Source organism: Podarcis pityusensis, assembly GCF_964106645.2.
Source record: "Podarcis pityusensis genome assembly, chromosome: 10".
Classification (NCBI taxonomy): domain Eukaryota; kingdom Metazoa; phylum Chordata; class Lepidosauria; order Squamata; family Lacertidae; genus Podarcis; species Podarcis pityusensis.
The window spans coordinates 46,547,462-46,619,550 of NC_138035.1; the positions used below are offsets into that span (position 1 = coordinate 46,547,462).

The 72,089-nt window shown below is 42.8% G+C and overlaps 2 protein-coding genes across 4 annotated transcripts; one reads left to right on the forward strand and one right to left on the reverse strand.

Annotated features, from left to right (window-relative positions):
• Nucleotides 1-14,908: 14,908 nt before the first annotated feature.
• On the reverse strand, nucleotides 14,909-49,679 carry CAND1 (cullin associated and neddylation dissociated 1). The gene is made up of 15 exons (XM_081022287.1): nucleotides 49,491-49,679; nucleotides 42,726-42,869; nucleotides 41,023-41,177; nucleotides 38,896-39,019; nucleotides 37,750-38,006; nucleotides 37,550-37,655; nucleotides 36,378-36,523; nucleotides 35,608-35,900; nucleotides 34,953-35,094; nucleotides 25,676-27,169; nucleotides 22,872-22,967; nucleotides 21,378-21,547; nucleotides 16,974-17,138; nucleotides 16,113-16,220; nucleotides 14,909-15,466 (listed from the first exon to the last, which is right to left on the reverse strand). Exons 1-15 carry the CDS (start codon nucleotides 49,556-49,558, stop codon nucleotides 15,242-15,244), a joined length of 3,693 nt encoding a protein of 1,230 aa, XP_080878413.1. The 5' UTR covers nucleotides 49,559-49,679; the 3' UTR covers nucleotides 14,909-15,241.
• Nucleotides 49,680-50,035: 356 nt separating this feature from the next.
• Nucleotides 50,036-54,337, forward strand: LOC308486071 (nuclear cap-binding protein subunit 2). 3 transcript variants are annotated; one of them, XM_081022428.1, is made up of 2 exons: nucleotides 50,036-50,179; nucleotides 52,549-54,337. In XM_081022428.1, the coding sequence occupies exon 2, from the start codon at nucleotides 52,605-52,607 to the stop codon at nucleotides 53,109-53,111; it is 507 nt and encodes a 168-aa protein (XP_080878554.1). In that variant the 5' UTR covers nucleotides 50,036-50,179; nucleotides 52,549-52,604; the 3' UTR covers nucleotides 53,112-54,337. The 3 variants fall into 3 exon arrangements, with proteins under 3 accessions (XP_080878554.1, XP_080878553.1, XP_080878555.1); XM_081022427.1 differs by having other exon boundaries at nucleotides 50,119-50,272; XM_081022429.1 differs by lacking the exon at nucleotides 50,036-50,179 and adding an exon at nucleotides 50,380-50,605.
• The last annotated feature ends 17,752 nt before the right edge of the window (nucleotides 54,338-72,089 follow it).

Genomic DNA, 72,089 nt, shown 5'->3' on the forward strand with positions numbered 1-72,089 from the left:
CATGTACCATTTTTCCTGGTTCTAGGCCACGTGCAAGATGATTTCTCCCCCCAACTAAAATATCTTCCCTCACATAATTTCAGCACCATGTTCCAGAACTTTCCATGATACTATAAAGGCTCAGCTAATAGCTGAAGGGACTTCACCAGCACCAGCACTATGCCAAAAACACACACAAACCCTTCACAATGTTCAGTGAAGGAGATGAGTCGATTAAATTTATTCCGTTTTGCCGAGTATGAAACCAGTTCTGGAGACAACCCTTAGCAAATAAAATGCCTATTTTACAGCAGTGCTGGTACAATTCCACAGGTGTTGACAACAGCGGAATAAATCTCCTCATATGGCATGTCAAGGTGCTTTCTGAAATTGTTAATTCACCTCATAATGAATACCTAAACCATTTCTTCATAATAGCATAATTAGAACCTGTTCTGCAAAGTAGGCCCCAAAGGTGAACCAGAAATCTTGCTAGACCAGTTGAATGAATCACTAGTTAATTATGCCTGTGACAAAGTTCTAGTGTGGAGGAACCTTCCTCTTATGTAGAACAAAATGCTTACAAAGGAAATTATTGGGCATTAAAAACACATATCTGTTAAATCTTTATATACATTCAGAAAGGCATATAAACCTGAGAGATGTCGAGTTTTGATCAAACCATTTTTCAGATTCTTTTGCTACTGAATCTAGCCTCAAAGCCAGAGCAATGTGTAATTTACAATGTGCATAGATCTCAATGAATGGACACGAGCAATGTAAAATATTGATGCATTTCTCTGTCAGAATGGTTGTTCTAGAGGGGGCGTGCCAAGAAAGTATCCTAATTTTGAAAATATATGAATAAGAATTTCTGCATCTAAAAATGAAAAATTCATCATGGTGTGTGACCTTTCTTAGCTCCCACACATATAGCCAGAAATGCAGGTCTGTTCCAACACACAGCACGTTGTAGCTGGTTTCATTACAAGCTGGTGTTTAAAAAAAATGTTGTGGAATTTTCCACTTTAGAATGGGTTGAATGCTTAGAGTTTTCAGTTACATTTGACAAGAAATGTTGCCGTTCATGTAAATTGCTGAGCCCATAGGAAGCCCACCAGGTCAAAAACAACCAAGAGTCTTGTGGTACATTTGCCACCCAATGCTGTCTATTCTCGTCACATACAAATGACATTTTTGAAAATTTGAGACACTGGGACTGTGGGGGAGGGGGGGCAGAGGTTGAACCTCAGACATCCTGCATGCAATATATGTGTGCTACCTCTGAGCTGGAGCTGAGACTCCCTCCAGTGCCATGGGCTTGATGTAATGAGTTCTACAACATTATTATTATTATTATTATTATTGTTGTTGTTGTTGTTGTTGTTAATATACTGCCCTATACCCAGGGCAGTTCACAGAAAAGATCACAACATATATAATCAGAATGAAAACAACAACCCAATAACACACCCACACCCAGAAAAGAGCCACATTTTAAAAGGGTATAGGATGTCAAACAGATCAACCAAAGACCTGGTTAAAAAGGAACGTTTTTGCCCGGTGCCTAAAGGTGTGTAATGAAGGCGCCAGGCAAACTTCCCTGGAGAGACCATTCCACAGACGGGGAGCCATTGCAGAGAAGGCCTGTTCGTGTTGCCACCCTCTGGACCTCTCAAGGAGGAGGCACACGAAGGAGGGCCTCAGAAGATGATTTCAGGGTCCAGGTAGGTTCATATGGAAAGAGGTATTGCGGTCCCCATAACAATAGTTATCCAGTAACCATACAGTGGTTTGCTAGCTGCTTACAGGTCTATCGTCTACCTCATTTTGTGCAGGAACTAAATCACCATGTGGGTAGGTCTTCTTTTTGAACTGCAGATGACTTCAAGCATCTCTTGCAGTCCAGTAGTATGCAATGAACTAACATAAGTTCCAGGTCCAGGTCTTCATCTTCAGCAATAATTTTTTCATTAAAGACAAGCCATAATAACCAGAGGCATACTAGAAAATGAAGTGAGACATATCTGGGTGAAAATCTAATGAAGAACCAAAGCATACAGCCTTTCAAACAAGGATAGGAAAACCGTGACCCTCTATATATTGTTGGACTCTTCTCTTTGTCATTCTCCAGGGTGTGACCTCAGGGCCTAGGGCTCAGTCGCAGGAGATAAAAGCCTTTTAGCAAAGCACTTATGCAAGAGAGCAGGGTTCAGTACAGTCTCAACAAATACAAGGCATCAATCTAGGTTCAAAATATGATTCAGAGGCTAGATCGGGCAGCGGCCCAAGGTCAATAGCACAGTGTGTTCAGGCAAGGTACACCACATCAAGGAGAGAGGGCCAGGCATGTGTGGTGTTTCCAGCAAATGGAAAGCTCAAGAGGGAAGCCTCACATACTGTGGTCTCCTGTACCATACACAAATCCCAGCTGTTGACAGTGAAGGAGTTACATGGATTGCTTCCTTGTATTAGGAAAGGTGGTTGAATTAGAAAGTTGCTGGAAGCTGCCTGTGACAGCTGCGTTTGATGTGTGACGATTCCTTCAGAGCCTGGCTGGGTGATAGTCAGGAGGGGGGGGGACAGGGGACCAGCAGTTCCCTCCCCTGTAAACACACCAGAATTAGGACTCAACTACACAGCTGCAAATAAAACGATTTAAATGTGTTGTAAAGTGCAATATACAAATGTGACACTAGAAGGCGACAGTGAGCTATGCAAAATTCAATGTATTTTCAAAACTTTTTTTAAAAAAGCATTTTCACAGCGTGTTTTATATGTATGTAGATTCCACCTTACAAAACAAACATGCAGCTGGGACCCCTAACCTGCGAATTTGTCTTGCAAGTTGCAAATTGCAGTTATTCCCTCTTTTGCACTTGTTCAGGGAGTCAGAGTCAAGGGTGATTCTTTACTAGTAGTTCTAGCTAGCTGTGCAGGTACTGGTAACAAGCAAATACATAGGAGAGTGCTTAGGCCTAAGGCAATGTCATTCGGCTTATCCCATTGTGGCTGTGCACTGTCCTTTTGGAAAACCACAGCATCTGCAAAGCCCCCAAGAATGCTGTTTAGTTACTAAATTCAATATTGTTAATGCAATATGTAGGAAATGGAAGAGACCCACTTTTGAATCTAATGTGCTTTCTTATCAATATTGCTCTTTTAATCGACTTACAGATGGGGGGGCGGAATTCAAATGATGGTTTTGGAGCCACATGAAAACATCTGAGCAACCTGCCAGAAGCAAAGCCACTCAGAGAAATCTGAATTTGGGAGACCTAAAGTGGGGGAATTGGATAAGGAATAATATGGTGGTAAATCAACGAGTGATGTGCAAAGAAAGGCAGGAATGAGATTTCAGAAGCCTGTACTTTAAGAGTCCCACTCTTCTCTTTTCTTAAAAACAAACACTCCTCTTTCCTTACTCTAATTCTGATCATCACCTTCTGTGAACTGCTTAGCTTGTGGCTCTTGAAAGAGGGAATGGCAGTGGGCAACACGGCTGCTGCTGCTGCTGCTGCTGCTCAGCTTACCTCATGCTGCTTCTGAATTGAATTTGGTGTTAAAAGCTTCTTGAAAAATACTGCATGTCTAGTAGACCAGCTTTGGGTCACCATGTTCCTCTCCGCTGAGAAGAGTACATCTCTGTTTGAATCACATCTTTGTGTGTCAGGCCTGTAATTACTGGAAAATCTCACCACCACATCTCCAGCTGCTCTATGGACTCTGTAAATACCTAGCAGGAAAATAGCCCTAGCCCATGGGTAGGCAAACTAAGGCCCGGGGGCTGGATCCGGCCCAATCGCCTTCTAAATCCGGCCTGTGGACGGTCTGGGAATCAGCGTGTTTTTACATGAGTAGAATGTGTGCTTTTATTTAAAATGCATCTCTGGATTAGTTGTGGGGCATAGGAATTCATTCATCCCCCCCCCAAAAATGGTCCTGCCCACCACATGGTCTGAGGGACAGTAGACCGGCCCCCTGCTGAAAAAGTTTGCTGACCCCTGCCCTAGAGGAAGGAGGAATCAAGCACTAGCAACTCTGACGAGGCCAAAACAAGCCTTAGTTAGAGGCCAAGACAGAAAATATGCCTCACCTCTCTTGTTGTCTTCAGAACGGAGTTAACCAAAGTGGCATCCCCCAGATGTTGCTGGCTATGGGTCTTGCTTTCTGGGGCTGATAGGAGTGGTAGTTTGCAATTTCTGGCTATGCCTGTTGTCAAACATTGTAGAAAAACAGAAAGGTGGGCATAGCCATTCCTAAACTGGAAGTTTTAAGTAAAGTCCTTGTGACCTCCCAGATGTTCCTAGAACTCCCACCATCCCTGTTCAATGGCTGTGCTGGCTGGGGCTTTTGGGAGCCCAACTACATCTGGAGGGTGACAGGTTCTTCCCCCAGGATACCTTAAGACTTGGTGTGCTCAACTTTTCATTTAAGAAGGCTGTGGCTGAATATTAGCCTGCTTGCTTTTCATATGCAAGGTCTGATTCACAAAGCCTTTTCTCTTTTGTTGCAGGGTTCTGCTGCAGGGCTATTATGGGCCATCCTTCTGTGAACTAGAATCCACTCTATCAGATTCATGAAGTATTAGCCTCAGTTGGCAGGTATATGTACACATGGGCATATGTTTTGAAAAGTTCTATATAGTTACTCAAATATTCCAGCGTGGAGTTAAAGCCTTGCACACTCAAATTTCAGTATTAAGAAGAGATTTTCTTGACAGGAATCCAGTGATATAGATGGAAATAAAACTATATTCAAGTTCGTAACCCCCAGCCTAGAACCACATTTCTTATATTTCACCATAAGGGAAAGATTTGGGGTCATTTGTCTCATGTCAAAATCATTATTGACTGACCAAAACAATATTCACCCAACTCATAGGGAGGGAGGATTCATAGATCTTGACAGATCCTGTGCTGCTATGGAACATGGAATACATTTCTTCACCAAAGTTATTAGCAACCTGCAGACATTGGTCTTTCCATCCTATAGAATCATTCGGAATGACAAGCGTAGAAAAATAGTTTAAAGAGGAAAGCTAGATTGATCTTACAGGAAATGAATTGTTTTGGGTTATGGGGGCAGGAGCCTAACTGCTATTTTTGTTTAGCTAAATAAATCTGGTTTTGACTAGGCTGGTCTGGAACTCATCTCAATAGACAGCAGCCCATAAAGGAAACTGGTGTCAGCAGCATACAGGGCGATGGATTCCCCACCCGCAACCCTTTGGTAAAGAATCAAACCTTGCATAGGTTCAGACTTTAAAAAGAAGTGTGAGCTATGAGTTATTTTAGTGTGTGGGAATGGAAGTAAGGGATGAATTGGAACAATAAATGAGCTCCTTGCTTAAAATAACAAGGAAGAAGATCGGAATCCACATATCCTGCCCATGTAATCCTGTGGTTGTTTGAAACAAATTAAAGCCAATTGCTTTCTTTCTGTGCATTCTAGGGAAGGAGAATTTGCAGCCAGCAGATGGTTTATTTTCCCCTGGCCAGAATTTTTGGATCTCAGCCACATGTCATTAGTGACCTATTTTTTGCTGCAATGAGATCAGCTGTGTGTTGCAGGACCCTGAATCAGCAGCTTTCCCCCTGGCTCTGTCTACCTAAGCCTTCAGCCAGTGTAGATTCTCCGAATGTGCTCCTTCCATAGTCCCTGTTTAGACCCATAGGAAATAACCTTCAGCCATAACGATGTTGGGCCAGAGGACAGACGATGTCCCAGCCAGACTATCAGGCAGAAGAAACTACAAGCAGCTGCGGCAGCCCAATCTGAAACCCTTTCTTCTAATTCAGTCAGGCTAAACATAGCAGAGGCCTGCTCTCTCCCCTAGGATGTGGGAGTCCTTGCTGGATTAGTGATTGTGATGTGAGGAGGCTTGGAGGCCAAGATTAATATAAACCACCAGCACTATTCACCAGAGTTGAGCTTGAAGGAGCGTCTCCACCCACATCGTTCAGCCCGGACACTGAGGTCCAGGTCCAAGGGTCTTCTGGCAGTTCCCTCACTGCGAGAAGTGAGGTTACAGGGAACCAGGCAGACGGCCTTCTTGGTTGTGGCACCCGCCCCGTGGAATGCCCTCCCACCAGATGTCAAAGAAATAAACAACTATCTGACATTTAGAAGACATCTGAAGGCAGCCCTGTTTTGGGAAGTTTTTAATGATGTTTGATGTTTTAGTGTGTTTTTATTATTCGGTTGGGAGGCGCCCAGAGTGGCTTGGGAAACCTCTGAACAAAGCAAAGGTGGCTGAACTTTACACACCCACCCACCCACCAGTAACATATCTGCGATGCAGGTCTCCCTGGTCAGAAGGTGGGATTCAAAATGGGTTTGGCACTTGTCTTCTTAGAAATCCATAAAGGATGCTCATGAAGCATGAATCTAACATGGAAGTAGTCTCACTAGGAGTGAAACTCATGAGGTAGGGCAAATTGTGTTTGTACCACAGTGAGGCTTGCCTTTTTGTTTTAAAAAATGATGAAACCCCAGAATGTCTTCATTAGAGCTAAAATGAATAGATTCCACAACATTTCCTAAACTTGTAGCTGATCTAGAAAAAAACTTCAGACTTTATTTATCTAACTTGGGGAGGTACTTTGACAAATAAAGGTGATCGGTTCGCTTTTCGGGACACAGCCATACACAGACAACTCTGCACAAGGGATCCTGCCGCATACATGAGGGGGAAGATCTAGGGAGTGCTGGATCAGTCCTTGTTTCATATTAAAATTGTGAACATAAAACATACGTGTTAGGTACTATATTCAATACTTTCTCAGTTAAACCATCCAACCCCTTTTAACTTTTAGAACAGAGACAATTATGGGAGAAATTGAATATAAATCTGATTTCCCCCACCCTGCTCAACTCAGTCTGGATGTCTTAAATTCATTTAATTTCAGTGGGAACTAAATCCCACTACTTCGTCTAGGCCTAAACCACTGTATTTAAAGCACTATGGTCTAATATACATTCTATTAATGTGTCGTCTATGATGCACAAGAGATACAAGTACCTTTATAATGAAACATCCCTGTGATGCACCGTTATTACTGTGTCTTAAGAATTCCTTTGTTGTTTGCTGCCTCCAACAGGATGCCTGAAGAATTTTTTTTACACACTTGTGGTAAAATATGTGTTTAATGGCCTACAAGCTTCTAGGTAAAAAGGTAAAGGTAAAGGACCCCTGGAAGGTTAAGTTCAGTCAAAGGCGACTCTGGGGTTGTGGCGCTCATATCACTTTCAGACTGAGGGAGTCGACGTTTGTCCACAGACAGCTTTCTGGGTCATGTGGCCAACATGACTAAACCGCTTCTGGCGCAACGGAACACCACGATGGAAACCAGAGCGCACCGAAACGCTGTTTACCTTCCTGCTGCAGCAGTACCTATTTATCTACTTGCACTGGTGTAATTCCATCACAAGAGCTGGGGCAGAGCAAAGGGAGCTCACCCCGTTGCGGGGATTCGAACCGCCAACCTTCCAATCAGCAAGGGCAAGAGGCTCAGTGGTTTAGACCACAGCACCACACTTCTAATGCTGTCCAAAGCAATGATTTAGATAGCTTCAGACAAATGTAAGCTACTGGATATTTAGGACTATAGTCATTCACTATTAGACCCTAAGGAACATTAAAACAGATGGGCGATCATTTACAGATATATTTTGAATGGGTAATGTGTGTGCACACCAAAGCCCAAAATCATTGCCACTGTCCTTATCTAAGACAGATAGTGTGGTGAGCTTTTGCCTGTCCTTCAGGCTATTTTCTTTCCGAAGGGTCTTTCTGCTCCCCCTCTTGCAAAAAAATATTTTTTTATATAAAAAAAATCCATAATCCTGCAAAATCAATCTTGAGTATGAAGCAGCAATAAAGAGGCGATCTTTCATTTCTGCAATTAGCTCTCGATGTTACACTGTAAGCAATTATTATTCCAGTGGAAAATGCTATTCTAAATTCTGCTGAGGTACAACATGAGCTGTGCTGTTATTATGGCTGCATTTAGATTTAAATGCTAATGATCCGTTAACGCTGAAGGAGCTAAAAATATTGCTGGACATGATTTTAAATGTAGGGAGAACGTTAATGTAACATGTCCTATCTCCATGATCACATCCTATTATCTGGCCTTACATTATGGGTTACACTGAAATATAGAGTCCAAAGCAAGCCACTTCGATTCAAGAACAGAAAATGAAGTTTTGTGAACCAATCTGTCCATCTTTCTCATTTCATCTGGCCACTTGCAACATCACTAAAACATTTTCATTTGTCTTCATCCCAGTCTTATAGTCCTTCTCTCCCCATCCCCATTTCCACATCTGATTGAACTCTGTTAATTAGAATTGACGGTCATTTTACACTGGAGTATTTTCCAACCTGTTTCCCTCCAGGTTTTTCGGACTACAACTCCAGTCATCCCCGACCATTAGTCATGCTGGCTGGAGCTGATGGAACCTGTGGTCCAACATCAAGGGCAGGTGTCAGATTAGGGTTTGCTCTTATTAAAGCAAGTCAGACTCTTTGGTGGCCCATGTGCAGGTGGCTTTTGTTTATTAGTACATTTTAAGGGCACTATTCTCAAATATCTAAGGACTCTCTAAGCCCATCTACTTGGCAAGAGAGGCACTAGACCTGAGATTTCCAGGTCCTTAGAACTGATTTTGAATTAGCACTCCAAGCAGAAATCTACTGTAAGGAGACACTCCACCTTTAGTCATTCCTGAGTGAAGAACCATGCAGTCTGGAAACTCGAACAGGTACTCTATAGTCACATTTTCAGGGGCACCACCGAACACTAGGGAACTTGGAATCTCTTGCAGTGTTACAGACACAGGGGTACAACTCTTGGGAGAGCAAAATATCATGCTTTGCCTCTCGGAGCGGTGCAAAAAACAAAAAAAAACAAAAAAAAAACAAAAAAAAGCTTGCTCCAGCTCACTGATCTCTTTACCTTCCATATGACTATTTAAAGAACTTGGCAGAAATTGGAGGGTATTTGTAAAGGGGGGAAATGGCGATCAAATTTCAGCGATGCTATTAATTCCATAATCCCATGTGCATGAGTGGTCAGAGCCAGAGATTTCTAATATAGTATTTCAAACTGCTGCTGCTCTAAAACCTGCATTGCTATATTCGTAGCATCTCAGTGTTTCTCAGTTCTTGGGAGTGGGTGGAGAGAATATGTGCCAGCGTTTGATGTGACTACTGCATCCCACACACTAGGGCTCCTAGGCCCACGCTATAGACATGTGTGATCATGGTGCCAAAGCAGTAGGCACAGCAACATTGATAGAGAGTCCTCTTGCATCACGCGGAGTTTGCTTTCTGGCAGGAAGCAGTTCTGGTGATCCATTTTCAGGAAAATGAAGCATGACACCATTAAACACCATGCAGTTGCTTAGGCAGACATCCCCGCAAGGCAAAACGAATTGCAAGAAGCCCATGATATGTTTTATACCCTTACTAGCTTTTCAAATCTAATTGATAGAAGCTGTGACCATGGTAGGGTGGGGTGGGGAGACAGGGTAGAAACGATTGTGAAACACACCCAAGAAAGTCAGTTAAGTGTTTCAAGCAGAAAGCAAAAATGCCTTTGAGTAAATGTTGATTAAAAATGCTGCCAGTATGCTAGTTACTTGTGCTTGAAGAACACAGATGTTCCATTTCTTGATCCCTTTGGCTGTTTGTGTGTACACCTGTCTGCTCAGGTTGGAATGCAAGGGGCAGATGGGGAAATTAAGGCTCTATTGTACCCTTTGGGCTGTGGTGTGGTGATATGAATCACATTTGCATAGCTAATACAGTACTGAATGCCAATGACTTTAGATCAGTGGCTTTAGATCGCCATCTTCTGGGGGAAATTCAAACAACCCGATTTTTAGAGGGTGTATGACAAATTAGATTCATTATCTGCTGCAACGGTTGTGACTGTGTACTTTTTTGTTCCATTTAACAACTTCTAATTTGTTTCCCTTCACACACACACACACACACACACACACACACACGTCAGCTGAGGACTACACTTCATGCATCTTATGAAGTGGACTCTGGTTCACAAAATTTATGCCACAATAGGTGTTTAGACTTAACATTCCACAAGACCAGTGCTTTTTTTCTGGGAGGATGCAGGAGTACACATACCCCTAAACATTTTGTGAAACTTTGTACTTTTGACCATTTACTGTATTTATTTTTCCCGATTTGAACTATAAAATGGTGGTCTTCTTGAGTCAAAATGACAGTACCCCTAAACATCTTTATTTACCGTATTTTTCGCTCTATAAGAAGCACCAGACCACAAGACGCACCTAGTTTTTGGAGGAGGAAAACAAGAAAAAAAAAATGCTGAATCTCAGAAGCCAGAACAGCAAGAGGGATCACTGCACAGTGAAAGCAGCAATCCCTCTTGCTGTTCTGGCTTCTGTGATAGTTGTGCAGCCTGCATTCACTCCATAAGATGCACACACATTTCCCCTTACTTTTTAGGAGGGAAAAAGTGAGTCTTATAGAGCAAAAAATACGGTATTTATTTTAGGGGGGGAAAACACTGCACAAGACTCTTTGTTGTTTTCTCTGTTGGTTTCCCCTCTGGAAATTAGAATCAATTAAAAAACCCCACAAATAACTGCCCGTTTAAGACAAGGATTAAGGCTTTCTCGTGTGGGCTCAAGTTCTACAGATCCAAGAAGCTAAGGTTGAATCCTTGACAGTTGTGCCTCAGGTTCAGGGATAGTGTTGCTGAATGCCACAAGTTGTGCTTCCTACTTGAGACTCAATGCATCCACTTCTGGTCTTCCAAGATGGGGAGGATGAAATTCCTGGGACCAGCAAAGATGCCATGCACTGCCCGGATCAAGAATTTCCTTATAAAACAACTGGTTCTTACTGTGCTGCTACTATGTGTTGACTTATGAATGCCTTTTTCCTAATTGCCTTGACTTTAGGGGCACCTCTGTGATGCCAATTTCAAAATGCCACAAAATGATGTGCGTTTTTATTCTGTTGTGTGTGGTAGAAATTTTCTGTTGGTAGGCTGAAAACCAAATGCCACAAAAAAGCTTAAAGGCTATTTTCCTCTCTGACAAGAGGAGTGCAGTAGAACAATGATAGAACTCATGTGAACTTCAATTACCTGCTACGTAATCTTCCTTTGAGAGATGGTGTTTATGCTCCCGTTTGGAAAGGTGACATCAGATGTCATCCATGCGGCGGTGGCGGCACTCTGGGAACATGAACCTGCTCCCAGGTGGCCAATTTCTTTCCACTGCCTGCTCCAGACTTAGATTTTGTATTTGTGATCTTCAGTTAACAATCTCAACAAGATTGTTTTTCCAAATATGAAATATATGATTGTGTATGCCTTAAATGTTATTTTTACAAAAGTTGTCCCATATAGTTTGGGAAATAAATGTTTGAAAATAAAATCTAAAGTTAAAACTACTTTAGCACTCAGAAATTATACTAATTTTAAAGGTATAATGTTTTCTCTGTACATCCCATGAAATGACAGTTAAAGGGTTTATATTAAAGTGTTTTCTGATATTGGTAGACAAAAGTATTGCATTGGAGAACAACTTCAGAGATTTATTCACCTTTATGTTATTTACATAGCATATAAATTAAATATACTCTTTTGTGTTTGTTTTTTAAATCTTTGTGAAATACACACTCTGTGAATTCATTCTGCAAGCATGGATTCTTTTCAAGGTGGCATCATCCACACACAACTTGAAAGGGAGCCTTGGAGGTTTACCAAAATACCAAAAAGAAACAAAACGAAAATCCCTAAAACAGGGAAAATCCCAAAGCAGCCCAATGCTACATTTGATGATGGAAGATAATACGGAGTCAGATTATTGGTCTGTTTGGCTCAATATTGTCTATGGTGATTATTAGGGAGGTTCCACTTCTCTTCAAATGCTTATGTTCTGTGATATACACAGAAATGTAATTTTCAGCTAAGTAATTTCAGATTGGGCTGTATGGCGTGTTAGGGAAGGGATAGCACCTCTGGGGGACAGGGCAGGGCATATAACATGGGTAGGCAAACTAAGGCCCGGGGGCTGGATCCAACCCAATCACCTTCTAAATCTGGCCCGCAGATGGTCCGGGAATCAGCGTTTCTTTACATGAGCAGAATGTGTCCTTTTATTTAAAATGCATCTCTGAGTTATTTGTGGGGCATAGGAATTTGTTCTTCCTTTTTTTCAAAATATAGTCCGGCCCCCCACAAGGTCTGAGGGACAGTGGACCGGCCCCCTGCTGAAAAAGTTTGCTGACCCCTGGCATATAACCTAGTGCAGAGGTGGAAACCTCTGGCCATCTCCCAGGAACATGGCCAATAGGCAGAGATGGTGGGACAGCCACATGTTCTCTTTCTTTAGTAGTTATTTCCTGAAAGTTTCAGTGGTTTATTGTTAGGCTTTGATAATTCAGACGGCCAATTTGTTTTTGAGGTAAAGCATGTTTTGAATGACATTAGATTTAATAAAATTAACAAATACAGAATGAAATAGCTATTTAATCCAGAACACAATCAGTTTTGCAAATGTATACTTGGGTGCTGGGGACCAGGAGCAGACTGGAGGTTCTGTATGCATACTGACTACTGTATTGCCCAACTTTTCTATGGCAGAGCTGGTGGAAACAATCTCATAACTGGTGTCAAGATTCTCTAGGGAGATATGTGGTCACTGGGACAGACAAAAGCCTCCATCTATGTCCCAATACAGGTGCTTGGATTTAGCATTCTGCTCATCTAAATGGAGGTGATCTAGACATCACAATTGTCAGCAGAGTATCACAAATAATAAATAATAATAATAATAATATTTATACCCCACCCATCCGGCTGGGTTTCCTGAGCCACTCTGGGCGGCTTACAACATATCTAAAAACCTAATAAAAACATCAATCCTTAAGAATTTCCCTAAACAGGGCTGTCTTCAGATGTCTTCTAAAAATCAGAAAAAAACTCAGAAAATTGCTTATTTCCTGGACATCTGGTGGGAGGGTGTTCCACAGGGCGAGCACCACTACTGAGAAGTTTCCCTGACTGGTTCCCTGTAACCTCACTTCTCGCAGCAAGGGAACCGCCAGAAGACCCTCAGCGCTGGACCTCAGTGTCCGGGCTGAACGATGGGGGTGGAGACGCTCCTTGAGCTATACTGGGCCGAGGCCGTTTAGAGCTTTAAAGGTCAGAACCAACAGTTTGAATTGAGCTCAGAATTGTGCTACCTAACAGAAGGCTTGTGTCAGTTTGTAGGAAAACCTGTTTATCTGACCCACCACTGGCAATTCTGGACTCTACTTGATTTTCAGCACCTGTTAGGCATTTTTTGTCTGTTAGTTTCAGTAAAGGACGCATTTGCTACTTAGTTCTTAGGACCCACTACCTACAGTTTCTTATGATGCAACTTGTTTTTCTTTTTACTATACTGAGAACCATTAAGAGGGCTCAGAGAACATAGGCAACAAGAACGTACATGTCAGAAGGCTCACAATGAATTTACTTGAACACAGGTCTTCCATTGTCCATCTACTCCTATGTAATAGCTTACTACTATTTGCCAAAACAGTGCAAGGCTTAAGATGGGAGGGAAATACCCTTTTTCTTTCTATTAATTTCTAAGTTTCCTGCCTCTATCTTTCTAGCAGTAAATATGAACATTGGCAGCAGAATAATGAAGTAGATTTTTTCCAAATAAATCCACTGTTTTTCCAGTTGTTATGGGCATGGAACCTAGGGTAAAGTAAGTTCACAAAAGGAAAATTTTTGGTCTCCTCCACTCCACAAAAGCATCTCTTGAAAATATTGGATGGGTTGAAGATTGCTAAGGAGAAAACCACATAAAATTGAACCAATATTGAGGGAGGGGTTCAAGTGATGGCAGGGGCAAGAAGGGAACAAGAAACTCTCATCCCATGAACTTCATTCAATAGCATCTCTTATGAGCCAAGCTATTATTTCTGCCCTTTCTAGGATTGCCTAAGGCTGGCCCAGATCCTTCACCTTTGAGAGCAGTATGTGAAATAGAAGTATTGCTGAAGAATTTCATTTTATCAAGTAGTTCTTCGGTGCCCACCATTATTAAAAAATATTTTTGGAAAGGTATTTTAATGACCCCCCTTTTTACCATCACATAATTTAATTTGTCATGTGCTGTCAACCATGAACTTCACTGACAGACATAGTCTCCTCTTTCTTTAAAACTGTGTTTCCCAAACTTGGGTCTCCAGCTGTTTTTGGACTATAACTCCCATCATCCCTAGCTAGGACTAGTGGTCAGGAATGATGGGAACTGTAGTTCAAAAACAGCTGGAGACTCAAGCTTGGGAAACACTGCATTAGACCATTCCCCACAGCTATAGGCTCAAGTATCACCAGCATTGATACTAGAAGCTCAAAAGTTCTTCTCAAGCAATTTAACTTCTGTGGGTTTCTGTCTGTGGCTTTAAAAAAATCTTTTCGTTTGCAAGTTTAAATACCTTGACATACCTAGGGTAGGTATAGAAAACACCATCTTATTTTTGGATGTCCCCATTTCTCTTCCAAACTTAATCACCTGAGTTTGCTATGGAAAGGACTGACACCTTAAAACTGCAGTGATACAACAGTTGAACAGTGCTCACTCGAACTTAATTGTTAATAAACGGCACATACTGTTTTACACATAACATATATTTGTAAACTTGTTCATGCAAAATTAGTGTGCACAACAGGGAACTGTTTACTCCCACACCTTTAAAAAGGACATGTTGGCATTTTTCAAACTGTGCCCAAGACCTCTGCACGATAAGTCTTACACAATTTTTAAACTGCCAGCCAAATCAATTCATGTAGCTGAAACAGAAAGACAAAAGTTATACAAAAACACAGTAGATTTTTATATCAAGAAAAAAGGAAAAGAAAAATCATGGTCACAAATTTTTAAACTTTTAATCCTAAACATTACAGGGCAAACAGATGTTGGAATCTATTTCCATACACCATGCGTTTTAACCTTTTATTTCTATTTAATGTGTGTCCAAATCCACTAAAACTTGAGTGGTTTACAACTTTTGAGTTATGGAAATACATATTTCTGGAATAAATGCTAAAAAAAGCAACAATGGGGAAAAGCCAAACTGTCTCCATAAAGGTAAAATGGAACATTGTGAAGATTAGATACTTTTCTGTTTCTTTGTTTTTAACTTGTCAATTCAGTGCATCGTATGGTTCAAATTAATGGTTCCCATTCTGAGTATCTAACTAGTGTCCATTGATTCCAAATTAGTGGACGACGAATCTTTCTGGATGCTTTCAAAAATGGCTGCAAGCTCAGGATTAGAGCTTATCTGTGACTGAAATTCACTCATCAGTGGACTCTTTTCTGCTTCTGGAATGGTTAATAATGCCGCTACTGCTCTCATGGCAGATCGCTTCAGTTCATCTTGCTTTTCAAATTCCTGCTTCACAGAATTTGCTTTTACCTGTTTAGTTAAAAAAGATACATATTATATAAATTCAACAGTAAAATCTATCTAGAAAGCTATTCAAATGTACGCATACCCACATCAGATAGTATGTCCGCTTGCTGAGTAACAGCAGAACAGAGAATACTAAACAAGAATGCATGAAATGTCTAGTAGCCTTACATAATAGTGGCCAGCTTAAGAGATTCACTAACTACTGAACTATTACCCCTGACAACATTGTCTAGACAAGCCTCAATATTAAAACAAAAGTGCCAGCATATAGCCACAAAAGCAAGCTGCTAGAAATCAGGCTTCTCTTTCTTCTATCTAAAGCACAGTTCTTGCTTTTGCTTCAATCAAGACTATTCCTAGGTATAAACTGAAATAATAACTGAAAGTTTCTTAAGGTAGGTAACACATGGGTGAAGAAACCTCTGAACAGACAGGACCACAAGCCACATATGAAAGCTGCTTACAAAATATGATCAGAGAAAAAACTGGGTGAAATAGAGAAACAGCATGCTGAGAAAGAATAGTGGCTTCAAAAGATTATCTTTCCAAGACGGAGTCTGTGACCAAAATAATATATATATATATATATGAGACTATGCTTTACAATTATCCTGTAGGCTAATTCAAACCAATTCAATTCACACAATACCTTGGTTGTACATGTAGCACGTAAGGGTTCAACCAGTCTATCCAGCCTCTGCAAAACTGCACTTGGACACAGGGTAGACAGTCTCACCAGCATTAAAAATGTTAGCATCTGGTTAAGAAGAAATAAAAATTGAATAAATAACAAAGATTTGGCCACTGCTAAGAACAGATTTTAAGTATCAGAAAATCTAACTGTGACTCTACAAGTATAGGGAGAAAAAGCAGTATCCAGGATCCATATTCTCTTGACTATACTTTTTGATGTTTCTCTACCACCAAACCAATCATTTGAATGTTGTCTTTATTAGTCAAACTCATGCTGAACTGGAAACAATTGCTTATCAAAGCTGATAATATACTGTAATTCATATTGTTGGAAGCCTCTGGACTACCAATGGCTATTTCCTGTAGAAGGAATCATCTTTAAGAAAAACAGTTTCCATATAATAGCACAAAATCAGGGAAAAGAAAAGCAGCAGCAGACTTAGTCTTCCTTTCCTTTGCTGTCCACCCTAGGTGCTCCTCCAGAGCAGACTGTGGTGGTGCAGGGAGGCGGGACAGAGGAGAATAGGAAGGGGAAATCATGTTTGCGCAAATAGAGACTTGTTGAGCAAGTGGGATAACCACAACTGTCTATCACACTGACAAGGAATTAGGTGCCCTACCTTGAGGACAGAATAAAAGGTAGGAAAAGCTTTCATTAATTTTTGTACAAAGCCAATACCACCTTTCCATGTTTTGTTTTTTTACTGTTTTATTGCAATTGTTCAGCAACTAGCTTAGAAATATCTGCATCCGTATATGTATATGCATATGTATATGTGTGTACAAATACACATATAAACAAATAACAAGCACTAACCTTAATATCATAGTGATCCTTCAAACCATCTTCCACATGGTTTAGGAATTCAAAGATGTCTAGTCTATCAAGGCAGCTATCTAGCAGAGTGTACATACACTCAAAAGCTGCCTTTCTGATATCAAGACCATCATCAACTGTATGCTTAAATGGACCCATTTCAACCTGCAAATCAGATCAGAAATTGTTGAACACACTGAATACATTTAGTTATCAGTTGCTAATGAAATACGCTGAGTAAGAATTTACTAAGGAGCATTATGGCCTCAAGGAAAAGTTCTTAAAGCAAAAGGTCATATTTATTGTTCTTCAAGTCAAGTTGATGAAAGTAGTGTGCATTCCGACAACAGCAAGTTTCCATGTCCCAAGCCATGCAACCCACCACCTGCCACTATTTATCTGGTTTTTAAGCGGCAAGCAAACTTCAGTTTTCAAAATTATGTTCTTACATTGAATTTCCCTTCACAATTAAGAGTAGGTTTTGCATTTGCAAGTTACACTCTGTATGCCCACAATTCTGCAGTAAGATGAATCACATTAAAATTAAATTGGAGCTGATTGTATGGGAAAACCTATATGACTTGTGAAGAGATTCTGGGACATGACTCATTTGGCTTGGCTCCCTTTGTAACAATGCACGAAGTGAACACAAAACATTTTGCATTGCTCTTTATTCCAGTAGCTCAATACCTGCCCTGTATTTTCATTTCTGGTACTATGAAAGATGTTTATTGAAATTCGTTACAATATGGCAGTTTTCAAATTATATTTCGTGTATGTTCCTCACTCAAGCTAAACTTATGGTCTCTCTTAACTCCTATCATCATATAATAATAATCAAATCCGTTTATTGTGAGGACCATGCCTGTACACAAACATCAACACAATAGTTAAAAAATATTAAAATTCATTACATACTACGCCAACAAAACCTTCATCCCACAAAATAGAAAGAGAGGGAAAACAAGCAACGAGTTAAACAGACGATGAAGGGGTCTTTACATTGTCATCCATAAATCTTTCCCTGGCTTTCATGGCCTTCATCACAAAAACCGCTACCACATGGGTAATACGTGGGTTTGCATCAACTAACAAGAATTTTACTCTATCTTCAGAATTGGTTATAGAGTTGGGTATAATTTGCAGCAATGCGTCTCTAAAGCCCGAGTAGACGGGGCAATAGAGGAGGTAATGTGTAAGATCCTCTTTAATTTTCATAAGGCAAGGGCATAAATGATGTTCTACTGGGGTTTTTGTGAATCTACCGGTCAGATATGCAGTTGGCAGTGTTTGAAACCGTGCCATAGTGAAAGCTCTCCGAAGGGTGGGATCAGTGATCTCCACCAAGTAGTTGGCACAGATTTTGACTGCTTTTACTCGGGGAAACCAGTAGGAAAACCCAGAGTTTTTTATCTTTGTGGAGTCCAAAAAGGCGTCTTTTTCAAAGATCCATTCCCGAACTTTATCAGGGCTCCACAATTTGAGGGTATTAAACTCAGGTAGATTGTATCTGGATAGGATATCTAGTAGGTTTTTATGCCAAGTAGTATTATTTTGTAATGATACAAAGGCTTGTTTAGCCAATAAGGTGTTCGGGGCATCTGTGAGGTTGGTGAAAAAACGCAGGAATCTTAAGTGGGCCCTGGCAGACACAGAAGATAATCCTACTTCCACTCTTAGGAGAGCTGCCGGAATACTCTGAGGGAGGCCTAGAATTCTTCTGAGGTAAAAATTTTGGAAGATTTCAAGCCGTTCTAACAGCTTCTGATTCCATCCCCAGAGTTCTACTCCATATAGCATCTGGGGAATCACTTTTCCAACAAAAGCTTTTAGTGCCGGGATCACCAGTTGCCCTCCCCTCGAATAAAAAAAGCTGAGCAGAGCACCGATTGTCCTACGTGTTAGAAGGGCTACAGTCTTGAAGTGGGCAAGCCAGCTAGATGTAGCTTGGAAAGTGATACCAAGATATTTAAAAAAAAGACACTGTTCAATTTTGTGTTCATCTAAAGACCATCTAAATGTGTGGCGAGCTCTGGTAAATACCACAATTTTTGTTTTGTCATAATTTATCTTTAGAGAGTTTTGGGAACAATAAGCTGCGAGCCCCTCCAGCATGCTATGTAGGCCCCTTCGAGTAAGTGCCATGACAGCCATGTCATCAGCATATAGTAATATATTCAGGTGTTTGCCTTCCAGGGCAGGAGCTGATGACTTATACTTTGCCATATGTTGAACAATGTCATTTATATAGAAATTAAAGAGGAACGGCGCTAACAAACAGCCCTGTTTAACCCCTTTCCCCAGTGGCAGTGGGTCAGTATAGTTGCCTGACATCCCAGTTCTGATTTTAACTGTGGTGTCTGAATGTAACTCTCTAAGTATTTTGAGAAGTCGTCTATCAATATCTGTTTCATATAGTTTTTGCCATAATTTGTCCCTACAGATTGAATCAAAAGCGGATGTGAGATCTACAAAAGCCACAAAAAGTTTGCTCTTATGTACCTTTGTATACTTATCTATCATTGCCTGTAGTACCAGACAATGGCCTGTTGTACTATGGCCCTTTCTAAACCCTGCCTGTTCCGGATTAAGCAGGTTAGAGTGGTCAGCCCAGTCAACCAGTTTATTTAGCAGGTAGCGAGTATAAAGTTTATACACAATGTCCAGGAGACTTATGGGGCGATAGTTTGAGGGGTCTTGGGGGTCTCCCTTCTTATAGATGGGGGCTACCAGGCTCAGTTTCCAGTTTTCTGGGATTTTGCATATATCATTTATTACCGTAAAAAGTTGGGCCAAAATAGCAGCCCACCACTGGGCATTTAGTTTAAACACCTCAGGAGGAATCATATCCTCACCGGGAGCTTTGCCATTCTTGAGTGTTTTAATTAGCTGTAAACATTCTGATTCGGTAACAGGATCCCAGCCCATTAATAGATCGTTTTTAAGAGGAGGAAACTGGCTCAGTTTAGCAATGTTTGGAGCTGTATATAGCCGGGAAAAATGTTGGTACCATAAGTTAGATGAAATACTGTTGGTTACAATTTTCCCTTTGGGTGAAACTCCCTGAGCAATTATTTCCCAGAACTTTTTGTCGTCCCGCAATTTGATCGCTTTGTCAAGTGCCTCCCATTGTTCCTTTCTGTAGAGGGATTTCTTAAATTTTAGAGTATTTTTATAATGAGAACGCCACCTGTGCAGGTTTTCCAATGAGGACAGGGTCCCTTCCTGTTTTACCTTATTTTGTAATTTCCTAAGCAAAGATCTTAGATTCCTACAGTCAATGTCGAACCAGGCCCTCGAGTTGTTTTGTTTTTTGGGAGGGTTGGAATTCGTGAGTAGTGGGAAGAGCGACTCTGAGACCTGCTGAAATGTTGAAAAGGGGTCAGAAAAAGATGAGATACACTGGTCTCTCAAGGCCAGTAAGTCTGATGAATGCAGGTGTAGTTTGATTTTAGATTCCAGGTCGCTGTTCCATTTACGCCTACGAAGGGCCAGAGTTGGAGGTGGGTCTGCACAGTGATTGCGGTATTGCGGATCCTCCAAACCACGGGGAATTAGTGAAATTGATATAGGAAGATGATCACTCTCAATTCTATTGAAAGTCCTGAAGCCCTGTGACCTCTCCAAGAGTTTTGGGGAGACCAGGATATAATCAATAACGCTCGCACCTCTAGGTCCAAGAAAAGAAAAGAAACCCCCTGACCTGTCCATATGGGTACCATGCAAATTATACAAATTATGTTTGAAGGCAGTCTCCATTAATGTAATGCCTGCCTTATTCAAGACCTTATCGTCAGAGGACCAGGGAATAAACCAATCTGCCTCTGGCAGGAACTGAGATTTAGAGCAGTACGTATTAATGTCATTTCCTATCCTGGCGTTGAATTCTGCAGTAAGATGAATCACATTAAAATTAAATTGGAGCTGATTGTATGGGAAAACCTATATGACTTGTGAAGAGATTCTGGGACATGACTCATTTGGCTTGGCTCCCTTTGTAACAATGCACGAAGTGAACACAAAACATTTTGCATTGCTCTTTATTCCAGTAGCTCAATACCTGCCCTGTATTTTCATTTCTGGTACTATGAAAGATGTTTATTGAAATTCGTTACAATATGGCAGTTTTCAAATTATATTTCGTGTATGTTCCTCACTCAAGCTAAACTTATGGTCTCTCTTAACTCCTATCATCATATAAAATATGATGAGTTTCTTCAATAATTCTAGGTAAAAGCACTCCTACGCAAAACTTTCCAGAAGGACTCTGCTTTAGCCACCTAATCAGTACAAAAAACAGTTGCCTGAACTTGCACGAGGATCTGAACACAAAAATAAACAGAAAACATTAGCTATTCTGAACACCACTGCTTACTCACCCTGTAACTTGAGTGGATTACATACCTCTCTTATTAGTTCCTTTCTCACTTTTGTTTCATTATAAAGATGTGGAAGCACAGTATCTAAAAGGTCCCTTATTAGTGATGGTTTATTGTGTGCTGCTGAATTAAATGTTACCAGAGCTACTCGTCTCACATTCAGATCTGGATCTTCCAATGTTTTCAAAAAGTCACCTGCAATCGTTTAAAGAAAGTTATCAGCATATGCTCCTGTTCAATATTTGCCACTTTTGAACTTCCCACTAGCTTCCCCCTGCCTAACTGATGTTTGTAAAAGGCGGGGCCATGAATTAGGAGAGGTTGGATTAGTATGTCATCTCATGAAAAAAATGGGCTACAGGTGACAAACAACAATACACTCACTATAAATAAAAAGCGAGTCTCACTTTCCTTATACATTTCCTCTTACGGCATGTTGCAAAAGCATAACTGTACTTTGTACTAACTGGTTTGCGTACATTTTTGTGAAATACGGCAGCAATTATCATTCCAATGCATATTTACCTTTTGAACAACCAATTTACTTTGATAATTCATCAAGTTTGTGAGAAGTTTTTGAGAACTTCATGTGTACAGTGGTACCTCGTGTTACATACTCAATCCGTTCCGGAAGTCCATTCGTAACAGGAAACCACTCGTAACATGAGGCGCACTTTCTCTAATGGCGCCTCCCGCTACTGCCGCACCATGGCTTCCGCTCACATCCCGGGGCAAAGGTCACAACAAGGGGCATCTACTTCCGGGTTAGCGGAGCGTGTAACCCGCAGCATTTGTAACATAACACGAGGTGCCACTGTACAATCTTACCCCACCCCACCCCCAGTTCCTCTATGAGTGGCATAATTAAGCAAATCTGAAAACTGCCACTTTCAGTTTTCACAGTTCATGGTCTCAGACAGCCCTGTTCCAGGACTTTAAGAAATTAATTATCCAATTTAAGGGGAAAGCATGTTTCTAAGAAACTATACAGGAAATGGAAAACACAAATAAGATAAACCAATGACTTTAAAAGGATTAAGATTTTTCCAGCTACCATATCTACTTTCCCAGCCACAAAAGGCTGGGTTGTTATTGTTTTTTAGACTACGTACAATTCAATGACTCCACAAAAAGCCTCATTCATGGACTGCAGCGATTATACTGCACCTACACAACCCATTCTCAATTTTTATTACAGCATCTTTGAGCGAACATTTGTTGTGCTACACTAATATTGGACATAGCCTTGAATAAATTTATAGACAATACAGAAATTAATGAGCATGTTTAAACAAAGAGTTTGCTTTAAGCTGGGAGAATCCCTGCTTCTATCTAAAAGGGAAGCATTATCCTTTGCTAGGGAAATCTCAAGTACTTGAGTCACCCTCTTTTTCCCCAGACCTGAAAAAGCTACCTAGAAAATACTGACCTTTTAAAACACACTCACATGCACACATGGAAGAAAGTATGTCATCTCAAGGTAAATTGCACTGCTTGAAATGATTGCAATTTCACTTACCTATACAATTCTTTAATAATGGGTCTATGGGCTGTGGATGGTCAGAGATTGTGAACTTCACAGCAGTGACCACTGAACTTCGAGCATATGATGATCCTAATAACAAAAAAATTAACCAGAATGCTTGAACAATGTCCTCATTGTCCCATGCTGTAGTATGCAATTACAAAAACATCATGATTATTAATAACCATGACAACTTTTTAAAACACTGGTATTTTATTAATACATAATTCATCCTGTAGCATTTTCCTTAGTGGGGATTCAAAAAACTACTTACTACGCAAATGAATCACACAAATCCAATTAATATTTTTTTTCAACAGCTGCCCCCCCATGCCAAATTACAAGCAGAATTTGAAAGGTTCCTAATGTTAAATTCAAAAGCAGTTTACCACATCACAGGGGGCAATCACTCCGGGTAATTAAGAAAAACAATATAAACAGGTCAGATCTCAGAGGGCTGTCTCCAACTAAGTCAAACATTGAGTTGGCCTACTTGAAATCAAAGGACTTCAGTTAGTTGGGTCCATTAGTTTCAGTGGGTAAGACAAATGCTGTATAAGAATCCACTGAAATCAATGGACTTAAATTAGTCAAGCAGGTATACATGATGGAACACAAAATTAGGTTCTATGCATGTTAAGCCTAGTCTAGTGGGTATTATAGTAGCAGTTCTGCTAAGAAGAACCCCCTTTCCGATTTGAAGCTGTCAGTTTAACACAACAATTTTACAGATACACTGCAGGAATGTCATGGGGTTCAAGATGTTAAAAACATTCCAAGTTGAGTGTAAAAAGTTATGATTTTAAGATAGTATGTTGTGATTAAACATTTAAAACAAATATCTCAATAATAGCAGCATTGCCAACTTCAGTCCATATTTTCTCAGGATATTTTATCCTCAATACATTGTTTCCTTTTTTCTAGTTACTGTTTTTACATCTCTCTATTTTGTTTTTATGTAATTCATATCTAGCAAGTTGTTCTGGGGACACATTGAACGGTGAAGTATATCCAGCAAATAATACTAACTTTGATTTTTTTCTATAAGCAAATAATGAATTTTGTGCCTTTGGCATGCACACCCCAAAGCAAAGGCCTATTAAACAGTTTCTAGAGAAGCTGATTAATCATGTTTCAAATAAGAAAATAAGTTAGGAGCAAGCATAGACTTTTGGCTTGTCATATTTAGACAATGGAAGCACTTCACCACACCAAGCATAGCTAAGCTACAGATTCTGTAGCGATAGCCACCAACTCTGATGTTTTTAACTTTGCTCTTTCTTCAAATTGCTCAGCTCAGTGTACATAATTATCCCCTTGTGAAAGAAGTTGAGAAATGGTGACTGACCCAACGTCATCCAGTAAGCTTGATAGCTAAGTTAAGATTTAAACTCTGGTTTTGTACTCTGCTTACTATTATCAGCCATATGGTTCTGCAGTATGATATAGATAAGAACATAAAAAGAACCTTTGCTAGATCAGACCTAAGGCCCAACATCCTGTTCTCACAGTGGTCATTGAGATGTCTATGAGAAGCGATTAGGACTTCACTTGTCTGCTTCTCATCCCCAAGAAGTGGTACAGTGATATACTGCCTCTGATACATAGGCATCATGACTAATAGCCACTCCTCCATGAATTTGTCCAATCCCCTTTTAAAATGAATTTTATTTAAATCTGCAACCCTATTCCGAACAAAATTGGGCCACAGCAGCCACATAAATATGGTTTTGGACCTTAGGTTCTCAGATTTTAATGTTTTGCTGAATTATGTACAGGTCCTTTGGAACCTGACAGAAGGGACAATTTAACTTCTTTCTAAGGGCATTTGTAGTGGCTAAACATCTAACACTTCAATATTGGAAGAGGTCTACTCCCCATATCATACGGGGACAGAACTCAGCTGGTGACCTTCCAAAAGCACAAAAAAGATGGGAAATTATCTGATATCTGGATTCATTATACACAGCTATTTGCTTGAATGTCTTGAGCACTGGCCTGGATCACTAACCATTCCCCTGCCACACTTGTATGAACAGAACGTATTGTCTTGGTTTTTATTATTTAGCTTATATTGTCTGATGTTGTTTGTTTCTGTTTGAATAATTCAATTTAGAAAATGGGTCGCAGATCTACTAGAAATGTGTTCCACTAGGATTGTCTAGGCAGCAATGGCCAATTGTTCTATTACAATAAGAACTTTAGCACATGGAATTAGCAAACCTTTTTCACTAATGGTAGGCTGAAGACTTCCTGCCCTTGTTTTTCTTTTTATCTCCATAAGCAATCACATAGCTAAAATGTCACCCAGATGAATCAAAGATGATCAGGACAGACAAAAATGGTGGAATAGAATCAACACCTGGACATAAGGGGTTTCCACAAAAATATATGGACATAGGTAATCTAATTTCTATCGGTCAGTATAAATATCACTTTGACTGATCTCAAACTATCCTTGTTGCAATCCTTTTGGCAGGACAATATTAAATAGATCATCTCTGTGTAATATTCTTTGTACAGTGCTTTTAAATTGGTCTGAAAAAATCCTTATAATACTTCCCTCTTAAGTGGGTGACATTTTCTAATTATTACCCGCAAAGCATAACTTAGTTTTCAGTTTTTAAGAGTTACAATTTCTGTTTAAGACATGCACCGAAGAAATCCTTCTCTTCTACCAAATCCACAATCAATTTACTCCAGTCTGAAACTATTACAACTGAATAGGACCATTCTGGAGAAATTAGTTGTGGGTGGTATCCCAAAACAGTACATGAAGATATTAAAAGTTTACAAACCTGAAAGCAAATATCCTTTAAGGCGCGGTAGCAGAGTCTCTGGGTCTATTAAAGTAAGCTTCCCCAAGCATTCAGCAACAACATTTCTGGTACCCTCTTCTGCACACTCACAGTGTTTCAGGAGCAAAGACCAGATGCTCTCCACATATGGTTTGAGGCCTTGCACTGTTGCGGAGCTAATTATCTCCTTCAAGGAATGGAGCAGAAGGTATTGCCTTTTAGGTTGACTAGTAATTTCTTGTAAGACAAATGGGAGGTACTCAGGAAGGTTGCCGACACTGATGCTGCCCAATGCGTAAGAAGCTGCTGATTTCACTTCTTCACTTGGAGAGGAGAATGCTTCTAATATTACAGATTTTAGCTCTATTTGTCCACTTAAGTCAATGTGGTGTCCAACTTCCCCAAGAGAAAGCAAAGCAAGGAGACGGATGGAATCTGTTGACCTTGAGTTCTTAACATCTTGAATAAACTGACCTACTACTGCTGGTCCCTCTTTAGGGCATGCTCGTGTAAGGGCAGCTACACATTTGGCAATGGAATAATAAGACTGCTTGTGAGTAAGTGCTGTACTCTGAGAGTACACTGGGCCCGTTAACATACGCAATAAGTCCATATATCCTAAGTTACTTGTTCCAGTCACAACCAGAGCTTGGAAAAATTCTAGCATGGCACTGAGTGCTCCACCCTGCAATAATGGTGACCTCACCAGCCCAATAAGTTCATTCAGTATGGAGCCACTGATTTTCGAGAGAGAAGAAGGATAAACTTTAGCAAGGGTGGTCAGAAAACTAATGGCCATTTGTGACACATGCATATCACTCTCACTGATGAGAGGTGGAAGCTCATCCAGGACAGCATCAATCATAGCAGCTGTCAAGCTGTCACTGTAGTTTTTGATTAATATATCTAAAGCAGAAAGAGTTCCTAGTTTCAGAGCTCTCTGGTTCTTTCGGAGGAAAGAAGCAAGAATAGGAACACCTTCTCCTAGAACTGGCCTCAGATCTATCTTCAGCGGAGAACCAGCTATCAGAGTCAAAGCCTTCACAGTGGTTAGCCGAGTGATCTCGTTTTTTAGTCTCTCTAAGAAGATCTGAAGTGTACTAGGAAGGTCAGAGCCAAGATTGTCGCCGAGACTGCAAATGATTTGACCCATACAGGAGATTGCCCTCTCTTTTACTTCCTGGTCAATATCAGCAGCTTTGAGTCTCTTGATTGTACACGTAAACAAATCTTTGATGTAAGGGCTTGCATCAAAAGAAGAAGGCTGATCCAGAGGCCGGATGACTTTCACAAGCTGCTGGGTAACCAACAGCGCCTCAGATGTTATTTTATAAAATGGGTCTCCAACGCATGCCACAACAGGAGGCACCAATGCTTGAACATGAGGGTGAAAAACTTGGGGTGTGTGATTGCAGAGGATCACATACAAACACGATAAAGCATCTATCTTCAGATTAGAAGAACTTGATTTGTCGTTCAGTGAAAAAATTATCCCTGTAAGAAGAATAAAGAGTTAATACACACAATTGTATATCTGAAGCACACTTGGTGATTTAAAGCAGGTTACAAACCAGTAAGTTTCTGAACTTATACTTAAGTAGCGCAGATAGGAAAAGGTGATTTGATGGTTTATCCAATATTTTTCATTAAGAGCAAAATTTTTGTCTAATTTTGAACCTCCTCTTGGCTCAGTTTTTTACTCAGAACTCATCTTTCCAAACAATGCCTTTTATACAAATCCCATTAACCCAACAGATTCAATCTAGGTTTCGCTTCTAACTGTAACCACACCAGCAATCCTTCAAAATCAGAGCTTCCTTGGGCCTGTTTCTGCTCTTTCATGCACCTAGCAGTCAAGCGATTTTACAATAGCTTAGTAGCAGCCACCCAATCTAAAAATTTTGTGCTACTAAAAGAATATGGTTTGCCAGAGAATGAAGCAGGGAGGACAAAATGATTCTTGGACCTAATCCTATTCATGTTTGGAGGCTTGCCACTAGGTATTTTACGCTTTGGATGCATACTGGTTTTTCTAGTTTAATGACACTTGCATATTGTCTCCAATCACAATAAAGGTCTACAATCTTGCTAAAAACAATCTGACTTGCATTACTCCTTCCCTGATCCTGCTTATATTTTTCACATTATTTCCATCTCTCATACCATTTCGAATCATTATTCTGTATGCATTTTATGTTTTATCTGAAGCCACAGATAAAAAACTGCAAGCAAGTCATACCTTGGTTTTCGAACAGCTTAGTTCTCGAACATTTTGGCTCCCAAATGCTGCAAACCCAGAAATGACTGTTTGGAAGCCAAACGTCCATTGGGGCTTCCAATTGGCTGCAGGAGCTTTAGTTTTTGAACGTTTTGAAAATTGAACAGACTTCCGGAACGGATTCCGTTCGACTTCCAAGGTACGACTGTATTACCAACTGTCAGGGGTTCGGGAGCGGAGGCAAGGGCAAGGGAGGAAACAGAGAGCGAGGGAGAGGAGGCAGAAGAAAAGATGAGTGATGACGACGACCCGAGATCTCCGAGTCTTTCCAGTGAATCAGAAGATTCACAGAAAGGAGCACCAGTGGCCAGGGCAAGGGGGGAGCCTAGGGGGACACCCCAGGAAGATAGAGCCAGAGGGGACTCAGAGGGGAGCAGTTGGAAATCAGGACCAGCGTCACCGCCAGAGAGCAGGGAAGAGGAAGGGCGCCAGGGATCAAGCGCTGGCAGCTCACAACAGGGGGGAGGGCACGAGTCAGGAGTGGCCACACCTCCATCGGGGAGCGAAGAAACGGTCAGACGGAAGGTGGAAGGTTGGGCGCGCGTGCCAAGCTCAAATGCACAGGAAGGTGGCGCAGTAGGCAGCCCGGAAAGGGAGCCAGGTCCTAAAGCCCGCCGAAAGGAGGGAGAAGAGTCAGGGGGGTCAGCGTCAGAGGAATCCCGGAAGGAAGAGACCCCGGGGGGCAGAGGGACCCAGAGAAGAACAGTCAGGCGGAAAAGGTGGAGCAAGGCTAGGATATTAAGTTGGTGTACAAGGGGCGGAGACTCAGATGGAGCTTCGCCGATCTAACCATGAGACGTAGAGTTGCACGCAGCAGCTTGAGAATGGAAACTGTAACTCAATAAAGACTTTTATTTAATGATCGCTGGCTAGCGTGATCCTCTGTGAGCTAGGATCTGGAAGCAGCTCTGACAGTAAGCTCCATCCCTAGATTGTGGGCATCTACGTCCTCGCGGAGAGGAGAGAAAGCGGGTGCCTACTAGCGAGCTCACGAACGGCAGACAACATGACGGCCGAACAGCAGATAGTGGAACTCAGAGAAGCAGTGACACGACTGAATGCCGAGGCTCTTGCATCCAGGAAGAGAGAGGAGGACGCAGCTGCCGCCTACAGGGATCTCCAGGTCAGGTTGGAAGTGCTTACGAAGCAAGGGCAACTGACACCCAAACCGGAGGGGATTGGGTTGGGGAGACGAACAGGCGGTCTGGTCTCTCACTTCGATGGGAATTTGCAACAGTACCCCAACTTTAGAGCAGATGTAATGTGTGCACTGCAACTGCTGAACAAAGACTTTAGAGATGAGCAAGAGAAGGTGGGATTCATCATGTCCCATTTGCATGGAGATGCTAAAGCATGGCTGCGCAATTTGTGGAGAGATAAGGATCCGGCGCTCCAAAATGCGGATGCCTTTATTAAAGCGATGGATGGGTGCTTTTTATCAAGCATTGACGTGGATCTTGCTCGGCAGGAGATACATGGACTGAAGCAAGGGAGGGCCAGCGTAAGGCAGTACCATGCCCGCTTTTTCGCTTTGGTCAGTGCCCTGGAATGGGACAGAGATTCGGCTCCTGTAAGAGACCTGTTTTGGGAGGGATTGCACGGCTCGGTTAAAGATGAAATTGCGAGGGGGGAGAGACCCCGGACCACGCAGGAGATCGTTCAGAGGGCGCTGGCGGTGGGGGTGCGGCTGGAAGGACGTCCGTGGAGCAGGGACGAAGGGCGTGGAGGGCGCGAACCAGCCAGGGGCTCCTCCTTCCTTCCCAGAGAAGCAGCGCGTGCGCAATCCACGCCTCCGCCAGGAGGAGGAGCGGAACCTATGGAGGTTGGAGGTGCAAGGGCTCAGTCAGCAGCCAGAGCCCTAGCACCGGCAGCAGTGAAAGCGAAGCCTCCTAGAGGGAACAGGAAGTGTTACATCTGCGATGATCCACAGCATATGGCGAAAGAGTGTCCCCAGAGGCTCCACAAGCACACTGCAGCCTCAGCAATGGTAACTGCAGCAACGCAGCAAGGACAACCACAGCAGGGAAACGAAGGAGTCTGGTTGGAGGAAGAGGCACTGGGGCCCAACCAGACGTGTCAGTGAAGCAGTCCCCAGAGATTTTACAGCCCATGGACCCCCTCCCGCCCAAACCGGTAGTGAAGCTCACCGCGTCGCTCCAGCTGCCCAATGGAATCACCATGGACGTGCCAATCACCATTGACTCCGGAAGCAATGCGGACTTTATAGGGCAGGACTTTGTCGACCGGCACGCTATACAGTTGCTGCCTGCCACGCTGCCCCTGCAGGTTGTCACGGTGGATGGCAGGGAGCTGCTAGGGGGGCAAGTGGTGAAGCAGACGCCACCAATGGTGATGCGACTTGGGAATCACAGGGAAATCATCAGCTTCAATGTCACTCAACTATCGGACACGCCCATTGTATTGGGCATGAGTTGGCTGGACAAGCACAGCCCGACGCTGGCTTGGTACCAGAGGCAGCTGACCTTCGGCTCTTCCTTTTGCGCTGAACACTGCATCGTGCCCAGGCAGGAAGGAGGGGAAGAGGAGTCACAGCTGCAGCTAGGCACGCTGCAAGCGGTTCCCCACAAGTACGCAGAATTTTTGGAGGTTTTCTGCGAGAAAGAGGCAGACAGGCTACCCCCCCACAGACCATATGACTGCAAAATTGACCTGCTGCCGGGGGCGGCGCTGCCCAAAGGGAAGCTGTATTCCATGTCTGAGGACGAACTGCAGGAACTCAAAGAGTTCATAGATCATAATTTGGAGCGCGGTTTCATCCGAGAGTCCAAGGCAGCGGGGGGCAGTCCGGTATTCTTTGTTAAGAAGCGGGACACGCCCCAAAAAAGACTTGTAGTGGACTTTCGCATCTTGAACAGTGTGACCAAGCCATCGGACTTCCCCATGCCCCGAATCGACGACCTCCTCGCAAAGGTACGGAAGGGCAGAGTGTTCACCAAGTTGGACCTGCGAGGGGCATACAACCTCATTCGCATGCGGGAGGGAGATGAGTGGAAGACAGCCATGTTCACGCCCCTGGGCACCTACGAATATAGAGTTATGCCTTTTGGATTGCAAAATGGCTCCCACGTTTTTCAAGCTTTCATGCATCACGTGTTGGCGGGGCTCCTCTACAAGACGTGCGTCTGTTTCTTGGATGACATCCTGATCTTTTCGGAATCGCAGCAGGAGCATGACAGACACGTCAAGGAAGTGCTGAGCAGGCTACAGCAACATAGGCTTTACGCCAAGCTGGAGAAGTGCCAATTCGACGTGACCGAGGTGGATTTCCTGGGCTACAAGTTGTCTGATAAAGGGCTCGCCATGGACAGCGCCAAGGTCCGAGCAGTGTTGGATTGGAAAAGCCCACGCAACCGGAAGGAGGTCCAACGGTTTGTCGGCTTCGCGAACTTCTATCGCAAGTTTATCAAAGGCTTTGCGATGCAGACAGCGGCCATCACGGACACGCTCAGCTCCAAGAAAAAGAAGTTCATCTGGACAGAGCAGGCGGAGCAGTCCTTTCAGGCACTCAAGCGTCTCTTCGCGTCGGAAGAGCAGCTGCTTCATGTCAACCCCAGCAGGCCGATGAGGGTGGAGACAGACGCTTCGGACAGAGCCGTGGGAGCAGTCCTGCTGCAGAAAGACCCGCAGGGGGTTTGGAGGCCGGGAGCGTTTTACTCAAGGAAGCTCAGCAAGTCCGAACAGAACTACACCATCTGGGACAGGGAGTTGCTGGCCATTCATGCAGCGTTCAAAGCGTGGAGGCACTTCCTGATCGGCGCCAAGCACACGGTGCAGGTCTGCACGGACCACAAGAATCTAGAGCACTGGCGCACGGCACAGTTCCTGAACCAGAGGCAGATACGTTGGGCTGAGTTCTTTGCGAATTTCGACTTCCGAATAGAGTATGTCCCGGGGGACACCAACATCATGGCGGATGCTCTCTCCCGTAAGCCACAGTATCTGGAGGAGGCAACGCCAGCGGCCGCCATGCACATCTTCGCACCGACAGTGTGGGCGTGCGCGGCGGCAACAGTTGACCTGGATGCGGTGCGACGAGCGTTGCAGGATGACTCCTTCGCGCAAGCAAAGATGGCAGAGGTGCACAGGGGCACGGCAGCGACCGACGAGTTCCAGCTGCGAGATGGTTTGCTCATCCGTAAAGGGGCCATCTACGTGCCGGGAGACGAACTTCGCGCCAAGGTACTGCAGCAGCTGCACGACGCGCCCACTGCCGGGCACTTTGGCAAGGAGAAGACGGTGGAATTAGTAGCCAGAGACTTCTGGTGGCCCGGAATGAGAGGGGAAGTCGCGGACTACGTGGCGAGGTGTGACACCTGCCAGAGGGCCAAACCAGTGCACAGACCGCCGGCCGGACTGCTGGAACCGCTGCAAACTCCGTTCGAGCCATGGGAGAGAGTGGCCCTGGACTTTGTCACAGATCTGCCCAGCTCGAGGGGCAAGACGGCTGTGCTGGTGGTGGTGGATTTGTTCTCCAAGATGGCACATTTCATTCCGTGTGCGAAGGTGGCCACGGCAGAACAAACCGCCAAACTGTTCATAGACCACGTGTTCAAGGTTCACGGTCTGCCGCGGTCTATTCTGTCCGACCGAGGGCGACAGTTCATCTCAAACTTCTGGCAGAGGCTGATGGGCTTCCTGAACGTCAAGATCAACCTGGCGTCGGCTAGACACCCGCAGACCAACGGGCAAGCGGAGCGGGTCAATGCCATCATGCAGCAGTACCTGAGATGTTATGCGAATCAACAGCCTGCGACGTGGGTGGATTACCTGCCTCTCGCCGAGTTCGCCTACAACAACACGAAGCACGTGTCCACGGGGGTCACGCCGTTCTTCGCCAACAACGGGAGGCACCCTAGAACCTTCCCGGGACTGGAAAGAATGGGGGAGGGGGAGCAGCAGACAGCAGATGCGTTCGCGTCGGAGTTGCAGGAGGTCCACGATCAGCTGCGGCGGCACCTGGAGCTGGCTAAACACGCATACAAGGTACAAGCGGACAAACACAGAAGGGTTGGCGAAGAGATCCATGTGGGAGACTGGGTCTGGTTAGCAGCCCACGCAGTGCCGGCCAGGTCGTTGGCGAAGAAGAAACTAGGGCATAAACAACTGGGGCCCTACCAAGTCGACGAACAGGTCAACCCGGTGGCTTTCAGGCTGGCTCTTCCGGAGGGTTCCAGAATGCATCCGGTGTTCCACAGATCGGTGCTCACTCCCTACAAGGCACCTCACAGGTTTCAGGAACCAGGAACGGCACCGGGTCCGCTCCGAGAGAGAACCGGGCAAGGGGGGGTGGCACAGGAGGAGCGCATCAACGAAGTCACGGAGATTTTGGACTCCAGATGGGGGGAAGAGGGGGTAGAATACCTTCTCGCCAAGGAGGGCACCCCGGCCAGTGCCAACAGCTGGGTGCCGGGCTACGCTTTAGACGAACCTCTGCTCAAAGAAGAGTTTCATGCCCTCTTCCCACATAGGCCAATGCCAGCAGACTTTTTCGACGACTGGCTTTTCACGCCCACGCTTTCAGCCAGCACGTTCTGGGGGTTCGACTCGGACGAGGAACCGACACGAGACGCCCGTTCCCCAGAGGGGTCACCCTCGGGATCTGCTTCAGAACCCTCGTATTGGTGGGATGATCGACCAGAGGAGCAGTTCCGCAGAAGGTGGCTGGAGGGTCCAGGACGAGCAACGTCTCCAGAAGGCAACGAGGGAGAGACGGACATGGACGTTTTCGGGGACGACCCGGGTTTCGAGCACGGCGGCACAGAGATGGAAGCGGAGGTGACCGTCGTCAACGAGAGCAGGGAGGAAGAACCGGAAGACTTCGGATGGCGGCCCGCCACGGGAAGCGAACTGTATCTGACATTCGTCCCCCTGACACGGCAGCACCCAGATCCCGCACCGGAAGGAGGGGAGGGGGGAAGAGGGGGCTTCGAGGGGGGGATGGATGTCAGGGGTTCGGGAGCGGAGGCAAGGGCAAGGGAGGAAACAGAGAGCGAGGGAGAGGAGGCAGAAGAAAAGATGAGTGATGACGACGACCCGAGATCTCCGAGTCTTTCCAGTGAATCAGAAGATTCACAGAAAGGAGCACCAGTGGCCAGGGCAAGGGGGGAGTCTAGGGGGACACCCCAGGAAGATAGAGCCAGAGGGGACTCAGAGGGGAGCAGTTGGAAATCAGGACCAGCGTCACCGCCAGAGAGCAGGGAAGAGGAAGGGCGCCAGGGATCAAGCGCTGGCAGCTCACAACAGGGGGGAGGGCACGAGTCAGGAGTGGCCACACCTCCATCGGGGAGCGAAGAAACGGTCAGACGGAAGGTGGAAGGTTGGGCGCGCGTGCCAAGCTCAAATGCACAGGAAGGTGGCGCAGTAGGCAGCCCGGAAAGGGAGCCAGGTCCTAAAGCCCGCCGAAAGGAGGGAGAAGAGTCAGGGGGGTCAGCGTCAGAGGAATCCCGGAAGGAAGAGACCCCGGGGGGCAGAGGGACCCAGAGAAGAACAGTCAGGCGGAAAAGGTGGAGCAAGGCTAGGATATTAAGTTGGTGTACAAGGGGCGGAGACTCAGATGGAGCTTCGCCGATCTAACCATGAGACGTAGAGTTGCACGCAGCAGCTTGAGAATGGAAACTGTAACTCAATAAAGACTTTTATTTAATGATCGCTGGCTAGCGTGATCCTCTGTGAGCTAGGATCTGGAAGCAGCTCTGACACCAACCATAACAGAAATATCAATTATTAGCATCTCTTCTATCTGAATATCTTTCTCAAGGAACTCCAGTTGCAATGTACAGGAATAAATTCAATAGAGAACAAGCAAATGTACAGATATAGTTGTAGAAAGCTTGGTAAAATACACACACATAGTACACTACATGAGAACCAAAATTCTAATAATATGCCACTTCTATGCAAAATATATAAGCATGCTTCAAAGCACTACCAGATGTCAAGGTTAAAACCTTACAACATGTTAAGATATATTTTTCATACCTGGGACAAGTACAGGAATATGCTGTGTGAGAGCCCCAGGCAAGACATTGACCAACTCTGTTAGCATGTTAAAACAACACTGACGAGTCTTCACACTCTTCTCCTTCATCTGTTTGTGCAAGGCTTTAACAATGTTGGGAACCTGTAATTATTATATACTTGTTACAATGTTCAGCAGTTAGCACTTTTTATATATACAACCCGACAGGTTTTGTGTGATTCTTAAGTAAATATGAGGACCACGGACATTCAGACAGAAGTAAGCTTTTGGCACTTTGTAGAAAGCCCAGCAGATTTCAAAAATAGCAAAGATGCTTAAAAGTAGCACAAACAAGTATCTGCTCACATAATGGGGTTTCTCCTTCCTCCCCCCCCAAACAGATTTTTTGGGCACAAAGGGGGCTTGTGGGGGGAGACAGAAATTCTATGTCGCATTATGAAAGCAGGCAGTCACCACTCGGCATCAAAAGTGGTCGACAGCAGCACAATTCCAAAAGCTCTAGATTGTAAAGACAGATTATAAAACTCCTAAACTTTCTAAAACACGTTGCTTTGAGGGAAAGGTGCAAATTAATGTTTCCCCCTTTCTCACGTTTATCCAGAGCAAACAATATGGCCTTTTATTTTACAAAATATCAATGTTTTATCCACCAACCTGACTCTGAAGCATTGTTAAAGGAGTCTCTCCTTGTTCCATGGCATCAGGATCACAGAGCCAACTCTGCACAGGACGCGTTTGTTTTAAAAGAGAGAGATATGCATGGAAAACATCTGCTTTTACGTTTTCCTCTCGTTCCTTGAATCTAGCAATTAAAGCAGGGGACACCGTCTTGTAGAACTCTGGTAACATTTCATGTCGCGTACTGACTACAGCGTCCAAGCATTTCGCAGCTGCACGTCTAACTTTCCAGCTCATGTCATCATCATCACTGTATTCATCATCGCTCCCTTTTGGGGTGGGGAGGAAATAAAAGGTTTCTGTGTTATATATAAAATCATAACTAAAGCCCATAGCCTAGAGATCACTTTGTATTTTATTATTTGGGTATTAATACAAATACAAACAAAGCATACAAGCAACACTAGGCAAATCAATGACTATCAATCTGACAATCACTGCTCTCAGGTAAACCTCATTAAAAGGAATGGATTTTTCTTGGAACATTCACTTCACTGAACATTTCACATCATTCCCCCATTAGTTATAAGTGCCAGTTTGCAATTTACAATTTACAAAATTTGGTTACTCCCTGCTGGCCTCCAACAGTAAGAGGCAAATTACTTTCACAAAGACTGGGCTGGAGTGTCCTTTTCTAACAAAGCTCTGCCATTACACTATGAAAACATTTCATTTAGAATGCTGCACTAATAACTGTATGTGCTATCTTAAGATACTTGAATATTTCAATCTTCACACAAGTTCACCTTGATCATCATCATCTCCACCATCAGCATCCATAGCATTCTCATCTTCATCTTCATCATCATAATTGTAGTTGGGATCATATGTAAGGTACTTAAGACAAATGTTTATAATGGTAGTTACATGAGGATAAACTTCTTTAGGACATCTGCATAATAAGCATAACATTAATTAGGAATCTACTGAAAATAAAGCATCACTCAGTATTGCTATATGATTGAACTGGGTCTATCAGCAAAACTGTATAGAACAATGGTAAAGTAATATATAATAAGTGGTTCTCTCTGGCCAAGCTAGTGAAGAATAAATATTTTCAGGATAAAATGGGAGGGCAGGGCTTCTGGGTGGCAATCCCAAGAGAACCAGAGTAATCTGGGGAAAGTGACCCAAATGAATTATTCTGTGCTTATCAATGAATCACACGAATTTCTTATGTGCTGATTTTGGCACAGTCAGCGCTACTTCCCAAGCCAAGTCCCAAGCAAAGCCAGTGCACAATGTGCCATCTCTTCTCAATGCCCTTTCTAGGGCAACTGCCTCTCATTTAGAGATGTACATGGCGGTAACATCTAACCCCAAAAGGGCTGGAATCTGGATGTTTAGATGCCTATTCCCACTCCGCTACAAAGCAACAGAAGCAACTGGAGGAAGGGGCAGAAGAGGAAGAGTGGCAGTGCAATGCAGGATTCTGATTCCGAGGTAATCCCCACATACTATTCTAAATTACATGGAAGATCATATTTAGCAAAGTATTCCTGTGCAGATGTTTTCATCACATATTAGACAGAATCAGACTCTGCACATGTTCACTGCAACTGATGCTTTGGGGAAACGCTACTTTGTAGCATTGGCACATCAGAAGGCCTAGGTTTAGCTATATCTATGTATCCTGTGAAGTGGTGATTTGAACGGAAACTTTTAAGAATCCACTTCTCAATAGCTGCATTATTTATGCTAGGGAGATGTTAGTTGCATTAAAGTCAAAGATAGCAATGCAATCAGTAAAAAATTAATTTCTACCAATGACACTCAAAATATTATGCAATTTAACAATTTAAGGGTTTCCACCATGTTTAACCAGAGCCTCTTCTCAGTGCCTCTAAAGCTTGCTTTCAACTTATTTCATACTGTTAAGTGAACCAGGAAAAAACAAGAGCACCTATTACCACCTTACCTCCTAACAAAAGATTCAAATGCTTGAATGCAATATTCTCGAAGCTCATCATCATCTACATTACAGAATTTTACTACCAAAGGGATAATTTTTTCCAGGTATTCACCTGACAACAGAAAACAGAAACAGTCATTCATGGGGAACATTTAACATTTCATGTGAAAAATAGGAAGATTTCAATAATATGCAAATTTATTTACCTATTCTATGACCTGCTTGCCTACTGATGGCAGCAATACACTGTATATAGGTCCTTGTTGTTGACATGGAATCATTTTTAGAAAGCTCTGTCAACAGATGCTCAATGAGGTCAACAAACACTATGTTTCCACAACTCATAACAAGATGACCAAGAGCAATGATGGTTCTTTTTCTCACAGCAAGCCTTGGACTAGTCAGCTGAGGAAGCAGGCATGTCAGAATAGAAGGATGGAAGTTAACGAGCAATCCTCCTTGCCTTAAAACAGACAAAAATTAAGTTAGAATAAAACAAATTTCATTGTCCGGGCTTTTCCATTTTTTAATTAATTAATTAATGGAATTTGTAAGCAACTTAATCATAAAAACCTCTAAGTGGTTTACATAAAATAAAGTATAGACTGAAATTATCAATAAAGGTCAAGAGTTACAAACTAACATATATATCACATCAGCAGTTAAGAAAATATGCATTATAAAATCAAATTACATATTGAAATATATCTCAACAGCTAGATAGGCTTGCCTTAGCAAAAATGTTTTTAGCAAGCACCATAAACAGTACAGGAAAGGGACCTGCCTAAAGTCAATGGTGAAGGGAGCATAGGTTCTGCCAAACTAAAAAGCATACTTCCTACAAGTGCAGCATGAACATTATGTGGCACTTGTAAAAGTGCCAATTCTGTAGACATCTGTAAGGTAAGGCAATCCTTCTAGTATACTGGTCCCAAGCTGTAACGACTTTCTATACTAGTAGTAACACCTTCAATTTGGTCTCGAACAAATTGGCAGCAAGCATAGATTTCTGAGTAACAGTGCAATATGTTGACATGATCTTACTCCAGGTTTCCCCCTAAATTTACACCTCAAAGCTTTTCCCTAAGTATCTCTTAGCTGTCTTTTCTCTATCCAAAATATCAAAAAGCTCTCTCAATTATTGAATATGGAAGCAATAATTAATGCAAATTCAGCTTCAGCATTACATTTATTATGCATTTAACAACTCTGCACTCATTCAGCTTCATTAACATTCTCTTCAATAAAAAGTTTCCAGACATTTGACCTGCATATGAACATTACACAACTTTTTAAAGGAATTATTGTTTACAATTTTTAACATTGGTTACATTTTTAACATGCATGTTTACCTGCTTAACATATCAGCCATGATGTCTAAGGCCTCTAACTGAACAGACACATCCTCTTGCTTGGCGATAGCGCTGGTAAGACGCCCAGTGATCTTTTTACAAACATTAGCTGCTAATGCAGAACCTAGAAATAGGGAAACACCATAATAACATTTTGTCAGCATATATATGCTATTTCACAAGACATGTAACAAACCTGGTATGAACCTGAGCCATTTTCAAAACAAGTGTGGGTTATCTAGTGATAGATTTATTAGAACCAATTATTGTGGGTAGCAGTGTTAGTTTGTGTTGCAGCAAAAACAACTAACAGTCTTGCGGCATCGTAGGGACTAACAAATTTAGTATGACAAACTTTCATGGAGTAGAGTCCACTTCATTCTGATTACTGCCTAGTAATCTGAACTCTGGTAATGCAGGAAAAAACACACACATGCATACACCATAATCCAGTAAGAGCAATCCATGAGTAAAGCCCTCCCTGCATTCCTGATCATGGCTCAAATTTCACTGAGGATTATTTAGAAGCAGTATATTAGAAGAAACTAGCTAGTAAAGCAGAACAGCTGCATATATAAAGACTTCTATTACTGTTTTACAAGTGAGAATTTCAATAAAGTGTTGAACTCTTGGTTGCTTCTGTTGAGGATATTCCATTCCATTTCCATCCCCTCCCAGTTTTGTTTAATTTTTCTGTGAGCAATCTGTGCCCACTTAACATGTACAGTTATCACTGGTCTGTAACAATCATAACCATAATAATAAATTACTTGTACCCCGCCCATCTGACAGGGTTGCCCCAGTCCAGCCACTCTAGGGGGCTTCCAACAGAATATAACAGAACACAGCAAAACATTACAAACTTTCCAATACAGGGCCACCTTCAGGTGTCTACGGAAAGTTGTGTAATTGTTTATCTCTTTGACATCTGATGGGAGGGTGTTCAACAGTGCAAGTGCCACTACTGAAAAGGCACTCTTAATTTTTCTCTCAGTATTTTTTATACTTCTGTAAAACTTGCCCCCCACCAAAAGTGTGTTTGTGCTACATAAACAATAGCATTTGCACCTTAAGATTATATAAAGGGAACACAGTTATTGTAAAAGTCAAAGTAAGGTACTTTCTCGAGCTTTTAATTTGTAATTTGAACTTCATTGTATGTGTTTCTTTCACAGACAACACTAATTACACAGAAACTCAGTAGTAGAACTCCTTTCCTAATATAGTATAGGAAATTGACTGACCAACTAGCAAAATCAGGATCCCAAACTGAAGGCCATTAAAAATAGAATCAGGTTGAATTGTGGATTTTTGCAGTTTGGATTCAATATGTTCTATTTATTTCCATTATTTTCATTTTTCTGAAAGTACTGTCACAAGTAGTCTGAGATTAAAACCAGACTGAACGACTCTTTTCCTTGAGGTGAAGATTCATATTTAATTTAAGTGGTGAAATTTAAAACACTAGTTTCAGCGTTAGCCACAACAGGAGGTGAATTACCCCCAGAAAAAATGTTTGTACCTTAAAACTTAGAAATATTTTTGTATAATTCTTGGTATGATCAATAGCTAGCATTAACAAGAGCCGGTAAGCAGCAGAAGAGGATCAGGATGAATCAAAGCGGCCAAGAAGAACCTTCAGTTGGACAGAGTGGAATGAGGTACAAAGTTGCTGACCCAGAGGCCCACTGAATTACTGTAGACTGCCATCCTTGTGAAGCTTCAAATGTTACATAGCGAAAGCATCAATTACACCACACAACCTTAATGGGGGAAATTAACTACGACTGTAGCACAGTCTGCACATTTTCAGGCATAAATCCTGGGCCATGCTGCACAACATAATGGTGTTACAGAATACCATACACAGAACCTTAACCAAAGACCATACTATGTCCACCAGCTTTAGTTCTTGAACTCCTCTTGTCTCTTCTCCAAACATAAATACCCCAGCTAAAAATCAGAACACAATAAGAACATCTAAGGGCAAAGATGACATCAGAAAAATCTTTTATCTCCAAGGTAAGTAAATCTTAGTGTTAGCTAGAATTTAACTGAATCCAATTTCATTAATCAATATCAAACTAGAAGAGAAATGACTAAATATAGAGAAGTAGTAGAAATTACCACTGGAAGCAGGAGGAAGTTCTCCAATGACTGTTTTAAGGCCAATGCTTGAAATATCACGTAGCTGCTCTTTATCAGAGAGCATGTTAGTACAGAGGGTATCTACAATTGTCTCCACTTGGTATTCTTTCACTTTACTCACCAGGGGCCCAAGGCTGTAACGAAACCAAAACAGCATTTAATACACTTTAAAAACTGATTCATCACATCTAAAATGTTAGAAATTCACTTACCTGTACACTCGTACCTTGGTTGCCGAATGCCTTGGAACTCGTACGTTTCGGCTCCTGAACAATCGAAAACTGGAAATGAGTGTTCCGGTTTTCGAATGATTTTCGGAAGCTGAACATCTGGCGCGGTTTCTGATTGGCTGCAGGATGCTCCTGCAGCCAATCGGAAGCCGCGTCTCGATTTTCGAACAGTTCCGGGAGTCGAATGCACAGACAGGTCAATCTATGGTAACCCGCATTCAGGCGAATATAGTTTTATAAAACATCCTGGGACATTTTCAAAGTTGGCAACTAATGCCACATTTACAGGATGTATATGGAACAATTTATTGGAACTTAGCTCCGTTACTCAAAAAAGTGTTTAGAATACATGATAAACATGCAACACCAGATGGTGCTGGAGAGTAAAAAAAATTCTTTGTGATTTTCCATAGCATTTTTGTTGTTGTTGTTGTTACAACAATTTAATTTCTGCGTTATTAATAGTGGTTTTCCCTATGTGCAGATCCACCCCAGGCCCCCAAAACCCATGGGCAATTTTGATAGGTCAATCATCCAACAGCAGATTTCAGGAGAGGTTCCCCCCCCCCCACTTTGCACATGTGGTTTGATTTCAGGTGCTGCTGATAAACGTGCCAGCAAACCCCCCTTTCAGAATGGAGCCACATTTTTACCTGTCCCATACCTGATATCATACATTATGTCTGATGCAGGTCAAGTGGGTGTGGCTTCGCCAAAATGGCCTCAGAGATCAACTGGAGAAGCCTGTTGGGGCTAATTAAGTCTACAGGTCAGGGGTTCCCCACCGCGGTATTAACATCACAAATACAGAGTGATAATCAACTAACATATTTTGTGACATGTCCAAACCAGTTACTAACAATTTCAGTAGGTTATTTCAAGCTGCACTTTCACATCAGGAAAATGTAAGTTAATAATGAATTTTAAATTCATGTCCGTTATCCATGACACAACTATCCAGCTTTTAAATATATCTAAACCAAACACTATCTCCTTTGTTATACAATTATATGTAGACTAGCTAATTAGTAATTACAGGGACCGTTCCAATATTAAGTGATCATCCACTCCACCTTTGGTCTTCAAACAGATGGGAAGGTGTGAAATACAGATATCTGCAGATATTTATAAAAATATGAAATGTGTAGAAAGCGTGAATACTATCTTTTTTGCTTTGAGAGTCAACTAATGAAATTGACCAGCAGGAGTTTCAGAAGGAACAGCAATATTTCACTGACTAATATTCACAGTACCAAAACTGTAATCAAATAGGAAACAAGAATATGATCTATCTCCATTATACTCTGCTGGTGATCTTCTCAGGGGCATCAAAGATGCATTTTATGGAGACAAAATGCTGGACTAGACAAACAAAGCAATTCTTATATGCTCAATATAGAATCAAGTCAATGCATAAGAATTTAAAAACTCTAATCACAGACACATACATACCATTTGACTGCTAAATTTTGTACTTCACCATTTTTATCTTCCAGCAACTTCAGAATCATTTTCACAACCTTCCTTTCACTATCATCATCTAACTTGATAGAATCTTTCTGTAGTTCAGTCATCAAGTCATTTGTTGCCATAAACCTATACAAAAGAAAAGGCAATTCAATTTGTATACTATAGCTTTACAGCACAATCTACGTTAATGTTTTCCACGATCCATATTCAAATGGGCTTACATTCAAAACCATATCAAGTGTATACATTTGACTTGCAACTTGCACAGGGGTTACATTCTGGGGATGGCACATAAAGCCAAAATTGCAGTGTTAAAACAACTGACCCATGCAAGCATCCTTACCTTCCCAAAGCCCGCACCAAAGCAGGTCTCCCCCTGCCCCCCGCCAATGCAAGGAAGAGCTTTTAGCTCTCTGCCTTACATACTTGGTTCTGGAAAAGCTTTGTGTAGCAAGAACTTCTCAGAGCCCCAAAAGCAAGGCAGAGAGTTTAATTTAATTTGTGCGGTGTCAGCTGGCTGATCACCAACTATGTAAAGCTGTGATTGCGGAAATTAAATGTACACAAATGACAACTCGACTGTATTCCCATCCCCCAAAGTTCACTAATGGCAGATGACTTTTGCAGATTTCCCCTTCTCACTGCAGCCACTTGTGTCCCCGACAAACCCTGATCCAAAAGGCTGAGAGGCCTTCCAGAAAGGCATGAAAGGTGGTGCAGGGGGACTTGCAGCAGGAAGGGGAAAATCAGTAAAAATCACCTCTCCTACTCTTACATTATAGTGGATGCTTCCACTGAATCAAAATCCATTCCATAAACAGAATGGTAGCATTAGATGTCATTCATAACTAATAAGCAACATGCTACTTTTGAATAGTAGAATATTAGGGTGCAAATATTTTAATAGTAGTTTTCATAGTATCTCTATGAAAACTACTATATCTCTTTTAATAAATTTGTAATATTTTATTACATTGAAGAAGTTATCATATGCAATATCTTTATGCTATAACATAGATCGGTTCTAGAGCACAGTTCAAAGGCACATATTGTAACAACTTTACTAACACTAAGCAAGTTTGGAAGGGTGACACCGCAGAACTCTATACCCACCCTGAGACCTGTAAGTATTAGGCAGTATACAAATTTTAATGAAATAATGAAAATAAAATAATAAGCCTAATGAAATGCAGATTATAAATGTAATAAATAACAGCTGCACAGAAAATTGGAAACAACTTTATACTATGTCATGAACAAAAGATTGTTATTGTTTCTGTGGTTTTTATTAATGGAGACTTGGTCAATAAATATTACACAGGGGTCTTCTGTTTCCCTCAACACTCACTAGCCTGGCCACCCCTGTACAGCAGGAGTAGCCAACACGGTTCTTCCAAATGTTCTAAACTACAACTCCCACCAGCCCAGACAGCATGGTGATTTGTCAGGGATGGTGGGAGTTCCAAACCATAATGTCTGGAAAGCACTGTGTCAGCTACCACTGCTGGTGCGTGCTTTTTGCTCTTTTGTCTTAAGACAGATACTTTTGTTCTTAAATGATGACAGCTACTGAAGCACTATACTGTTTTTTATACATCTTAGCATAGCACCTGTCTGAAGTTTTGCAGGTAGGTAAAGAAAACACCAGTAGCTGGCTTCTGCTTGTCGGGTTTTGTTTTATGGATATGGCTTTAACACAACACTTCTCAAAGGGCAGGAGAGGATGGCAAGTGTAGTGAGAAGATTCAAAGAAACATTTAAACATTTCAGTGTAGTGTTATATAGTTTTTTAAGTTGAAGAATATGAATAGATGTTGTTGCTATATTTTCAAAATGAGAGCAAGAGCATCAAGTGATCCTGCAAGCTCTTACCTCTCATCGCATTGGTATACATACTTAAGGTCAGTGCTTTTTTTCTAAAAAAAAGTTTGACTCAAGAAAACCACCATTTTAAAGTTAAAATCTGGAAAAATAAATACAGTAAATGGACAAAAGTACAGATTCACAAAATGTTTAGGGGTATGTGTACCCCTCCGTACCCTCTGAAAAAAAGCACTGCTTAAGGTACGTATGTAAGAGGCTCGTTTATAATTATAGTGGTACCTCGGGTCACAAACTTGTTCTGGAGGACCATTCTTAACCTGAAACTGTTCTTAACATTAGCGTGCTTTCGCTAATGGGGCCTCCCGCTGCCACCAGCTCACAATTCCCGTTCTCATTCTGGAGCAAACTTCTCAACCCGAGGTACTACTTCCGGGGTAGTGGAGCTTGTAACCCGAAGTGTTTGTAACCACTGTATATTTTGGAAATGATTCATGTTCTTATGTAGCTGCATTGTTTTATACTTTATGGATGCCCATGATCATATTATAAAGTAGTTATGTTCTATGTTATAAATGTTCTATGTTATAAATGAAGCAAAGCTAGGAGTTGCTTCTTTTTGTTTCCCAATGTATTTCTTATCAATAAAATTTTTTGTGTGGCACAAGCAAATTTTTATTCTGAAAGTGTAGCCCAGAGAAGAGTTTGTGAACCACTGCTTTAACATATTCATTGCAGTTTAATACAGTGACCAGCCATAAAGAAATTAAGTCCAATGATGGGGAAACCTGCCAGGGATGAGTTGGAGTCCAACATCATCTAGAGTGTTACAGGTTTCCAACCCCGGTATTAGTCAAAATGTATGATACAACTACCTCTCTTTTAAATCAGAACCAGTGAAGGCGGTGAAGGTCCTGTGTGAGTGTCTGGAGGCGGTTGGAGGATGGATGGCGGCTAACAGATTGAGGTTGAATCCTGACAAGACAGAAGTACTGTTTTTGGGGGACAGGAGACGGGCAGGTGTGGAGGATTCCCTGGTCCTGAATGGGACAGCTAGACTGGTGCCTGGGGGCGGCCGCCGAGACCATATAACACCGGTCTTGAAAGACCTACATTGGCTCCCAGTACGTTTCCGAGAACAATTCAAAGTGTTGGTGCTGACCTTTAAAGCCCTAAACGGCCTCGGTCCAGTATACCTGAAGGAGCGTGTCCACCCCCATCGTTATGCCCGGACACTGAGGTCCAGCACCGAGGGCCTTTTGGTGGTTCCCTCCCTGCGAGAAGCCAAGTTACAGGGACCCAGGCAGAGGGCCTTCTCGGTAGTGGCGCCCGCCCTGTGGAACGCCCTTCCAGCAGATGTCAAAGCGATAAACAACTACCTGACATTCAGAAGACATCTTAAGGCAGCCCTGTTCAGGGAAGTTTTTAACGTGTGATATTTTACTGTATTTTTGGTTTCTATGGAAGCCTCCCAGGGTGGCTGGGGAGGCCCAGCCAGATGGGCGGGGTATAAATAATAAATTATTATTATTATTATTATTATTATTATTATTATTATTATTACAAATCCAGAAAATAATTAAACAGCATCAACAGTGGAAGGAAGGCAGATGCAGTGTGCCACTCAGTTATTTAAGCAATAAATAAATGGCAAGGCTGAATATATCTTGAAAAACCTATCACCTGCTGGTTCTATATCCATAATACCAAGCAAGGGCAGGAATTTTGGCCACAAATATGCATTACTGAGTGCAAAACCACAAAACACATTAACTGCAAGTACAAAATGGCCATTCACATTTTAAGAATTAGATTAATTCTTCAGTATACCCATTTATATGCACATATGCGCCCCAACTGTGACAACAGTAAGAGATGTATTCTAAATAGATAGAAATCAGTGTAATGTGGAAAAAAGGCTCAATAAACAGAGCCACCAATCCAAATAATTATTCACCACTTGCTTTTCCTGGACACATTTCAAGGTCTGAGCCCTAAAATATTTACAAAATATTGTTGAAACTTTAAAGCTGATTATAATAGGGGATTTGCAATTTCTCATACTTTTACTCATTTTAAATTTATTAAAAATGTTGAAGTGTAATTCGACAGTGAAAACTAAGAGATGATCGATAACAATTTGTATTAAGTCATCTTGCGTGTATCTTCAATGCACACAGTAAATTACTTGAAACTTCTTTCAAAGATATAGAATGCTTTCGTAGTATTAAAAATGTGGTTCTGCAGCATTTATGGAAAACTGTAACAAACCTAGCTCCTGCCTTCAAAGCTTCGTTTTTAAAAAGAAATCATGGAAAAAAGATGGCTCCATCATGCTGCTACACCTAGTACCACATGCCCCAGAGATGTACTGGAAACTCTGCAATCAATTACCAGCCCAAACATCATGATGTTTAGGAACTGAGTGAAGACTTTTTAAGAAGGCTTTCCCTGAGGTGTGACGATATCAGGTTTTCAACATGGCAATATATCACCAGCTGAACATCACAATATATCACAATGTCTGAAATGAGGATGGAATTATGTAGAGGGAAAAGCCTGATCATTTATGGAATATTGATTGTACATCTGAAGAAATGCTTTATAGTTTTTAGAGTTTGTAGGAATGATTATATTGCTTTAGAGTTTGAATAAATGGCTTTATTGTCTTTTAAGAAAAGTACTTTTAATATTTTACTTCATTTTTATATTCTTGTGCACTGCTTCAATTGTTTCCGGCTGTAGTGGTAATGGGTACAGAAAGTCCTCAATGTTCTCTTTCCTGGTCAATAGGAGTACAGTTTGAGCAAATGCCAAAGGTATGATCTTGAATGATTGCTACCTGTACCTCTTGACTCCAGTGAATAAAAGAAGCTGTTGGGATAAATGGTATTACATTTTCTCTCCCTCACATGTACAGGAAAATGCAAAACGTCCCACAGCAGCTTAGTGCATAGGTAAAACACATGCCATGTGAGATCATGCGTTTCTCTGCTCCCACTTGTGTGAAAATACCCGCCTTCTACTCTTTTTGAAATTAATCAAGACACATTACTTTTACACTAATGTAACATACTAACCATAGGTAGCATTAATCAAAGATCACAAATAGCTTCAAACTCCAGCTTGAAAATGAACGTGATTATTTAGCATTACCATTTGTACAAAAATAAAGCTGCTGCATTGTAGCAAGCTCTGAAAAGGAAAGGGTGGGGAGAGAGGAAGGTGTGTTTGAGCCCATGGGTACGCTTCTGGTCCTCCATTCAAAGTTAGGAACTCTGAAATAAGTATGTGAGGGGGGGCTTAGAAAAGTAGTGGTGGTGGGATTAGAATAGGTCTCCCCAACTTTCCCAATTTCTTCCAGACCTTCACATGCAACTAGGCCAGAACCACAAACCAATTACACAAAGAAGGATTTTTCTGACTGACATGAGGGCTGAAAAGGAAGCAGATGAAAGGCATACAAGAAGTTTAAAATACAGAGGAATATATGAACAGGTGAGCTGCACATTAATGAAGGAGCTCACAATGGCAAGTCAAATTATGGTGGAGTGACATCTTCAGAGAGTGCCTCTAACTAGCTCATATATGGTTCATTTTCAAGAGTGGATCAGCACTCATTCTGAGTAACGCAAAACAAAATCAAACTAGTATGAAGATGTGACAAGTAACTTGGTTCATTAAACTGATGCAGGTGCAATACTTCTAATACCTTAACCAAACCATACAGAATCAGGGTTGGGCCACAGGATTTTGCAATGTCTTACTGCCCTTCACAGGTGAATTCATGTTTCTATATTACCACACTTACAACTACATGAAACATGACAAATTCTTATACAGGAACAATATCTATGTAGTAAAAAATATGCAAAATGCATGTATGTGAATACCTTTTCTGCTACGCACATACATACATACATGTAAGACTACCACATGTATATCAAAGTACATTCTCTAAAGGAATTTTATAATACTAAGATCATCTTTGACAAGGAATGTGAAACCACAAGAAGTTTGAGCCAATACTAAACTCTTGTCAAAAGTACTGCATGTACTGAAAAATACTATTTCAAAGGATCAACTATATTGCCTGATTAAGAATGTTTGTGTTCAATTTAATTCCACCTATGACATTATGGATAAAAATTAAAACCATTTTGTTGGCCACATTCTTATTACTGTTATTTACTAATGAGGAATGAAAGGAAGCATGCTCTACCACACCAAAGAGAAAAACCAGTGTGTCTGCAACATTTTATCCATCTTCTGTAATATAAACTGGGTGTAAAAAAACCAAATCACTATACTGTATAACAAATAACTAAAACAGAGCCAGTGTGTAAGCACAGAATCCAATGGGCCAATGCTGATGTTAAAAGTAATCCTTATGTACATCGCAATCTTCACAGCTTGATACTCTCTTCCCGTTTACTAGAAGTCCCAATGGTCAACAGCTTTTGTTCCAACTAAACCTGCTTTAAGGCTGCAAATACAGACTGCAGGGGAAAGAAGTCCACCTTACAAGGCAACACGGACGAGCATAATGGAAAGTACAAAATGCCGAGCAGCCTCCGGGGCGCGTAGGAAACAGCAAACTTGCGGGCAACTTTCCGAGGAAAAGCGATGCCCGTGCGGCCGCGCCAGGGCCTCCTGGTTCCCCTTCGCAGCCCTGCGGAGCACAAAAGCCACGAGCGGGGCTCGGCCTCCTCCTCCTCCTGCCCAACGGGCGCCAACCCAGGCCCGAGGCACGTTGGGTGCGGCAGGAGAACCGACGCGGCCGCGGTCTGGCCGGGGCAAGCCGGAAAAGGCCGAGGCGGCGGCGGAGTGGGGGGGGGGAGAGATCGGTGAGTCGGGGGTATGAGGGTGAGGAGGCTCCTCTTTGGCCTGGGCCGAGCCTGGAGCGGGCTACCTGAGAGGCCTTACCTGAAGTCCTTGTCGCTCGACGTCATTTTCTCCAGCAAGTTGGAGATGTGGTACGAGGCACTCGCCATGTTGATGGTCCCGGTGGGGGCCGCGTCTCGCCGGCTCCACGTCGCCCAGTGCTGTGTGTGGCGGCGGCGAAGGGTGGGACGGGGCGGGCCCTTGTCTGGCGAGAGAGCGCGGCGGAGGACGAGGCGGCGGCGGCGGCGACGGTTCCGCGCGGCGCTCTTCCCCGAGGCGGGGGTGGAACACGGCGAGGCGGGCGGGGGGCGGGGAGGATTAGCGCGCGCGCCGCACGGAGGTCAGAACCATCGCCTGGCACTCGCGCGCGGGAACAGTCAAAGGGAGGGCCGGGAGGAAGAGGGGGTGAGGAGGGAGGAGGAGGAGGAGGGAGGAAGAACGAGAGCGACCTCTCTCTTCTCTCAGGCGAATGGAGGAGGAGGAGGGCCCGACACCCGGCCGTCTGTTTGCCTCGCGCTCGAGGCCTAAGGTCAAAGTTCAAGGAGGCCCTCGCGCGAAAGGCGGGGGGGGGACTGCGCGCTCCACGTCGCTACTTCGCAGGCCCCGATTGGCTCCCCGAGGCAGCCGTGGGCGGGGCTGCTCCGCGTGACGCACGCACGCAGCGTCGGGCGAGTGCGCGCGCGGGGACGGTTAGTTGAGGAAGAGGGAAGGAAGGAAGCCTCGTTCGAAGGGTGAGAACCTCCTCCCCCTCCTCCCACAATGCAATGCTTTCTGGGCTTAGAATAGGACTCGGCAGCGAGCAGACGAAGCAGCCTGTAATATTGGTATGTGTAGGATAGCCCTGCGCGCGGAGAGATACACGCCAGGTTTCGGGGTTTCCCCCACACTCGTGGAGTCCAGAGGGGCGTTAGGAAGGTGCTCCTTGTCTACCCGCGAGCGCGTTCACCGCCACGCGGTTGGGTGAAATAGTACAAAGGATGCGTGTCGCTCAGCTCCCTCTCGGCTGGTCTCTCTCACACGTGCAAGTCCTTCTGCAACTTCTGGGGCCGCTTTCGATGGCGGCAGCCGCTCTTCTTAAAGTATGAAAAGTTGCACGTGGCAGGAGCTGCAATCCTCTGCCCGTTTATCTCAGAAGGAGGCCAGTCCTTGAGCTCAGGGTATGCTTCTCAGTAGAAATGTGTGTAGGGTTGCAGGTTTCTTTTGTTCAGGCTTCGGTTGTCCATTAAGTGTGCTGCATTGTGGTTTACTGTGATTCTCTTTACTATCTTCTATCTGCAAATTGCTGTCGTCCCCTCCCCCAAGGTGTCCTATAACAGGCTTCTGAATTCTAAGCTTGCAGAATCTTAACTGATCCCACTAAGGTTACTGTCCTAAACACACTTATGTAAGAATAAACTTACTTGACGTTGCTATAGCATGCTTCTGAGTAAGCATGCTTTTGCATGAGATTGGGGTATTGGGCTTCTCCAAGTCTGAAAACACAAAGACTTGGAAATAAGCAATCCATGGTGCCTGCCTCCATTTAGGAGTCTTGAGTAATCGCAGTCCTAAGCACACCTACCTTTGTGAACTCGGATCCAGTGAACCCTTGGTTCTTAGCTCTTGGAGTTGTATTTTCACTACATATATGGGTTTAAAAGTATGGGTAAAATGGGTGAAAAAGTGTGCTGGGCTAGATAGGGCTTTGGTCTGATCCAGGAGGCCTCTACTTAGGTCTTTTCAAAAGCAATTTGCTAATTTTGTTTTAAATTTGATTAGCACTATCATAGACAGCAGGGTTTCAAGTAGTTGCTCTCATAACTTTAGTAAACATTTCCTTACTGTACAGATAGTCATAAAGTTTGGATGTGTGGTTGTGTATAAAGAATGAGGATTTACCCTCCGTTTTGCTTTCCTTGTAGTCATAAGTCCAAAGATGTTCACTTAGAGCCTCTTTCCTGCAAGGAACTGTGCAGAAGTTGCTGGACTACAGTTCCCATTAACCCCAACTTTCAAGTGCAAGGAGCAGGGGTAATACCTGTTGTAGCCCAACAACATCTGAAAAGCACCATGTTGGCTACCCCTGGAGAGGTTCAGCTTGACTGGTGACAGCATCTAAGGATTCTTTATGGGGGATTTCCTGAAGAAAAGGACTTTGTAAATAGGGAAAGTTCCTCCTCTGTTCCTTAGACCTCAAGAACACCAACCTAGCTTTGTGGCACAGTCAAGAGTGGTTGAAACAACAATCACTACACCATTGTTTTACAACCATTTGCTTTCAGTGAAAGTGTTAAGCACACACATAATATTGCAATCTTTAGCACGTTTACTAGGAAGTAAGTCCTACTGAAAATAGTGCATTGTTTCCAAGTAGACTTACATAGTATTGCACTGCATATCTTTCAAATGAATTCAACAAGACCTAAAAATGCTTTAAATTGGACTGAATAGTGCCCGTTATATATCCCAGTGTGTGAAAGAGGGCCTTCTCAGTAGTGGTACCCGCCCTGTGGAACGCCCTCCCATCAGATGTCAAGGAACTAAACAATTGTCTGACTTTTAGAAGACATCTGAAGGCAGCCTTGTTTAGGGAAGTTTTTAATGTTTGATGTTCTATTGTACTTTTAAGTCTGTTGGGAGCCGCCCAGAGTGGCTGGGGAAACCCAGCCAGATGGGCAGGGTATAAAAATATTATTATTATTATTATTATTATTATTATTATTATTATCATCATCATCATTATCATTATTATTATGTTAACTGGGGTCCATTCTTGCTCATACCTAAATACTGGTTTCTGTAGGCTTAAAAGGCTTTCATCTGCATTATGCAGCCTCCAGCACAATTAATTATTGTGAAAACACTTGCCAGGGTTGTATTGGTACAAGCAGTATACTACAAGCAATGTCCTACTATGAGGTTTCATAAGGCACTCTCCTAATAACCTGAAATAAGATGTATGTGTATTTGTCCTGGCAAATAGCAAAAGGACAGGGATGAAGAAACAGGGATTGGAATGGAGCCCAGGAAGATGGTCTGAACAAAGTCACACCAGTGTGACTGGCTCACAAAAGAAAGTGGGTGATGTACTCATAAAGTTGGCTAAAACATTTCTCCCTAGGTCTGCTCAGGAGCCGTGTGAAGGAACCGCTGTTGCAACACCGGAAGCTGGGCGAGATGTCGGGAGTGTTGAGCACAACGCTGAGCAGCCTCAACAGCGACTCGTACTGCGAGTTCAGCATGTATCGGGACCAGCACTTCCAGGGAAGTCGTTACCTGCAAGAAAAGTCCCTGAAAAACTCCTGCACACTTTATGTGGGCAACCTCTCTTTCTACACCACAGAGGAACAAATTCATGAGCTCTTCTCCAAGTGTGGGGATGTCAAGCGCATAGTCATGGGGCTAGACAAAGTGAAGAAAACCCCCTGTGGCTTCTGCTTTGTGGAATACTACACAAGAGCAGAAGCAGAGCATTCTATGCGGTTCATCAATGGAACCCGTCTGGACGACCGCATCATCCGAACAGACTGGGATGCTGGGTTTAAGGAAGGGCGGCAGTATGGCCGTGGGAAAACAGGTGGCCAGGTACGAGATGAGTACCGAACAGACTACGATGTGGGCAGAGGGGGCTTTGGCAAGATTGTTCAGCAGCAGAAGACAAATCAGCAGTCAGTGATCTACTAATGGCTTTTTGGATTGGGTAATAAAAAATAATTTAAAGGGGGGGGGAAGCTATGTGAAAATGCAGCAATCACATTGCTATGTGCAAGGAGGCTAGGAAAAGAAGAAAAAAAAAGAAACCATGCACACAAAGCAGAGAATCTAGCACCATAACTCGGGAAAGAAAGAGGAACAACATCTTGCTAGTGACTTCAGTAGTTCTTAACTTTCTGTCAGTGCACAGCTTTACTTGCTGTGGGTATTTCTCCTTCCCATGAAGATTAACTTTACAGGCATCCTATTCATTTACTTTGAGTTAAATACAGTAAGATTTATTCCCACCTGCTAAGTAAATTCTTTCACAACTCTAGTTCTCTTATTCCCTACAACTGCTGTGCAGAGCTGCTAGTGAAGAGGCTGATTCCATTCTGTTGATGAACTCTATCCTTGCCTCAGATATTCCTCGTTGAATGTATGATACACTTTTCAGGGAAGATAAATCAACTTATTTGCCTAGCAAAAATTGCATCTGGTCATTAAAGAAAGGCCATTGTCTATAACATAGAGGTTAATTGATTGCAACTGAACAACTATGTTTCTGCTTTCCTATACATTTGGTTTCTGTTCCTGTAAGTTCCTGGGCGACAACTTTGTGACCATGGACATGTAGAACTCTCCCATAATGTGTACTAGGGGAGTCTGTTGCCCCATAAAGATGGTGAGTCCCAGCAGCCCCAGACACTGTGCCTTCTGCTTTCTTTCTTTTTAGTGTGGAGGTTTTCGGTCTCTGCTCTCTAATTCCCTGCTATCTGTATTAATTTGCATAGACCAGCTGTATTGTATGACCTTTATTGATTTGTACACCATGGTTTCAGGATGCAAGCATAGCACATACCATATTTTAATACACTGTTCCATCAGACTGCAGTAGAGGGGGAGAGAGAAAGCCACTCCACTGGCTTAGGTGAGAGACCAACTCAGTATGGCTCTTCTCCTTAAACTGTTCAATTTCAATGTGTTTTTAATAAGAACTTTGTAACTAAGCCTGTTTGCTTTTTCTCTCCCACTCCATCTCTTTTCCTTTTGTGCTTGGTCTTTTAGCATGTAAACCTTAGGGCAGGGACTGTGGGGGGGGAAATACGGTGATGGGCATTTTTATACACCCCAAAACTGCTTGCTATGTCAGCCCTACACGAGACTTACTGACTTATTTTGGTATATTATTTCAGTAAATATTATTCAAGATGGCAGCTGGTGGTACTTCAGTTATTCCATTGCAGGATTTTATTTTATTTTGTCCTACTACTGAAACTCGGATCTGTGATAGGCAACCACTTCCTCAGGATGTTCCCCCCTCCCCTGCTGTTCTGATTCAGATAGGGCTCTTTGTTAGCATGGATTGCCATGACTATATGTTGCCAGATATTTGACATCTGCATAAGAACTTTATAGGGCTCAAACTTTATAGGGCTCGAACACATACCTGGAAGGAGGGGATGGCGGGCTAGATGATGGAACTGACCTAAAACAACTGGTATACCTTTATTTTGGCACTACAATAATTATTTCCTGCAGGAACCACATCTTTGTCCAATACAGCAGGGTATTTAACGGGCACAATGGAAGCAGTGAGAGTCTAAGCTAAGGATGGCCAACCTATGGGCTTCCGGATGTTGATGAACGTACAATTCCCATCAAACCTGATGGTTGGGGATGAGGGAAATATAGTCCAACAACTTCTGGAGGGTCACAGCTTAGCCACCCTTCGTCTAAGTAAAGTATAGATAGCTACTCCTACGTTAACTGTGATGCCTCCATTGGACTTGCTACCCTGCAAAGACATCACAGAGAGGGTGGGCAGATAATGATGAGGAATAGAAAGAGCTCAAAAAAATGGAAGAGGCTAAGCCCGGGAAAGGTCTTAGTGGATTGGTGATTGAGAACCTGGGGCTGCAAAAGGAGTCTGACCTGAGATAGGGTCCCAGCGGATTGGAAGTTGGAGCTCTGAAGTTCTGATTCCATAGGAAAGGACACCAGCCTCGCCCTCTCCCAAAGCCATGCCCATTCCTTTGTTATATAACATTCTAGTGCCTGGCTAAATATAGTTCTTGTCGGGGTTTTTTTACATTTGGCTCCAGGTGTGGGGGTGAGTTTCTGGCATCATTGCCAATTTTGGCATCAGTTCAAATCCTGATCTAGAACTGAAAGGGTTTCATTCTTGACACTGGTTGCAATTCCAGCCTACAAACCTAAGTGCAGAAATCCCAAAGCCAGTTTTTGATCTTTTCAGTATAAGCCTGAAGTAATTAATTAAGTTAAGATTTAAGTAGTTTTGTGAATCATCAGTTCTACTGGCCTTTCCTAAAATTAGAATTCCAAGTTTGAAGCAAAAACTAAGGCCAACTTCATAATCTAATATTACTCCATTAAATTTCAGTAGATTGATTTGGCCCATTTGGGGCTGAGTCCAGCATTTTTCTTGTAAGCAAAGAAAGGTTTTCATAGTTAAATTTGCACTGGTATAAATGGCTGAAATTAACTAGCACAGTCCATCCATCATGCAGGCTCAGTTCTCCAGCATAGCCAGGTTGTGCTAACACAGCACAAACTGAATAAAAGTAGATGGCCTTATGGTGGGCTTTTTCTCTCCTCCCTTGACATCTGAAGGCAGCTCTGTACCAGGAGGTTTTTCATGTTTGATGTTTTAATATGTTTTACATGTACTGTAAGCTGCCCAGAGTGGCTGGGTAAACCCAGCCAGATGGGCGGGGTATAAATAATAAAATTATTATTATTATTATTATTATTATTACAGCTGCTGCTGCTGCTGCTACTACTACCACTACAAAGTGGGAAGAAAGAGTCCTTACAGTTATAGAATATTGACAGAGCCTATTGCATTAGGCAAGGGTTTGACATCTGGCACGTCTGTATTAAGGGAAATGTATGTCTAGCTCGCTAGGTAATTCAGAGTAAAATCTAATTACTTGGTATTCCAGAATCCTGGCTCATAGGATCAGCCATAAGATTTCTACTGACACAAAGGCTAGGGCCCAAGCCCAGTCCTTGAGTATAACTCAAGTAAGCCACCCAGGGGCCAAAGGTAGGACAGAGGTCAAAGGCAGCTGGCAGGCTTTTTATTGACTGCAGAGTGAAGTTAGGAACTACTATACTCCTGTATCGAAGGGAATATATGACAAGTGGGGCAGGGCAAGATATTGTGGTGTCCTTCTTGCCATGGGCATAGCCAGGATTTTTGTTGGGGGGGGGGCCAAAAAAGTTGTTGAGCTTTTTTTTTGTTTTGTTTCTTGCTATGAATGTGATTCTACTCTGGCTGCTGCAATGAGGACAATTCTACCCAGTCCAGAAAAACTAGAATGAAGCATAAGAGATCTGGGTATCATATTCATTCACACACACACATACACACTTATTCCTAAATGTAAATAAGCACATTCAGCAAAATTGAGGCTGTAGCCCTAAACAGATTTGGATGTTATGAGTAAGTAAAATAACTTGGTCTTAATCCCAACAAAGACTGCCATTTTATCTGCAGGTAAGCGTGTATAAATCCAACAGAATATCTTATTCTGAATACGATTGTGGTGTTTAGGATTAGCGTGTCCGTATCTAGCAGATATTATCACAATATGTGGTTAAAATTATATGCTTATATTTGTTACCAATGTTAGCATGAAAATATGGTGAGGGTAACCATAATTTTAAACTTTATGTGCCTGGGTTCTTCTGCCTCATTAGGATCCAGTAAAGTAAAGCATCCAGAGTTGATTTGCCAGTTACTGTCGGGCAGTACTCGGGGTTTGCTTGACCCACCCTGGAAAACATGGGTCCAAGTGGTTTTGATTTTGCACCACTGATTTCTCCCAGAAAACCCAATTGACATTGGATTCAGTAGCAAACAGTGGTGTTTCCTGGGGGGAAGTAGCAGGGCAAGTGGAAATGTGGTTGAGCCTTTAGACAGTCATCCTTTAAACATCTGCATAGAACAGATCTTCTAAGTCAAGCACTCTGCTGTGGTTTCTGTTCCCTGTGGATGTTTCCTTGAAACAATATGCCTTTCAAGGCAGGGATTTTCTCAGCAATTCATTGCTCAGAATCCTGCTTCTCAAATAACACAGTTAAAGGAAGCAATAATGTAGAAGTGATCAAGCGATAAGCATGTTCAGTTAGCCGCTGTTTGCTAGAGTGCCATTGAGAGACCAGCTGCTTCATCCGGCCCTCCTCTCCTGCCAGCTCCTCAACCTTTGCCCATACTGCAGTGTTTGATTTTCATCTGTTGTTTTTTTAGCCAGACAGAGTGCTTGCAGGGCTAACCCAGCTCCCGCTTCTGGCCTTCTAAAGCCTGCAGAAGCATTTGGAACAATCCTGGGGAGATTTTTCTACCGATGGTTGAAAAAGCAGTGCAGAACTATTCCTCCAGGGTGGCGGGGGGGGGGGGAAGCACTGCAGGGGTGTTCTTGCTGTCTTCAGTATTTGAAACGATAATAGAAGAGAAAGCAAGCAAGACTTCTGGTTTGTGTGTTTGTTGCTTTACTATTTCCCTGAGCTGAAAATAGTACTGCAGTGCTACTTGAACTGAATCGCTTTGGCCCTCGAGGGCTGAGAGATGCCATTGTACTATTCAGCATATTTGTCGAAGTGAGACAGGGGTGCCCATTTCTCCTTTTTGCTTTATATATTGCTACTGGTTTATATGAATCTATTACCTAGGTTTGAATCCATTACCTATGAATCTTTAATAGATCATATAGGGTCAAGGGATGAATTTGATTAACCTACAGTAAGTCTTTCAGACAGTTAATGTGGGTGGTAGTTGTACAGAAATACCTTTTATTTAGCACCTACAGCTAAGGGCTGTTTTAAAACGTTCCACAGGACTACAAGTTAAATGACATATAATAATAAAAATATGGAGGAATAAAAAGTGTATACATGGAGGAAGATTCATTTGATTAATTTCATCAAGAAGGCTTGGCAAAAATACAGGTTTTCAAACACTCATTTTTAAAAAGGAGAATAGGGGCTATACATGTCATGAATTGCACCAATAACCTTGTGCAAGTCACCATCTCTTAGTCTAACACTCCTCACAGTGTTAAAAGCATAACATGTTATAATCCCATCAATGCCATTTTCAGCTCCTTGGATGGATGGGATGTGAATTCATGTAACTGTTGGCTACAACTTGCAATTTATAGAGAGTAGCAACAATTGAAATTGATAAGCAACTTTAATTATCACTGACAGTGGAAAATAAGACAAGATCAAAGTATTCAATCAAGTACAGTGGTACTTTGGGTTACATACGCTTCAGGTTATATACACTTCAGGTTAAAGACTCCGCTAACCCAGAAATAGTGCTTCAGGTTAAGAACTTTGCTTCAGGATGAGAACAGAAATTGTGCTCCGGCGGTGCAGTGGCAGCAGGAGGCGCCATTAGCTAAAGTGGTGCTTCAGGTTAAGAACAGTTTCAGGTTAAGAACGGACCTCCAGAACGAATTAAGTACTTAACCCGAGGTACCACTGTATAAGAGAAAATGGGTAGGAATGAGCAAACATGACAGTCCTAACCTTAATTGTGAAGAAAATGCAAATTGATGTGGTGCTTGTGCTGATAAATAGACTGTCACGTGATGGCACAGACAAGCTTTCGATACAGCAATTTATTTACTTCTGCCTCTCATCATAAACATGTTTGGAAGAAAGCTTCATTGATTTTAGTAGGACTTAAAATAATTCAAATCAGCATGTTAGAGTTAAAAAGGGATTCTAAGCCTAAATATGGCTAATTAATGTTATGGATCCAACCCAAATAACTTCATTTGAAATTATACGTAGAGGTTATTTAAAAAGTGGCAGTAACAAGATTACACACAGTCACTGTGCCCCTTCCTATAACCACATGGTTACGGGAAGTGAAATGTAGTAGGTTATTGTCCCTTGTAGTCTCAGCCTTTTAATTGGAGCTTTAAATGCAACAAGCAGTACAGTAGTTAGAACATCACTGATGGAGAAAAACTCATTTTATTAAGAATAGAAATGTTTTTGATAGCAGTAGGAGCTTATGATTTGTCAGGAGTACAAATGCAGAAATAGTAATCTTCAGTCCTTTCAAGCTAGGCCAGGTCGGAATGTTTTGCTGCCTGAGGCATAGCAGCAAATAATCTCTGCTCCCCCTCCCCACCAATTCAGTCAAAGTGCATAGTACCCCTAAACATGCACAAAATTGGCTTTAAAGGAACGCCACCTTATCAGCTGGTGGACCAGACAAAACCCACATTATTATGCCTCATGCCTCCCTTTCCTAGAAGGCCAAACATGAATCATACAACCCCAAAACTGGAGGGTGCAACTGGCTGATCTGAATATAAGTCATACTGTAGCAGGAACCCCCCACCCCAATCATTCAGTTTGTACAAACTTCTCACACTCACACTCACACACTACATATGCCACACTTCTGTTATAAATTTATAGAAAAATCAACCATACATCAGATTTGCACTGTTCCATTTTTATTTTACTCCATATGACAAGGACTATCAAAGGGGGGTGGCTTGGTTCTGGTCAGCCATAATCCCTTGAGCATACCAGCACATCCACAGGAGCCCTGCCCAGTTGCTATGCCAACCCTGATGGTCCTAGACAGAAGACCATCAAGATCACAAAGAACTTGCATATGGGAGTGGATTCAGCATGGACTGAAACAAAGGACAATGATCAGATCTTCCCTCTGGGGGCAGGAAGCTGCCAACTCCCCCTTGTCTCCTGGAAGTGACTCATGGGCAGGGGGAAAGGAGGAACCAGCCAGGTGACAGGACACTCAGGTTACCACCACAACTCCTCCCTCAACCCCTCCTTTCTGTAATGTATGCATGATGTTTCTGGGGGTGGGCTTGACCTAGAGGATGGGAATTTCAAAAGTTTTTATAAGGTCTTGCACACCATCTTTCTGGGTCTTTTCTCTCTCCTGCAAGTGAGGGGAACACCCTGTTGCAACAGTACAATAAAGGCCAAGCCTACAGGCTGCTGATTTGCTCCAATTTACTCTGGTTGGTGTCTTTGTTTTTGTCCAAGGGAGCCCTCGGATTTTTCCAGTAACAATACTACAGTATATCCTATGGGTTTGGGCACGCTCTGTTCCTGCTGTGGAGGCTCAGGAGGAGGGGTATGGAGTTGCCACCCCTCCGCATCTGTCACCTCATTTTGCCTAATGGTAGGGCCGGGCGGCCGTACTTTTACGCAGCGTTTGCATTTTGAATGGACCTAAATATATACATCTCTCCCCCCACCCACCCATTATGGAATGTTAATTGTGACCTCATCAGCTTCACACATTTTCAGTGCCATGAGGTCACAATGTTCCATAATGGGTGGGAGGGGTTCATGCAAAATGCAAATGCTGCAAAAAGCATAGAAGGCCTGTTACAAATTGGGAGCCTATTTGTAAATGTATACATAGAACAGGGTTAGGGAACAGATTGGGCCCTCCCAGCCTTGGGACCCTCCCCAGACCAAAAAACCCTCCACAATCCCATTTCTGCAGGACATGTGCTGGCCCTGATTCGAACACCTGGAATGTGTTTACTTAGAGCCATAGTACTTCAACATGGAACCCATGGGCCACATGCTGTCTTGGCACAAGGGAGGTGGGAGTGAGGCCAAAATTTGACGTCCAGCCCTCATGCTGCCTTTCCAAAGCTGGATAGATAAAGCTCAGGGCTTTGGGAATAAGGTGTGAGGCTCTGGCAAGTCGCTAGAGCCCTCCCACCTTCTTCCCAAAGCTGGGAAAGTGGCAACTAGGCCTTGGGAAGGAGGAAGGAGGACTCTGACCCTGTCAGAGCCCTCACTCCTCCTTCCCAAAGCTCAGTGCCTCACTTCCTTGGGCTTTGGGAAGGCAGTGCAAGGGCTGGAGGGCATCAGATGTTGCTGAGGGCCACCAATAAAGGCCTTGAGGGCCGCATGTTGGACCACCCATATTTAAATGAAGGATACAGAAGTGGCTGTGCACATGTGTAGCAAGTAGCCTACCATACAAAGGTCAAATTTACATTTGTTTCCCCCATCTACTTTTGCCTCTGCCCCCCAAAGAAAGCAAGCACCAAGCATGCTATCATATATTGTGGAAATTTAGCCAGGAATTTTTTAGCTCTCATTATTATTATATTGAGGAAAGCTTCTTAAAGGAAGTCTGCTGTGAAAGCTTGATAGCTATGCAACTCTAAACAATATAAAAATTAAACTAATATTGATTGAGCATCTATAATCAACTTTGCTTCAGTAGCTCCAGAAGTGTTAATGGTGCTGGCCATCTTACAAATATAGCAGCTCAATTCTTTTCTGACTCATTCAGTTGTTGAGTGCTAGTATTTGTTGTGTGTGTGTCATAGCACATGGCCGTGCACCTCATTTCTGAAGCGATAGCTTGTGTGGTTTTTAAATGGTCATAACGGGAAGAGCTTATTTCCTCTTGAGATAGATATACAGCAACGAGCCATAAGTACTAAAAACACAATTAATAGCTAATAAGATAGACCAAATTCCTCCATTACTGGCTTTGTGTGTGTGTGTGTGTGTGTGTGTGTGTGTGTGTGTTTGTCTGTTTTGCAATATAGAAAAAAAGACTCTAAAATATCTGAAATTGGCAAATCCGATGAATCCTGTTAGCAGTTGTGAAAATGAGAAAACCAGAAATGGCTTTTAATCTAATTAGCATCTCAAATTAGAATGAAGGCAATTGGGGGGGGAGGCTCTGCAGATAGTGCTGTTGCTGATTTGACATTTGCTTCCTGGCCTTGCTCCAACTATCATTTCCAGGCAAGATAAAACATTCTGGATCTACCCACAATTCCTTAAAGATTAAAACAGATAAATAAGTGCTTTCCTTTCAGCCACACAATTCAGTTTAGGGAAAGGACAGTTCAGAAATTCTGTCCCAGGAGCTGCAAAACCTTCCCTGATTTCCTGCATTCCGGCTCCAATATCACAGCCTTCATTTTTCTCAGAGGAGGCATACAGATAAATTCCGAATGCAGCAGCTTAAAGAAACATTCACTGTCCATCAATCTGTGTATTTAGTTTTTTAGCCTGTTGCATTCCAAAAGATGAGGGGCAGATAAGAACATATTGAAAGTCTATGAAATATCCAGTTAAAACAAAGGAAAAGCAGTGCAGCAAGACTTCTCCTCCCTTTTACACAAAGCTAATTCTGAAAGGGGACGCGGGTGGCGCTGTGGGTTAAACCACAGAGCCTAGGACTTGCCGATCATAAGGTCAGCGGTTCGAATCCCCGCAACGGGGTGAGCTCCCGTTGCTTGGTCCCTGCTCCTGCCAACCTAGCAGTTTGAAAGCATGTCAAAGTGCGAGTAGATAAATAGGTACCGCTCCGGCGGGAAGCTAAACGGTGTTTCCGTGCGCTGCTCTGGTTTGCCAGAAGCGGCTTAGTCATGCTGGCCACATGACCTGGAAGCTGTACGCCGGCTCCCTCAGCCAATAAAGCAAGATGAGCGCCGCAACCCCAGAGTTGGTCACAACTGGACCTAATGGTCAGGGGTCCCTTTACCTTTGCCTAATTCTGAAAGATGGTGTGGCAGAGCAGTTCTGAAAGAGTGGGTGTGTGATCTAGCACTACAGCCCAAGCCATAATGGCTCGCTCTGGCCACTGCTGAATACTTGGGATAGCTTCTTGGCAATTTCCCCCTATAGCAGCTCCAGGATGGTGCAGCTGATGGGCCTAAGGACTGGGTCCCTTAGAGCTTCACAGCTATGGACCCAGGAGATCCCAAGCCACTTGCATCCTATCTCCACAACATAACGCATCATATGGGCCCTTCCTGCTTCCTGTTGCCAATGGCATAATCAGAAGTGGTAGCTTTCTACCTACTAGGGCACATTTGGGACCTCTACTACAGCGGAGCGCCCAATACCAGCAGTGTTTTCTTCCATCTGCAAATCCTCTGGAGGGTCTCCATCCTAACCCACCCACCCTCAGCCATTAACACTCAGGGGTTAGGACTGTGCTAGGATCATATGTTTTTATGGGGTGTGTGGAGGAGAAACTCTACAGTATTAGTTATGCACATGTTGGAAATAATAAAAACAGACACTGTGAATATATATTCATACGGCAGCGCTTGTGATTAACATTCTGCAAATGGGGACCCAGTGAAAATGTCACCAGCGAAGGGCAGAAACTGGCTCAGTCTCTGCCTGGCAGGAGGTAAATTGGGCTCAAAGGTTTGTATCGTCCATTCCCTCACCCCTTTTAGGCCTCAGGTTAAAACGAAGAAAGTGGAAAGTTGATTGCTTGTTCTCCACCCCCTGCCAGCCCTTGCATGCTCCTCTGTTGCCAGGGTTACTGAATTTCAATATTCAGTTTGGATTTATTAATAAAGTTTAAATATTCTCCACTAAAACCAAACAGACACACTGTTTCCAATGGCTTCATCAAATCGAACTCTAGTAATTTGCAACCTTTTCCGATGTATGATTACACAGTCCCCTAGGTTTTCAGCTCTGGACAAACCGCCTCTGAATATCTGTCTGAAGTAGAGGATCTTGTAACTAAATCATAGTTGCTTACCGTTTAAATATCTTGCAATAAGGAACGAGATGCTGACATTCCAGTGCAGTGTGCTCCCAATGGCTGACTGCCACTAGGAATTGGACCACCAAAGTCTGCACTCTTGTGCTCGCAATTGCTGCAGATATGCAGGTGGGGCAGGACTAGCCTACATGACCCCCTCATACATGTTTTAAGGAAGACAGTAGGACATGTTTTGTATGAAGAAGGTCCTGGGTTCAGTTCCTGGCATCTCCCTGTAGGGCAGGGAAAGATTCCTACCTGAAACCCTGTAGAGCCACCTGCCAGACAACAATGAACTAGATGAGCCAATAGTATAACCATCCTATGAGGGGGTTCATCTAAGCATCATAAGGGGGAGTGCTGAGCATGTGGGTGTATTTCATATCCCCACCTGCCCCTTGTTGCTTCTTCCGCCTTCTGGGAAATGAAATTGTCATCGAGGCAATTGAGGAATTTGTTGGACCTTACATTCTTGGCTGGTGGCGCTGTGGGTTAAACCACAGAGCCTAGGGCTTGCCAATCAGAAGATCGGCGGTTCGAATCCCTGTGACGGTGTGAGCTCCAGTTGCTCGGCCCTGCTCCTGCCAACCTAGCAGTTCAAAAGCACGAAGTGCAAGTAGATAAATAGGTACCGCTCCAGCGGGAAGGTAAACAGTGTTTCCATGCACTGTTCTGGTTCGCCAGAAGCGGCTTAGTCATGCTGGCCACATGACCCGGAAGCTGTACGCCAGCTCCCTCGGCCAGTAAAGCGAGATGAGCGCCGCAACCCCAGAGTCATCTGCGACTAGACCTAACGGTCAGGGGTCCCTTTACCTTTACATTCTTGGCAGAGTTTGAGTTCCAACAGATATTGGGGTAGTTGAAGTTTCCCATGCAAGAAAACACACAGAGGCCACATAACATAGTACACATCTTGTATCCTTGACAACCATCATGCTACTGCTATTAATTTTTGATTGATTTATTAGTTTAATAAATAAATTGTTATCCGGGTTAAATCTGCATGTAGTATGGGAAGAGAGGTTAACAGCTACTGTGATCATGTAGCACTTAAACACTGGCCTATTTTGATGATGTCCTGTAATATCTGTATTACTAATAAGATCTGTCATGTTGTAATAAAATTTTGTTTTTCATTCATACAGAAATCCAGTACTTCTCCATTAAGGTCTGGCTTGCCTGAGACCTGCAAACTCATATATGAGCATTCTGAATTACAGGCGATATTAAATTCTGTGTAAGGTGATCTATATTGCAAACACTAAGGAAATGTAGGGGGCATTCTTCTATCAACAGGAGCAATGCACTGGTTTATTAAAGGTAAGCTGAGGACAATATGCCAAACTGGAGGCGGTGGGGAAAGGAAAGCACTTTCCATGATTAGGCAGAGAGAGAAAAAATCGCAAACCTCATGACATCATAAGTACTAAATAGTGTCAAGAACAAATTACACTAGCATCTCCCCTTTCTGCCACAATGTCACCTTATGTAGGCACAGCAAAATTGCTCAGCAGCCATACTTCATTATCTGATGGCTGAGAGCAGCCAGAGTCATCTATCATTGCAGTTCATATTTCAGGACCAATCAAAGTTGGCTTCAGATAGTTAAAGACAATAATCACTTCAGCTGTCAATGTTTTCTCTCAGTTTTCCATTCAAAAAATATTCATGGAACAAATCTCCTCCCCCCCCCCCTCCTTACTGTATGCAAAACACACACACACTTACTGCATGAGTCATGGCATGTTTAGAAATTGAAAATGCTGTCAAAAGAATATGTTAAAACGGCTTGAGCATGGGAAAGAAACTAACAAAATGGGTGCTGGGTCCTTTTTTATGAGGACTACATGAAAATAAAGACCTAGAGCCATAGATGTGTTTCAAGTCTAATTCATGCTCCTAGAGTTAAAGCTCCCAATATGTAAACTTGAATCACATTCTGTGCCAATTGCAAAAGCATTTTGTCTACTGCCCTAAAACTTGTAATTCCAATGATAAAAAAAACTTCACTCAAATTCTGTAGCTTTATTCTTATCCCTTCCAACCAAACCCCAGGAAATGATTATGATATGGGCAATTATATATCACATCAGTTCAAAACGATCTAATCCGCACTGATTCAGAGGTCCTGAAGAAATATTGCGTAAAGACAATCCCATCAGCCACAGTTTATTCATTTCACTTTCCTGTGTAGAAAGCTGAAGATGCATTCAGAGGGGCAAAATTCTATGCCTTCCAGAGAGTTACCTTTGTCAATTTAGAAAATTTAGAAAAGGATAGTGTACCTCGAATGAAAACTGGAACACCAAATGTATGTCTATTTGAACCATTTTTTATTATTAAAGAAGTAATGGTACATCCATTTCTATGGGCAGGGTATAAGAATGATGGGCTACAGAAAAAAGCTCACACGTTTGCAGCTGCATCTTTATGTGCATGTGGATAAATGCTGTATATCTATGTTTATGTCCATTTGGGGTTCTCTTTTTTTTTTTGTAAAAATATATATGAGGTGCCCACACACATTGATCAAAGTGCTGTGGGTGCCAGCACAAAAATCATACATTGATCAATCATACATTGATCAAAGTGCTGTGGGTGCCAGCACAAAATGGCTGCCATGGGCAGCAAAAAAGCGAGGTTCCCGTGCGCCATGCTGGTGAGCACTGTTAACAAAAGAACCTCCCCCCAAAAAGTGCATATCCGTTTATGTTTCATCTGAAAAGGGGGGGGGGGAGAATGTTCTGTTGCCTCTATGGCAGAGTTTGAGGCCTTATTTGGTTACAATGTTGTAAGCCTGCGTGGCCTTCGATCTTGGTGACAGTTTCTGAGAGGAGAGAGGCATTATCACTCTATGATTTTATTAGACGGCCTGGATCAGGAAAATTTAATCTGATTGGTGTGAACGACATCAGATTCCCACAGGGCAGAGGTTCCAGTCACAGTCACTTGGAGGTTAAATGTCCAGGAAAAACCAAGCGGTTGGGATTACAGCAGTTGAGCTGGTGGGGGGGGGGGGAAGGTGTTGCAGAAAGTGCTAGGAGTAGATCCAGAGAACAGCTGAGGGGGGAAATTGAGGTGTGGATATTAAAGCCCACTGTGCTTCCTCGTCTGGTAAAGATCAGAAGGGGCACGGTGACTGAGTTGGTATGAGAGGTTGCCCCGCGTAAAGGTCTTACCAGCGGGAGGCTGCACAAGTGGCGTAAACTGTCCAAGCAGCCAGAAGGACAACCAGAAGCACAGTGGATTGTGAGAAGTTTAGGGAATTTGGCCAGAGGTATGAGCTACTTAGGGGCTGGCGCCAGCAACACATGTCCCGAGTCTTCAGAAATGGCCACCAAGCATCTTTAAGACCCCAGTAAGTATCATGTATATACTTATGGATATGACATCCCTTTCACGAATGAACAATTTTAAAGTTCACCCTGTCATCCTAGTATTGATGTCCATTCTCATGCCTAAGCCTAATAAACCAACTACTAGGAGGTTTTGCAAGCATTCTGAGAGAAAATCGTGGCAGCGAAAAATTAAAGAAATACAAATACCTAAACCTTTGTTTATACAAGTGAAGCTGAGGGAACCAGTATTCCTAACTGTCCCACAACCAAAGTTAAATTAGGACCCTTGCCTGGCCTAATTTGGCTGAAATACGTGGAGCAGACAACAGCGAAGAGAAATCTTACAGTATCATTCTATGATGTATCTGCCCATGAATTGTTAAAAATCTATTAACCTAACAGTTACTAGGCTGTTGGTTTCAATTACGGTAAGCACAGTAAATTGTTGTCATAATCTAGCAGATATTTGGTTTCAGGAATATATGTCACTGTGTCCTTTTTTTAAAATTCTCTTTCACTACATGTCCTGTAATGGCCCTCTGGGCAGCTTTCAAATGCTTTAAACGACAATAATTATTATTACACAGTTGCATTGCAATGTTCATTTTTGTGCTGCTTAGCTTTTATTCTTAAAAATTTTTTTCCTATTCTATTGTGGCTTTTTATTCTGCAGGATAATGTCTGGGTAACACATAAATATTTTGGTATTCTCTGAGATGGTTGGCCAAGGTAATGCAACTTGTGTGATGTTAGTGTTATCTGCAGGGCAGTACAAATTATTGTAACAATGTGCAGTAACCAGTTTATGTGCAGGGGTTTTTCCTCCACTTAAAAAAAAAAAAGAATGTTAAAGTATTTTATTGGTCACAAATGGATTCCTAAACTTCAAAAAAAACAAGCATAAACATATGGAATATTATATAGTATTTAAAAAGTAATAAAAGTGGCAGGTTAGGGGCTCCATTTGTCCATGACTGCTATCTTATTTGTCAGTGTGCTGCACTTATTATATATTTTTATTGTTTATTATTTCCAGTTAGAGACTGCTGACTATCCGGATATCTCAAAGCAGTTTACAAAATAGATAGATAGAGAGATAGATAGAGAGATAGATAGACAGTCAATCAGTCAGTCAGTCAGACAGACATTCCAAATACATAAAAAATATCCACAGCCATAAACACAATATAAAGTCAGAGAGCATTACAAGGCAGCCTAATGTAAAATCTCAACCAACATAAAGCACACTATTCCTACAAACACTGTCACTCACTCACTCAATCCATTCAACCACTATAATCATTCATTACCTTGTACATTATCTCTGTCAACCAACCACTCATACTTAACAATATTACCACCCACGTAAAATGGATCCCTGACAAACACGTGTAAGATATTCTCCCCATCTCTGAAACACTAATGGGCTCATGCCCTACACCCACTGAATCATCTAATACTTCTCTCCTATCTCTCACCTGAGAGGGACCCAGTTCTGTACCAGACGGGCTTTCACCCTGGGAGATATAAAACTACTACTGTCCACTCATTCCCAATGACATAATCATAACATGCGTGACACTGCACAGCCACAACGCCTGATAACAGTAACAGTTACAAACATCAGCCTAAATCAAAAGGAAAGCAAAACTACTCTTGCTTCTCTAGTTTCTCTCTATTAAAAACAAGTGCTTCAGCAACATACCAAACTTGTTCTGCAGGGAAAACAAGTTCCCCCGGACAACTCTTCGTTTTACTGATTAATTCCTATCTCCCAGCAGCCCCAGCAAGTTATGTTTACCTTGCTAACTCCATAGTTTTAGAAGTGAGGTTGGTACATATCAGCATGATGAGAGCTGCTGAAAGCAACAGAAGTTCAAGTCCAAATAAGTTCAAGTCCAGTTATCACTGAATGAAAGTTACACGACGATTATCTGGTTGTAAAAACAAAAAGCTTGGAAAGCAGCCATCCAGGCCTCCTTGTACAGTGGTACCTCTGGTTAAGAACTTAATTCGTTCTGGAGGTTTGTTCTTAACCTGAAACTGTTCTTAACCTGAGGTACTACTTTAGCTAATGAGGCCTCCTGCTGCTTTCTGTTCTCATCCTGAAGCAAAGTTCTTAACCCGAGGTACTATTTCTGGGTTAGCGGAGTCTGTAACTTGAAGGATCTGTAACCTGAGGTACCACTGTAGTTGCATGGGCAATCTGGCAGAATTGCTTGGCATGGCTAGAGGGTGCATGTGTTTATTTAGCTGAAAAATATCACACATTCCCTGAGACTTTGCATATGCCTCACATATTGCTTTTTAAGTAGTGGAACCCTACTGAAGTTAGTGTGATTAAACCAAGATAAATAATTTGTGAATTCTCTTCCCCACCAGTTTCTGCCAAATGCACAATATAGGGATCATCTTACACAGAGAGAAGTGAAACACTACATGGCCCAGTTGCAGTCATCTTTGCTTTTTGCTGTTTGGAGAAGTGGCCGCTATTACAGGGAAAATTATTTAGTGTGCAGGACACGCTACAAGAGAAAAACAGAGATTGAATAGGAATTGGGTCTGAGCTTACTTGTGGCAATAAAAGTTTGCCAGTAAGTATCAGCACTCCACCTGCTGAGAAGCTAGAGTACCAGCTTTGCCTCGCCTTGCAAGCTGCATCAGCTAGGAGTAGAATACTTGCACTTATTCTCTTCTTGTATATTAGTAGGGGGGGAAATGATTGTAGAAATGCTGTAAGTTCCCACACATCTGTTACTTTAAAAGGAAGCCAAATCTGGGTAAGTGCTGTGCCCCTGGAACTTAAGATAACTTAGGCCTGGGGCCATGTAACAATATCCTATTCTTCCTCCCGGGGGGTTTTGGGCAGTATACTGTACATGAAGTTTTACCCTTTAAAAAAGAGGGGGAAATATTTAGACAGACATGACACATCACAGTGCGTTCTACTTTCCTTTCTGTGTTTTCATAAAGCCAATGTTATATAAGGCAGAGAGAAGCTGCTTAATCCTTTCCCCCTGGGTAATTTTCCAGCTCAAAATCATCCACCACCATCACCTGCAGGGGAGAAGATACAGAATTTGTTTGCTGAACCACATTTTGCAACCTCATAAGTCTCATGCCAGAATGCAATACTCTTCATACTCACATGAAGGTATTAATTCAAGCACACACACAAAAGGCAATAGACTGTGTCTCATAGCAAGGTAAAAGCACAAATAATTGACCTAAGCATCTCGTAGGAGGTCTCTAGCCATAACAAGGTTAGATTATGTATGCCTCTCCACCTGGCTGCATTGGAGTTGTTCAGTTATGCAGAATTCAAAGCACAGTGTCAATCCCTATATCACTTTACAGGAGCAATGAGCGTGTTTCCATTTGTGGAGACACTTTAAAATATTTGAATTCTGATCAGAATAAAGAATCCGGTTGTTTATGCTGTTCAGAATTTCAATATTTTAAGTGTCTCCATAAATGGAAATATCACCATTGCTTCCTTCTAAAGTGATATGGGAATTGCCATTGTGCTTTGAATTATGCATCATTTTAAAGAACTCCAATGCAGCCAGGTGGAGAGGCAGGCATACAAACAAAGAGGTCAGCACAATAGCTGGGGATCTATTCTACAGTAAGCTAGAGTAATGGTTCAGCAAGCTTTGAAAGTGTGATATTTCCTTGGAACAACATTCATTGGATTGATAATATGTAGGTATGTAGGTAATATGTATCTTTCCATCCTTTGCATGATATTATAACAATTCCTTAAGTTCATACTGCCCAGCTGTACTCTTTATTTTTGCCACTTGCTTTAACTTGTCTAGCAATACATGAACGTGTATTTCACAAGTTTCACTTTGATCGAGTTCCTGAACTTGAGTAAGCTTACTTTTCTGCATTCCATTCCCTAATATATAACCTGGCACTCTGAAATATACTCAGAGTCGCAAAGTGATTTCATGCTCTTTATTCAGCTCATAGTGGTGAGGAGGAATGAATGAATGTCCCCTCACAGTATCTGCTTTATATACATTTTTTACACAATGGGCTGCACATGATTGGCTAATTCTGGAATTCTACTGTAAGCCAATCAGGTTGTGGATTCACTTCTATCTGGAGCAGGATTGGGTGGTTCCTGCCAACCAATCATACTGCTGCATTGTTCTAGGACCAATCAGACTGCTGCATTCTGAATCCTATTGTTCTAGGACCAATCAGACTGCTGCCTTTTGGATCCTATTGTTCTAGGACCAATCAGACTGCTACAGTTTGGATCCTATTCAACTCAGTACATAACACCCCTCCCCTCTAAGTTCCAGTCCTGCCCGGGAGGTCGCATTCATAGTCCTCAAGGTATGCCGGCGGCCTACGTGTGCGTTGTGGCCTGGGGTGTTCCCTGGTCCGGGCTCCGGGTTCTGGCTCGTGTTCCAAGGATGCTGGCTGTGATGCGGCTGTTTGGTCTGGTGCAACCGGCTCGCTCAGTCGTGGTTCTGGTTCCGGTGTCCTTTCGGCCTCACGGGTCCTCTCTGTATTTACTGATTCTGCCTCTCCTGCTGGCCCCTCCTGCTCTATGGGCCTCACTGCCCCGCTGTTCCCTTGGGACTCCTCTGACCTGTCCTCCTCCTGGTTTTCTCCCGGGAATCGTCGCCGTATCTGGTCGCAGTGGCGGCGCCAGCATTGCCCCCCATCCGTTAGCACCTCGTACGACACGGGGCCAGTGACCCTGGTGATTGTGGCGGGTACCCATGCTGGGCCTGCCCCAAAATTCTTTGCGTACACTGGGTCCTGGGCCTCGAAGGTCCGGGGGTTCCTGCCTTCCCCCACCACTACCTCATCCTGAGCTCTATCGGGGTGAAGGCGGTCCAATCTGATTGCAAGGCGCCGACCCATTAGTAGTTCAGCGGGGCTCCGGCCAGTCGTTGAGCTGGGGGTGCTGTGCTGTGCTAGAAGGAATGTGGCAAGGCGGTACTCCCAGTCCCCTTGCGTCATGCGGCGAAGGGTGTCCTTGGTGGTCCGCACCATGCGTTCTGCTTGGCCATTGGTGGCAGGGTGGAACGGCGC

Bases quoted from the DNA above. Each gene is read 5' to 3' on its own strand.
- CAND1 (XM_081022287.1), bottom strand. From the start codon at position 49,558: ATGGCGAGTGCCTCGTACCACATCTCCAACTTGCTGGAGAAAATGACG. The intron at 36,524-37,549 runs GTAAGGTGGTAA...CTTATTATGCAG, and splicing joins TTTGAATCTTTTGTTAGGAG to ATGTCCTAAAGAAGTTTATC. The intron at 22,968-25,675 runs GTTTGTAAACTT...TTTTGTTATTAG, and splicing joins TAAAGGATATTTGCTTTCAG to GATCATCATATGCTCGAAGT.
- LOC308486071 (XM_081022428.1), top strand. From the start codon at position 52,605: ATGTCGGGAGTGTTGAGCACAACGCTGAGCAGCCTCAACAGCGACTCG.